A 72,089-nucleotide genomic window follows, 5' to 3' on the forward strand; every position below is an offset into this window, starting at 1 on the left:
AAACAAAGTCAGGACACTAAGCTTCCCATACCTAGTGTGTCTGGTCTGGCTTCAGTTGGCCTTGAGCCAGAGCAGCCCTGAACTCACTCCCATGGGCTGCAGCCATCCTGCGCTGCTCCTGTGGGCCAATCGTTTGCTCCGATGCTTCCCGGGACTGGCTGGTGCGTCCTAGGATGCAGCAGTCCTCTGGATAGGAGGACTATAGGAGGCTGCCTCCTGCTGATCCTCCCCAGGCAAGACCAATTTTTGGGGCTGCACCCCAGGCTGCATCTGTCCTGCTGGTGCTCCCTGGGCCACAGTTTTACCTTCACCCTTAGCTCATGGCTAAGGTGCTTCTGAAATTCACAAACAAGATATAAAGAATATTGCTTCAGGAAGTATACAATTTTTGAATTAGAAATTCTTAGAGTCAAATGGAATATGGGAGATTAACTAGATGAACCCCCTACATTTTATAGATTCTCAAAGAGGCAAGCTTACTTGCCCTAGGCAGTACAGTGACAGAAGAGAAGATGGATGGATGGATGGATAGATATAGATAGATAGATAGATAGATAGATAGATAGATAGATAGATAGATAGATAGATAGATGATAGATAGATAGATAGATATGAAAAATATGAAATGGAGGAGGGAGAGAGAAAGAGAGAGAGAAACAGATGAAGAAAAGTAAATATGTTTTTTCCTAGCTTCACCCCTATGGCATCATCGTGAGTTTTGGTCATAGTGGTGTTGTTGATGTTTTGATACTTGCATTCGCTTTTTTCTCCATCACATCTCCAAATGTGTTCTTTGGGGAAAAACAGCGTATCTGTAAAGGAAAGATGGAAAGGACATTCTAGTGGGCAGGACAAGATGGAAAGGAGAACAAATTCAGTCTTACTGAGCAGCCACCCTGAACTTATGTCCTGAACCCCACTGCTTGGTGGTCACGGCAGTAGCTCATCCCTGATCCACTTGTTTATTGGACCCTCTTGTCAAATGGCAGAAACTCAGCTCTCCTCTCTTGTGTCTCATGGGTGACCTCAAGGTGGGGAGGAGGGCTATTCACATGTAATTTACACTGCTGTCTATGCATCTCCTGCCCTCCACTCCAGCTGCTACCCTCCTTCTTGGCCACTGTTGGGGTCACCCTCCTCTTCACTTTGATCCTGTCTACATTTGTCCATCAATGCTTCCCTTGACCAATGCAACCTCAGGGCCATCTCTCCTCTCACGACTCCCTCCTGGAGACCCCTCTCCACCTGACACTGGATCCCTATCACTCCAAGGCTTCCACTCCTGGTGCATCATCACTGCTCTATTCAAGTGGCCCACACCATGGCTGGCACCAGGCCTTGACTGCTTTGAGCTCTCTATGCCCACCTTAGACTCAGTGAGGTTGCCAAAGAGGGTGACCAACTGTCCTGGTTTGCCTGGAACTAATGGGCTTCCTGTCATGAGACTTTCAGTGCTAAAACTTGGACAGTCCTGGGCAAATCAAGATGGTTGGTTACCCTATGAGGTCAGGCAGTAAGTGGCAGAGCTGGAATGCAAATGCAGGCCTACTCAGCATCTACACTTTGTTCTTTCAAAGCATCAGCCTGAAAAATCCTGTATATGTGTTCAACACACAGAACAGAAACATATAGGAAGTGACACTCAACTGACACCTGCTTTCCTAGGAAGAATGATATGTAGAGTGAGCCTATTCCATGGGCTTCTAAGAATTAATTGATAAAGTTAATATATTACCTTAGGGTAACCATATGTCCTGGTTTGCCTGGGACAATCCCAATTTACACCTGTTCTCCTGACATCATTATTAATAGCATTCTGTTTTCAGTCTCAAAAGTGTCCTAGATTGGACAATAAATTATATGGTCACCCTCACCATCATATCACAGAGCCAGTTGATTAGGCTCTTGATTAATGGGGTGCTTCCCCATGACTATAACTAAAGCCCAGCATGGCTTCCCCTGCTACTGACTGGGAAAGTTTGCTTTGCAGACCAGTCACCTTGAAAAAGCAATGTTTCTCCAGCCCCGTCTCTCTCAGCCGATTGGAACTTGCGTGGCCAAAGGAGCAGGCCCTCCCCTGGCTGCCAAACAGAACCCAGCCTGAGGAGTCAGTCCTCACATCACTTCAAAGAAGCAGCCCAGGCATTAATTGGCACTCTGCAAAGATTTATGCACCATACATCAATATCTCCTGCCGAGAAACAAGACAGATATAGGGCAGAAGGCAGGTCCTTTAGGAAAAGGTGTCTTGACAGAGCTTTGAACCTAAAATACCTTAAGTAATTGGGACATCCACTCAGGGATGTGCAAGATAAATGACCCAGTTTGTAAAGTACCCACACCCTTAGCTGCCTGCCCCACCCCCCCACTTCCTCCTCTTCCTCATCCAGTCCTCCTCAAGAGCCTCCTATGGCCTCTCCCTGCTCATTAGTAGCTCCACAAAAAGACAAATTGGGGCGGGGAGAGGAAGGGCATATCAGTCACTGGGAGTAGGTTGGATGGGAGAGGAAATGAATGGCTTGAATGAAGCTGGAGTTGGCTGGTAGATTTCACTGCAGGCTCTACCTGTTATCTCGTCCTCTAATTAGCAGAGGCGAGAGCTTTAGAGTTAACATACAGATGTGCAAGTCACCCAGTGTGTGGTTGGAACACAGTAGGTACTTAATACATGGTGGGTGGCAGCAGCCTTGAGCCCTGTTAAGGGAGTAGCAAGGTCGGAGGAGCCCATCACACCAGGCACGGAGGGTCACCTGACACCTAGTCCAGCTCACCTGTCTGATCAGAGCATCCAGAGCTAGCTTCCACTCGTCTCTGTACTCCGTCCCTCCCCAGCTCTTCTCTGTCTCTGTGCCTCTGTGTCTGTCTCTGCCTCTCTCTCTCTCTCTCTGTCACACACACACACACACACACACACACACACACACACACACACACACGCTTCTCCCCCGGGGGCTGTAAACTCAAAAGACAGCTTGGGGCAGGGATGGGAAGAGCACCATCCCAGGAAGTAGCAATTCTGCTCCCACTGCAGTTCCACAAATATTTTGGCCATAGGATGTGCTCAGGATACAAAGCTGAGGGCGAGGACATCATCACGGTCTGCTGGGGTCTCAAAGTGAGGTGGGGAACATATTCAAGTCAACAATCAGTCTCAGTCTGAGCTCATAAAGGAAATAATAGAGGGAGCGCAGGGCACTTCAGGATGCAGAGGCAGGGCCCCAGGCCTCCTGAGCCGAGGTCTGGGACAACCTCCTGGAGGAACTGGAGCCCTTCAGCTTGAAGACCTGTAAGAACGAGCCAGACGAGGGGGAGGAAAACAAACACCCCCAGGCCCAGAGGTGGGACATTGCACGGCCTTATGGATGAACCAACATTCTGCGTGTGTTTGAAAATTAACCCAGCAGATATTCTTATTGTTTTACTTGTAAGATGTTTCCAAAGAGAAAAGCCCTTAGGCTCATTCCCGATTCTTAAGAGAACCTTTTATAATGGTTGAGTTCATTATATTTAATCAATAAGCTCATGGTCAAAGGTTAATTATCACAAGGTTGGTGAAAAAATCAATTTCCTATAGCAATCATAAATTACAACTCTCAAGAAACAAATTCAATGTTTTACAGTAAATGCTCTAATATTCTAAATGAATATATATTTTTTCAAGGTTATCAGGTACTAGTCAGCAGCCCCTAGAACAATTGAACAAACCTATTAGTATGATAGGAAAGCTAGTTTTTGCCTCTTTTAGTAAACAAACTTATTTAGAAACTCAAGTTTATGATAAGATATAGAATAAGAACAGATTAACTTAAAAATCTTGGTAACTGGTATATAAATATTCACTAATCATCTGACCTTTCTGAATGAAGAGTCATAGTCTTTCCACTGATTCACCTTTTCAAAAACACGTATCAAGAACTTATCCTCTCAAAGTCCCTGTTAAAAAATTCTGTCCACTGGCAGTAACTTAATTTTAATCAAAGACCTGGGGACTTACACTAATTTTTTTTCCATAATAGCATAAACAGGGACACACCTGCTCACTCACCTGGCCCTCCGCTTCCTCTCCTGTGAGCTGGGGATAATTGCCTGCCCCTCCCTTTCAGAGGGCCTTGTGATGATCCAAAATGCCATGACATATGAACTTGAGCCATGGCTATCTCCTGGCCTGGTTATGCCCTTGCCCTATGTTAGGAGTGGGGAGAACACTCTGGCACAAGGCAGGCCCTCGGTGGGAAAGACAGGACAGTTCTGTGGGCAGTCAGAATTCCAGAAAGCCATTCTCTTGACTCCCAGAACAAAGCCACTAAGCAGCCCTTGGCAGATTCCTACTCCAGACCCACATTCCTCTCTCCCTACCATGGCCTGATCCCTTCTCTCCACTCCCTTATCCTTGGTCCACTGTGGCTGAAACCCTCCAAAAAGCCCTCTCCCCTACTGAGCGCTCCTCACTGTCAGAGCCCTCCCACCATTCCTCGCCAGTCCTGCTGTTCTCAGCTGTCTTCAATGAGAATTAACCAAACCACCAGCCCTGCCTCTTGAGTCCCAGGTGTGTGAGCTCAGTGCCCACATTTTGGAGCATTTTAGCCCTTAGAATTGGGGCACTGCTCTCTGGTGTGTCCCCAGTGTTACCCTCACCACTTACATCTGTGGGGAGCTGGGAGCCAGTGCCAACATGTGATTTGTTTCCATAGTTCAGAACCTGAGAGAGCCTGCAAGCCCGGAGAAACTCCAGGTAGAAGATTTATTTCTCTGCACCTCTTTCACAGCCTTTACAACTCTGACCAATGAAATCCATCCAGGGCCACTGAGGTTATTTTCAAACTGAAGACACAGGGACCCAGAAAATGTTTTAGAAATGAAAAATAAAAAGGCAAATGGATAAAGTGGAGGAGAAATAGGTGGACACCAGATGGATCACAGTAACAGTGGACGTGAGAACTGGAGATCCAGCTTACCAAAAGATGGAATAGAAACCACCATGAGAACAGCACAGTGGGTTGGGAGTTTCAATGAGGGAAGCCAAGCTAACACAGTCTTCCTGCCTGCAGGACAGCTTGGGGCCACACTGAAAGCTGGACACCAACAGCCATGCTGTCAGGTTTAAAGGCTGACTGTGGGGACTGAAAATGTTTTTATTGAGATCAGAAAGAAAACACTGCAAAGGACCCTAGCTTCGGGGAAACCTACAGCTGCTATGGTTAATTTCATTAAGTCATCCTAAGCGGTACACACAGTTCTTATGTATGGCTGGTGGACTCAAAGGTGACTAACTGCACGCTCCCATAAGAATCCCATCCTGATTGAAGGAAGTCATTGATAGGTTGGAGACAAGTTGTCACAGTGCAGAAAAGAGATACAGCATGATCTTTTTCTCCATCAAGTCTTCTTTTCTGGACAAGGAAGGATCAGAGAAACCATCTGAGGAATAGGAGCTACATGCAGGGAACAGGTAACCTAAAATGTAATGAAAGCAGCATCAGGAGGCAAAGGTCTTCCCTGTGCTGGGGCAAACAAGCAGGATGTTCATGCTTCCCAGAGACCAGGTCCTTTGTAGAGCAGGAACCAGCAGGGCAAGGCAGAAGCATGAGCCTGAACACAAAGCCAAGCTGGCATGTGGCAAGGACTTGGTGCTCTAACTGCTTGGGCAACAAATATACAGCCCTCCCCACCAGGCCCACAGGATATTATCACTCTTCCCATTCTCACTGGCCCATAGAACTTTCTCACTTTGCCTTATCTTTGGGGCAGTGGCTCTCGACCTGTGTCACCATATGCCAATAGATACTGTCAGTTGTCAGGTAAGTAGAAAGCCTTTTGCTACTAATATTAAAGTACCTAAGTGTGTGTATTTTCTAAATATAAATTGAAGGAGACCAAGGTGATTTCCACAGTAATATCACTTTCAGTCTTTTGCTCTATTAGTCAGGTCTTATTGATTGGAAAAGACAAAAATTAACACAAACTAGCTTAGGTTGAAAGGGAGATTTGTTGGAAGGTTACTGAATATTCCAGTTACTATTGCCGTGTAACACATTATCCCCAAAGTTAGTGACTTAAAACAACCATTTTATCATGTTTATGAATTGTATGGATCAAGACTTTGGACGGGGAACAGTGAGGATGGCTCTGCTCCGTGATGTCTGGGGCTTCAGCTGGGAAGACTCTATGGCTGGGAGTGACTCAATGGTTGGGGGCTGGAGTTATCTGGAGCTTTCTTCACTCACATGCTTGGGTGGCTGATGTTAGCTGTCATCTGGGACCTCAGCTGGGGCCAACAACCTGACCTTCTACACACAGCCTCTCCATATGGCCTGAGCTGCCTCATAGCATGGCAGTCTCAAGGAAATGGGGCTTCTTACATGGCAGCTCAAAGTTGCAGGTCTCCAGTGCAAATTTTCCAGCTAACAACATTGAAGTGTATCACCTTTTATGACCTGCTGTCAGAAGACACATTATGTCTCATCTGCTGTATTCTACTGGTTACAAGCAAGTCACAGGCACACTCAGATTCAAGGGAAGGGGAAATAGATCCTACTTCTCAGTAGGAAGAGTATCAAAATAATTTGTAGTCATGTTTTTAAACCACCACACTGATCTATCTTGTGTAACTGTGAGAAGTAGGGACTCAAACAATGCCAGGACTCTCCGCTTCTCTTTGCATGATGAATTCTTTGGTTTTCTTCTCTCTTACTGCAGACTGGCTTCATCCAGGGAGCAGAGAGGGGAACATCTAGAGCCACATACCACAGGCATGACCCCTGGAGGCCCCTCTTTATATTTTCAAGCCGTTCCCAGAGGGTAGATAACCACTGAGAGATAAGCAGCATCTGCAACATTTGTGATCCAGTACATGCTCCTAAGTACAAGAGCAATGGTGGACTGACTGCCAGCTACTATGGAATTACCCTTATACTATAGTCTACCTTATATATGTCCAGGTAATATGCCAATGGTGGGAAAATAAAAGGAGAGAAGTTGAAAGCCCTGATTCTTGGCACTAATTGAATTTTACCCTAAAATGTAATTGTGTATATGTTATTTCCTTCTCTAAACTTTGAGTGTCTTGAGGAGTGTATGGCACTAGAGTTTAATATACACTTGATTGAATGAATAAATAAATAAATATTCTAAGTGAATATAAATTAATTACAATTTAACATGATAGAAAACCTCAAGTTATACAGACAATAAATATGTTCGGAATTAGATAAAAAGATATCAGTGTATACCTAAATATTTAGTATATTTCTTTAATATTATTTAAAATGGTATTTTCTTTAATAATTAAAAATTTTTAATGACTAATTTGTGGTTAATATACTTATTTAAGTTCACTTTTAATATAAAATACATGCAACTTGGTTGCAAGTCATTACAGTGCCTGGCTTTATCTCCTATCAGAAGAGAAGGTAAATCCTCTGGAGAATTACAACATCAACATACATTCATCAGAATATTCTAATCTAGTAATGAAAATTAAATAGAAATTACTTGTAAAATCAGAATATATAATATCTCAAAATGAGTAACACATTAGATGGACTTACCAAAGCTTAAACACAGCAGAAGAGTGTATTACTGAACTAGAAGATAAAGTAGTAGAAAATAAGACTCAGACTTGAAGAGAAAGAAAGAAAACTGACTTAAAAAAATGAAATACAGATCAATAGAAAATCTGTAAGTACATAAATGAAAAAATCAGGAAAATACAGAAAAGATCATTAGAGAAATGGTGAGAATGTTCCACATACATGCAAACGGAGGGGAAAGAAGAGAGAGGATGGGACAGAGCAATATGAGAAGAAATAATGACCAAAATGTTTCCATAGTAATGAAAGACAATTCACAGATTCTAAACACTCTACTAATTCTTAACAGGAAAAAGTCAAAGAAAAGTACACATAGGCACATCATAGTAAGACTGCTGAAAGAGAGAGAGAGAGACTATCTTAAGAATGGCCTGATCCATGAGCATGATATATCTTTCCATTTATTTGTGTTATCTTCAATTTCTTTCATCAGTGTCTTATCATTTTCAGAGCACATGCTCTTTGTTAAAATGTCCATACTACCCAAAGCAATCTATAGATTCAGTGCAATCCTTATCAAAATATCAATGGCATTTTACATGGAACTAGAACAAATAATTCTAAAATTTGTACGGAACCACAGAAGACCCCAAATAGCCGAAGAAATTTTGAGAAAGAAGAAAAAAGCTGGAGGCGTCAAGCTTCCCTGATTTCAAACTATGCTACAAACCTATAGTAATCAAAGCAGTATGGTACTGGCACAAAAACAGACACCTAGATCAATGGAAGATAATAGAGAACCTAGAAATAAACCCATTCTTATATGACCAATTAATCTATGACAAAAAAAAAAGGAAAAGAAAATGAAATGTGGAAAAGACAGTATCTTCAATAAATAGTGTTGGAAAAACTGGACAGCTACATGCAAAAAAAAATGAAACTAGACCACTTTCTTATACCATATACAAAAATAAACTCAAATGGATTAAAGGCAAATGTAAGACCTGAAACTATAAAACTCCTAAGAGAAAACATAGGCAGTGAGCTCTTTGACATCAGTCTTAACAGTATTTTTTTGGATCACTCTCCTCAGGCAAGAAAAACAAAAGCAAATATAAACAAATGAGACTACATCAAACTAAAAAGCTTTTGCACAGCAAAGGAAACCATCAACAGAACAAAAAGGCAACCTACTGAAATAGGAGAAGATATTTGCAAATATGCAATATTTGGGATATTGGGCAATATGTCCAATAAGAGGTTAATATACAAAACATACAAAGAATTCACACAACTCAATATAAAAAAGCCAATCTTATTTTAAAATGGACAGAGGACCTGAATAGACATTTTTCCAAAGAAGACATATGGATGTCCAATGGGCACATGAAAAGATGCTCAACATCATTAATCATCAGATAAATGCAAATCAAAACCACAATGGAAAAAAAAAAACCCACAATGATGAATGGCTATTATCAAAAAGAAAATAAATAACATGCGTTAGTGAGGATGTGAAAAAAAGGGAAACCTCCCCTACACTGTTGGTGGGAATGTAAACTGGTACAGCCATTATGGGAAACAGAATGGAGGTTCCTCAGAAAATTAAAAATATAACTATCATATGATCCAGCAATTCCTCTTCTGGTTATTTATCCAAAGAACATTAAAACACTAATTTGAAAAGATATACACCCCAATGTTCATGGTAGCATTATTTACAATATCTACTTAGGAAGCAACCTAAATGTCCATTGATATATAAACAGATAAAAAAATAAAATGGATATTTATATTATGTATTATATATATAATATATATATTCAATGGAATATTACTCAACTACAAAAATAATGAAATCTTACCATTTACAACAATATGGATAGATCTAGAGGGTATTATGCTAAGTGAAATAAGTCAGAGAAAGACAAATATCATAGGATTTCACTTATATATGAAATCTAAACACAAAACAAATGAACAAACATAACAAAATAGAAACAGACTCATAGATACAGAGAACAAACTGGTGGTTGCTGAGGTCGGGAGTGGGAATCAGGGGAGATGGGAATGGGTGAAATAGGTGAAGAGAATTAAGAAGTACAAACTTCCAGTTACAAAATAAATAAATCACAGGAATGAACTGTACAGCATAGGGAATATAGTCAATAATATTGTAATAAATTTGCATGGTGACAAATGGTAACTAGACTTATCATGGTGATCATCTCATAAAGTATAAAAATATCAAGTCACTATGTGGTACACCTGAACCTAATATAATATTGTAAGTCAATTATACTACAACCAAAAATAAATAAATAAAGAATGGCCTGGAAAAAAGGCACATTACCTTCAAAAGGGTAACATTAAGATGGACATTTGATTTTGTAACAGAAATGATAAAAGCTAGAAGAACAATGGAATGATTTTCAGTTATACTAGGAAAAAAAAATTTTTAAGTGAATAAATAATGGCCAACCTGGCATTCTAAACCTTGAGAAAATTTCCCTGCAAAACTAATATTTTAAAAAATGCTTTAGCACAAACCAAAAGTAAGAAAAATCATGGTTATCAAATCTGCATAAAAGAAATTTAAAAAATATTTCTTCTACAAGAGTCAGCAGTGGGGGAAAAAAATGACCCTGGATTACAAAAGCAAAGTATAGACCTCTCTGGAAGAACACATTTTTAACACAGGTAGCAATGTTGGAGTCCCACATATAAAATGTTGCCAAATATGAGCTCATATGAGGAAATAAGCCACAATTTGAAATAATCAGAAATAAAAAGCAGTAGAATTAGACAAGCTATTAATATAGATAACTAAGAACTGTGGGCTATAGGCTTATAGAATAAGCATGTATAAAATAAAGAAATAAAAGCTGAAACTTTTAAGAAGAGATAAAAAAACAAGACAGTATAAAATACTAAATTTTTTAAAGAATTAAAAGGAAATTTTGGAAATGAAAAATATCACTTAATCTAAAATTTTAAGCATGTATTAAACAACATATTAGACATAGAGAGGATGAGAGAACTGAAAGTTAAATCTAAAGAAATTACCCAGAAACTACCACAGAGGAATTGACAAGTGAAAATATTAGAAGTGAAGTTAAGAGAAATGGGGGATAGAATGAGAAGATTTAGCATAGCTCCAAGGATATCATACATGAGAAGAAAGAGAATGAGGGAAGGCAATACTCAAAAAGATAATGGCTTAAAAACTTCTAGAACTGATGAAAGACATTAAACCTCAGATTAAGAAAGCATATGAAAGACATTAAAACTCAGATTCAGGAAGCATAATTTATTTCAAGCAAAATAAATAAAGATGAATCAACAAGCAGATTTATCAAAGGGAAACTGCAGGAAAAGGGGGAAAAAATATCCCAAAACAAAAAGAGAGAGAAGATAAGTTACCTCCAGAAGCAAGCAAAAATATACTAACAAGTATCAGCAACAGAAGTCAGAGACAATAGAATAGTATTTTCAAAGTTCTAGAGGAAAATAACTGTCAGTCTAAAATTTTGGATCATGTTAAAGTTTGTTAATGCTCTTCAGCCAAAGACTCAAAGAATATACCTTGAGTAGTAGAATAAGTTGGGTTTACTACTTGCTGTGGCAAGAGGGGGACCATGGTGTATCTCAGTAAGAGGGTGCTAGACATGATCTATTATAACATCTGGGCTATGATTGGGTAATCTTGGGGAGGGTCTAAGGAAACAGAGGACTCTTTTTGGATGAGGGTGTTATCAGCAAGTGAGAGCAATTCTATGATTGTGTATCTCAATAATTATCAGGAGGGAGGACTAGATTGAGGATAAGCTGTAATTGGTTAAAAGTTGCAGTCACTCTTTTAGCAAGAGAGGGAGACGTTTGGGGTTTTGTGAGCTGTACAGTGACCTTGTCTGAGTGGAGTATCTGTGAGACTGTTTATGTTCAACAAGAGAACAGCATGGCTTAGCTGTAAGCATCAGATTCATCTATAATAATATTGAGACTTAACTGTGAAGTTAGATCAGTCCCAGATGTTGAGAGCTGTCTTTTTTATCCTTAACGTCTATTCACAAATGAGGATGAAATAAATAAGAATGAATTAGAGAGTTTGACACTCACAGTCCCTTACTGAAGGTAATTCTAAAGGGTATAACTTCAGGTAGTAGGAAATTGAACCCAGAAGGAATGGGATATGAGAAAGAATAGTGAACAAAGGAATTGGTAAACATGGCTATCAATCGAACCTCACATTAACAGTATGAAACGATAATAACAATAGTGATAGGAGAGGTTAAAAAATAAGGTTGGACCACAATTCTGAACAATATGTAAGATCAGAGGGGAAAGATTAGGCCAAGCATTCTATGACTCCTGCATTAAGGAAGAGGTAGCAATTCTGATTAACCATAAGGCTTTGTTAAGGCAAGAATGCATGTTAAAATTTAAGAGTAACTCCTAAAAAAATAGAAATAGGCCATATAAATTTGGTGGGGAAAGGAATGAAAAAATTCATTAGGAAGGAAAGGGGAAAAATGATGCCAAGAAATATCATGATAAATGGAACATAAAAATGAATCCAAACATATCAGTAAGGACTACAGATGTAATCAGATTAAATTTATCAGTTAAAGGGCAAAATTTACCAAAGTGGATTTTTTTAGTGAGCTCTGTGCCTTTGCAACTGGCACACAAAACATAAGGACAAGAAGGTTGAAAGTTTTTAAAAGGATAGAAAATGAGCAAATATCATACTAGTAAAAGGAAGCTGATTTCTCTAATTAACCATCAGTCTCAGATCCTCTCTCTCTCTCATCACTGCCTACTGCTCCATTTTTTTGTTTTTTAATTCAAAGCAATTCTTTCTACCCATCATAACATGTCCCCAAATGGCCTTTCCAGCTGTTTTTACAATATGAACTTTCAATTCCAGATACAACCACTAACAGATTCCCAGTCTCTTAAAAAAGAAAATCTTATTGATTAGAGTGAGGAAAGTTTAAGACATTAGAAATAACCCTTAGAAGAGAGTAGAAGGGTGGTTGCCCGGGGCTGGGGAGGGAGGAAACGGGGAGGTGATGGTCAAAGGGTACAAAATGTCAGGTACCTGTGATGAGTAAATTCTAGCAAGCCTTGGTGGCTTACGTGGTAATATGACCCAAACCTTCGTTCTGGAGAGGCCTGAACAAACCACTGGTAGCCATACTCTTTTCAAGCTGGAGTTGCTTCACAGGTCCATTCAATGGGAAGTACCAGGATGCACCTAACTGGATCAACTGGGTCCCACAAGTAGTCCCCCCTGGGAATATCACATAAAAGCAGCCTTCCTGCGGATCAGAGCCAATTATCCCAGACTCTTCTTCCTGCCTGCTAGTCCCTGGGTACAGGAGTCCAGAGTGCTCTGACTACAGTATAGCCTATAGTTTAATGGGATTTTTACTCTGTCCACTGACAAAGCTTACTATCTCCACTGGGAATAAAGTCTCTTATCCCACAGTGCCCATAGTTCCAAGCACATGAAGCACAAAATCCCCTCAGCGTCATTGAGAGTGATGTTGAGTGGAGCCACCCATACTTTCAGGTGCTGGTTCCTAGACTCATGTACCCTTCCCATTGAGGACACAGCACCACATCGAGGTCTCTGATTTAATACATTGTGCATTTTGTCCTGAGGAGGGCATCCCGCCATCCAGACTGCTAATTCTGCACTCACAGGGCAGCAGCTGAGCCTGCCACTCATCCACACTCCCAGCAGCAGGTTCTCTTGAAGGGGGTCCAAGGGGCACACCTCCATGACCACCATAGACAAGGAAAGGTCAAAAGTGATGTAGAGTAGTTTCTAGGCGAACACCTAAAATCTAACTATTTCCACAGTTGTCCCAACTATCTTGCTGCATAACAAATTATCCCAAAACTTAGTGTCTTGAAACAAGTGTCATGTTATGATATCTAATGATTTTGAAGGGTAGGGATTTGGACAAGGTTTGCTGGGTGATCGTTCCATTGCGCAAGGTATTGATAGGTCAGCTGGGGTGTGGTCTGGAGGGTCCAAGATAGTTCACTCGCCTGCCCTGGCACCTTGTTATGGATGAATGGAAACCTGGGCTTAGCTGGGACAATTGGCCTGAGGGTCCACACATGGCCATTCCAGCATGGCGGCTCCAGAGTCGGAAGACTGCTTTTGTGGTGGCTCAGGACTCCAGTGAAAAAGGTAGAAGCTGCATGGCCTTCTCTGATCTAGCCTCAGAAGTCACATAGGATCTCTGTCACTGTACTCTATAGGTTGAAGCAGCCAGACTAAAGGGGAGGGAATATAGAATGCACCTTTCAAGAGAAAGAGGGTCAAAAAATTTGTGACCTTGTTTTAAACCTATCCCAGAACTAAACTTTCTGTTAGCTGGGATAATTTCTTACACAAGACACCTCAATTTCCAGCACTGCTGGGAATGCAGTATGTCACAATAATTTACACAAGGTAAGAACAAAATTATCTATTGAATGATTGCATGGTTAAATGTTTATTACAATCTGGAAGACAAGAAATGAACTAGCTGGAGACAACAATGCCTGCCTCTTTCATGGCAAGAAACCCCCTCCCCCACTTTCCCTGTTCCCTTGAGTGAAGGAAAGACTCATAACTAGCATCACCCCACCCCCACTCCCGCACCTTCTCATACATATGCCCTTGTGAAGCAGAGCTGCAGAGCTTGCTCTCAGATGGGACTCCCTCAGTCTGGCCGTGCACTCAGGGCCTGAGCCTCTTCCACTGCTGTGTGCACAGCCCGAACACAAACACACTGATTCCCAGTCGTCCCTCAGGAGAGGCTGCTGTCCTCAGGTACTCCAGCTATTGCTGTTGAATTATTATTCAAATTAGTATTCTTTTAATAATTTGAATATTTAGATAATTTTAATTATTTGAACTAAATAATTTGAGTAATTATTAAAATTATCATTGTTATTTTTATTCCTGGGAGATGAGACCTGGGAGGTAGTTTGCCCAAAAGGCTGATAGCTCTCCCTTGAAGAAGTGCTCTCTGATCTCCCACAAAATTCTCTTCACTGCAGGGCAGGGGGATTGTGGGGAGGAGAAACCAAACTCAGTATTTGCCAACTTAAAAGTTTTCCACTGTCCATGCTGCCTTGCACAGTCTCTTTTGGGAAGTACATGCTCCAGTTTAACATTTCTCCCCCTTCTCCTTCTCTTCTCCAAAATGGTGCCAGTTTGTAGAGGGAGGGCTTAGTCAACCTGTGGGTGTGGGGAGAGGAGATGATCTGCTCATCAGGTGTGAAAAAACTCAGAGTCTTTGCACTGAGCATGTCTTCACGTTGCCCTTACACTGGAATGTAGCTAAGCATCGGATGTGTATGTGTTGGGTTCCTCCAACAGCTGATCCTAAGATAAGGACCTGGGTGGAGGTAGTTTATTTATGAGGTGATCGCAGGCAGCAGGATGGAGGGGTGGAGCGATCTCAGACAGGGAAGGGAGTGAAGTCAGTGTAAGGGTGTGATGAGGAGGAAGTTCCTGCAGGTTGGTGGCTCCATGCTGCCAGGACCCCCTGAGAAGTGTGTAGAATACCCTTCCAGAATTATCCCCCTGAAGAACACTGGGCTGGGTGGTTGTCCCCCAGATCCCATTACCAATCAGTTGAGAGTTGGAGGGTTGCCCCTGGGGGCAGTAACTCACCCCACTCCAGGCTGAGCTTCAGGGTGGCCATCGGAGAAGACCATGGGGCAGGAAGAAGACTCACACCTTGAGCTTGAGGAGGGAGGCTGGTAGCAGGAGGTCAGTGAGCTCGTGAGAAATCTCCACTGCAGCTTCACGGGGAAACCAGAGGTGGGCAGAGCGATGACGTGGCCACAGACACCTGCACAATGTAAAGGAAAATGATTTCCCCTTAGAAACTAGAGATATGATACCACTGACTTTGAGCTCCCAGGATTAGCAAAGAAATGTAATGCCCACCTGTTCCCTCATAGGCAAATTGTTACTTTTCTCTGTGGAAGCTTTTAGTATTTTCTTTTGTTCTTGATGTTCTACAATTTCATGAGGATGTATCCGGTTGTGAGTTTTGGGTCCTTTATTTTGCATGTCTCTCTGTGACCTTTTCCAATCTGAAAATCTGCAGAGTTTTTTCAGTTCTAAGTTTTCTTATATTGTTTCTTTATTTTCTCTTTTCCATGCTCTCTGTTCTCTTTTTTTTTTTTTTTTTTAACTCTCTAATTCATGGATTCTGTCTTTATCTGTGCCCATGCTGCAATTCGGCACATCTATTAAATTTTCAAAACTAGTTGGTGATCATGGAATCCTAATTAATTCTTTTTCACACCACTTGGTCTTAACTGATGGTGTACCAGCCTCTCATATCTGAATATTAATTACACTTATTTTAGCTATTTCTCCCTTCTCATGGACGTTAGCTATTTTATTTGTTGACGTTGGTTCTTATTTTTAATGATGTTTGTTTTTCTTAAATGTTTGGACATTTTTAACTATTGTTTGCACTTGAATCTGAAACTCCTGTTTGCCTGAGTACATAAGTGCTGGTTCCAGCTTCCTTCGGTGACTTGGGTGGGTGGGGGGCACGGAAGTGGAGGGCAGAAATTGTGAACTAGTAGCTCGCTTGCCTTCTAAGAAGGGGGCAAACCTCTCCAGGAGTGTAAGTAAGTCATCTGGAGTCATTTCTCTCCTTCAGTGGCCCAACTGCCCTTCTGAGTTTCCTGGGTCAGGACTCCTCCTGCTTCAGATAGCTATGCTCAGAGTATTCTGGGGACAAATGCATGAATCAGCCACCCTCTTTCTTTCTTTCTTTCTTTCTTTCTTTCTTTCTTTCTTTCTTTCTTTCTTTCTTTCTTTCCTTTCTTTCTTTCTTTCTTGGATGTCTGGGGTTATTTCCAGCTCTGTTCTGCCTCTCTGGGTTGTTTCTCCCCTTCTGGAGCTTTTATCCTGGGTCTAAACCTCACCCATGCTCTCTGCTCAGTAGGTGTAAGGAGAGAAAGGGGCCTGGTGGGCTCAGCTGTTCCGAATACTGAGCTTTGTTAATTAACCTGATGGTTGCCCCAAAGCCCCTCCTGGTCTCTCTGTTTGTTGACTCTGAGCTTGAAATATTTCTGGAATTTCTATTACTTCCCTGGTAGTTTTCTGTTGTCTGTGTGCTATGGCTTTTTTTTCTGCCCTTATATTTCTGCAGACTGATCCCATCTGCTTTCTATCTTCCAAGAATTTTTCAAAATCTGTCTAAGGATAGATCCTTTTCTTGCCGTGGTGGATTCCTTTACCTCCTCCTCCTTTCATCCATTTATCTTATTTAATTCTCACAATAATTCAATGAAAGAGGTATTCATGATGACCTTTTTATTCAGAAGGAAAACTAGGGCTCAGAGAGGTAACTTCCCTGAGGTGTCACAGCTAGAACTTGGTGGTGCTGGAACCTGAACCCTGGTTCAACTAACTCCAGGTTGTAATTACAAGTATTCTCACCACTTGTCAGGGACTTTCTCTATGTCTGCTTCTTACTTCCTTCCCCTGTGGCCTAAGAGTCCCTTGAGAAGCCAGGGTTGTTCTGGAACCCCCTTTGGGTCCTCTGCAGCACCTTGCACTGTGCAGAGAACACCAAACACTGGGAGCATGGGTCGATGACAACCTGCCCAAGGTCACCTGACTAGGAAGTGGCAGATCAGGATTTAACCCAGGAAGTCTGGCCGCAGAGACTGTACCCTAATGCGATCTTCCATTCAGATCTGAGGTGTCATTCACAAACTTCCTCTCAAGCATCTCTTTCCTGTCACTAGGCCAACAGACAATTTATGCTGAGGGAAGACTGCCCTTGGGGATCTTCCCCTGCTATATTTCATGACAAGCATCATGGCACTATTTGACTCTCAAAACCAAGACCAAGTATTATTTTGATGAAACAGAAGAGAAGAGAAACAAAAAGAAAAGAAGAATACAGAATATAAGGCTGTATGTCAGAGCTATTAACAAACTACACAGACACAACAGAGACTGGGAAAGTGGTAGAGACCGTGTCTGGGCAAGGAAGGGAGTGGGGACTGTGGACGTGGCCAGACCAGGTTAGAGGAGGCGAGAAGCTGTTGTTCATGACCTGCCCCTAACGAGGGGTGTCACCTTCAGAAGTGGACCTCTGTGGGCTTCAGTGTTTCCATTTGTAGGATAAGGTCATCTCTACGGTCCCACTAACACTGATATGCAAGGTTCTAAATAAGTAGCAAACTCACTTTTATCGGAACTAAAAACTTAACTCATGAGTCTTCCCAGCTCTCTACTTACCCTTGTCTTTCAGAGCCCTGGGTACTTCTCCAATCCCATGCCTCATTATCTTTCACCTTACACTTTTCCCCTCTAGCCCACAGACCTAGGCATCGCTTTCTTGTGTAAGTGTCATTATATTTTCTGTACCGAAGTCCTTCCTCATGTCAGGTTGCACCATCCCCTTTCTGACGACCCACCCACACACCCACACATGCCCATTTTGGGCCAGGCTAATTATATTTGCTATTTTTAAGACTCTGTTTAGGTATAATTTCCTCCAGGAAGACCTTTCTGATACCCTTCCCCAGGCTCTGTGCTTCTCTCTGCTGCCTGAGGGGGGCCCATGATGGACCACAGCACTAATCTAATTTAAATCTAACATCCTGGGCAAGCAAACATTAGCTCTGTTTTTACAGATGTGGAAACTAAGACTCAGCAAGATTGAGGAACCCACCCAACACTGCACACCATCAAGTCTCAGAGCCAGAAGTCAAACCCAGAGTGTGTACTCTGGCCATCTTTGTAGCATCCACGTCATAAGGCTGGGGCACAATTGGGATGATGCCCCAACACCCCAAGCTGGGGAGGTGAGGATGGCAAACTTGCAAAGGCCAGTGCACATGTCATGGAGAATAGAAAAAGGCTGGGCTGAGAGACTGATGTATGGGAGACCTCAGGCCCCACCCTGAATGGGGAGGGGAGCACAGGGGCCGCCTATGCGTCCCACTTCCTGGGCACATAAACTAACAATCACAGTTGGGTTGGAGGAAAGGAAGTATGTCCTAAGCAAAGGGACAGTGGGTGACAAGGCACAGAGAGAAGCTACAGAACTATGCGTGTTGGGATGTGTGTGTGTGTGTGTGTGTGTGTCTGAGTGTGTCTATGTATAAGTAGGTCTACGTGTGTGTGTGTGAATGTGTGTGTGTGTGTGTTGGTGGAAGGGCAGGGGACTACACAGAAGCAAAAGTGTGCCAAAAGACAGCAGAAGCTGAGTCTACAGAGGTGGGCAAGGTCTTACCTGTCATGCTGAGGAGTTTACTTTACACTGAGGCCCAAATCAGGTTGATCATCAGAATCATCTAGAATCTCCTAGGCATCATTTTTGAAAACAGATTGTGTGGCCCCCTCCAAGACCCAATTAATCAGATTAAACCAGAAACTTATATTATTAAAAAACCCCATTTTGTCCCCCAATCTGATGACTAGGTTTGAGAATTCCTTCTTTAGACAATGAAAGCCACGGAAGTATTAAACGGCAAGGTCCAAATTTTGTTGACATTTAACTCTCTTCCTGGTTTAAGTGTTTGTGATTTTCACATGAGTAGGATAACTTTTCCATGGTGGCTCCAAGTATCAATGCAAGTAGAATGTGCCTGGGAAAAACTTGGCTGAGATCCTTCCCGGTATGCTTATCTTTGCAGACACAACCTAATTGGGATCAGAAGGGCCAGGGAGCTGGGAGGCAGAAAGATGGAGTTCTCTGTCACTGTCAGCCCCATTTCCATGGAGATCCATTCATTCATCAAGCATTTATGTGAGGCTCACAGAGTACCCAGTCCATGCCAGGCTCAGTGAGCGACAGGAAGACAGCAAAAGCCAGCTTACAATTTTGCAGACTCGTGTACCTGTAACACACAGTTTTGAAAAGAACAGAATACAGAGCTCTTTCAAGCCAATGTTTAAGATAAGTGTGAGGCAAGATGGTACAGATGCAAAACATACATGTCAAAGACCTCATCTTGTTTAACAAGGCAACTCACACAAAGTGGCTAATACACACCTGGCACATAGGCAGCATTAAATAAATGTTGGTGCCTTGCCTTCCTGAGTTATTATTAAATCTACCACCCCCTTTTCAGGAGTGATAGTCCTTGAGATCCTGAAATAAATTTTTAAAAGGAAATAGCATGTCTGGCTTCTAGAATTGTAGGAGATTTTATTACTATCATGGTGTTCATCTGGTTAACATAGTAGACAGGACACTGGATGGGTGTAGCTGAGCTCCAAAACAGATATTCCAGATAAGACTTCCATAGGAAATAGAAATACCCTTTCCTCAGGATATTGGTTAGTCCTCTTTCAGTTTAGACTCTTTGAAGCACACCCAGGGAAATGATCAGAGTCATCACCACCACCTCCAACCCCAGAGAAAAGTGTTTTTCTGAGGGAGGCCCTTCTTTGTGAGCTTTAAATGCCTTGTGACATTCAATACTAAAGTTCTTTAATCATCTCTCACATCCAGTCTCAATAGGTCAAATGCTCAGATTCACATGTATCTTGCATGTCAACTAGTGGGGAAGTGAACCTTTCTTAGAGAGTAGGCTGCAGGTTATCCAAGGATGGTTTTTAAGATGATAAGAAAGTACAGGAGCTAAGCATGGAAAATGTCTTCAACCTGCAGCAGCTCTGACCTCAGACACACCCAGGCCCAGGGTTGCTCTCTCAACTCTAGAGGAAACCATTCTCAAAACGGAGGTCCTACGTTATGAAGTGACTCTATGGTGTATTTCTGAATTTCCCCATCTTGTACAGGGTGTGTAGATATGCCCCCTCATCTCTCATGCTTAGTTCCTACCACCACATACTAAAAGGGACTTAACTTTTCCACTATTGGGTAAACCAAGCATCACCTTCTTAGCCAACTGGTTTGCAGCACCGTGACCTGTACTGGCCCTCCTCTGACCATGTTCACATTTACCCTCCCCTCCACATAGCTGTGATTCTTTGAGGGTCCAACATAGTGAGCCTGAATTAACAGAAAGTAAGAGTCCAAGGACTGACTTAAATGACTATAATTTAGGAAATAATATCAGCTAAAATCTGACACTCAAGAAAAGAAGAGAATAAAACCTTGATAAATTTTAAATCTTGATAAATAAATTCTTGACTGTTACTCTTAGAGAGATACACCTTGAAACACAAGAGAATTCCCCCAATATAATATGTAGGCTTTTTGCTAAGATGCACCTGAGCTTTGCCCTGAAAGCTGGACCAAAGGAGAATTCAGACCCTAAGACTCAGATATGAGCACATGTGAACCACATTCTCTTCTCAGAAGAGCAGTTACCTCAGTGCCTTGAGCAAAGTCCTGGTCAGTGAGGAAGGCCTAGAAACGCTTACTGTGAAAGGAACCCGACTAGCTGACAACACAGCTGTAGCTACCACGGCATAGAGCTGGGTCTTATATTACGAGGAGACTGTCCCTCCGCTGGTCCTCACCGAGAATTCCAGGCTTTGTCCTAAAACTGCATTAGATAGATACTGAGAGACATATGCTCTGTTGTAGCACAACAACTTCCCTGCCAAGAGCAGCTAAAAATAATAGGGGAAAAAATCCATTTTAAGACACCAGAGACCCATCAGGCCCTAGGACTTAAAGGCTCAAGATCCTGGAGAAAAGAGAAATTCACTGAGGTGAGTTCTAATATTCTATTCCAGTTTTTCCTTCAAGGCACTTGCCACTTCTTAAGTGATGTAGCAAGTCAAGCAGAAAGCAGCTGGTAAGCACCTGAGAACCTGAATAGAACTTTAGGCAGTGTCATGGGTATGGGGAGATCACATTGGGAGTTCAGGACTACCAAGATAGGCAGGACATATGGTTCCAGAAACACAGAGAACAAAGAAAAGGAATGCAGACTGTGAACACAACATCAGGTACAACTTTTCCACTCAAGGCCTTGCTCATTCCTAAAGAAGGCAAACTGGGCAGAAAGGAGCATCAAAGAGGCTCAGAAGGTAAGCAGAGCTTTGGGCAGGCTCATCGGGCAGGGAGGGGAGGGGAGATTAAACATCAGGATTTCTCCACAGAGGAAGCTCCTCTCACTTGAGATGCATGAAGGGCTAAATTCTAGGGGCCAATGCAGTCAGGGATTAGGCTTTTTAGAGGTTTGGTGTCAGCCTTCCACATTGACAAGAAAAGAATTAGTAATCTGAAAGACAGATCAGTTGAAAATATTCAGGGAATTCCCTGGCGTTCTAGTGGTTAGGACTCTGAGCTTCCACTGCAGGGGGCATGGGTTTAATCCCTGGTCAGGGAACTAAGATCCCACATGCTGCATGATGCAGATATATATATATATATGAATAAATGAAAAGAAACAGACCCCTCACCACCAACACCCTTCCCCCGCAAAAAAAAAATCCTTTCCCCTAAGATTGGGAACAAAGCAAGAGTGTCTGCTTTCACTTCTTTTAACATCGAACTGGGTGTCCTGGCCAGTGCAATAATGCAAGATAAAAAAATAAACGGCCTACAGATTGCAAAGGAAGGAAATTTTTATTCCTAAATAACATGATTATTTACATTGGAATTTCTCCACCCATGTCCTCACTACAGAACCTGCATGGCACCCTTTTCCTCCACACCTCCAATACTTCTCCTTTTTAAGGACCAGCTCAAATATATCTGCCTCATTAAAGCCTGCCCTGATGCTTCCAGCCTCAAACTCTCTCCCCTTTCTCTTAAGTTTTTACTTTAGTGCCATTCAGTAAACAATGTACTGGGCACTGGGGATTCCCATAGAATTTTATTTACCCATTTCTGTGGTATTTACCACTCAAGAAAATTTTAAAAATATAAATACATTTCCTTAAAAAAATATGTCAAAGTTAAGCTAAGATTTCCTTTCACAAATATCCTCAATCCCAGCTCCTCCAAACCTACCCAGCGGTAACCACTGTAATCACTTTTGTTTGTAGCCTTTGGAACTTCTGGTCTTTCATTGTTTTGTATTTTACATAAATATCTTTGTCCCCTAGAAGATGTATAAAATTATTTTGTGTTATGCTTTTTTCTCCCTTTGCTTTACATTTTTCATAAAAGAAAGGACAACATACATAATTACTTGCCACTTACTTAATTCAAAAGTGTACCCTAAAGATCTACTGATAGATTTAACTCCTTCTTCTTAACCTTTGTATAATTTTCATGGTATGGCTTTAACCTCTGTTTATTTAGATACTCACCTATTGTGTATTTGCAGTATTGGTTGTTTGCAGTATTATGATATTATGAACATCACTGCAAGTACCATAATTGTATATGCCCTTTCTGTGCACATGAATGAATGTCCATCTGCAGTACAAACCAAGAAATGAAAATTCTGGATCAGAGTATGTCCACTTTTTTTCTTACTAGATATTTCCAGATTGCCTTCCAAAACTTCCTTGAAAGCAGGATCTTGGTTAAGTACATCTCAGCATTCTGCCTCTAGCCCTAAACTGTTCACACAGTAGGCACTCAGTAAGTATTTTTAAGTTGATGGATGAAAGAGTGCATGGTTATACTGAAAATATTCTGAATCATTTCTCTGACCCACCATGTAAAGACTTGCAGTATTTTTTTTTTTCATTAGTTCTGTCACATTTGGGTGTTTCTCTGTGTGAAATTTATTTTTTTTTTTTTTGAATTTTTGAATTTTATTTTATTTATTTTTTTATACAGCAGGTTCCTATTAGTTATCCATTTTATGCATATTAGTGTATATATGCAGTATTTAACTTTTTATGAATGCCTTGTCTAGGCTTCAACTTCTAAACCATAAATGCTGTGTCTTCTATTTTTCTGCATCACACATAGCAACTAGCACCTAGATGGGTGTTTAATAAATATAGGTGTTTGCTAAATCAGTGAGTAGATTCAATTTATGTTTATAGTAAAATAAGTTGGGGAAATAATCATTGTGATTATAGCAGCACACAGTGAACATCAAATAAGAGTGACACTGCACAGGCCAATTACTGTGAGAAGAGCTCTAGGCAGTGGACATGTTTCTCTAGACCAAATGACACAGTAATGGTGGTCATTAACTGAGAACACAAAACGATTGGCTAAGGGCCATTCCTCTTCAGTAGCAATATGTCAGCACTGAGAGATGGTGGAATTGCACTAGGGAGGGGAAGGTGGTTCCATTCCACATTAACAGAGCTCTCAACGTTCTGATGATGTGCAAATGTGCCACATAAAACATTTCAAGGCAAGGACATTGGTGAGAAAGAGACCTGAGCTTGTCCTGCTTTAAGGATCTTAAGAAGCAGTGTCTCAGAGCTTGTTGATGAGTCTGACTTGTTTTATGCCCAGACAAATAGGGCTTGGGCCCATCACACACCTCCAAAGTGGCCTCCAAAAATCCACCATCTGAACCTACCTCATTCTAATAGTATCGCTTCTCAGAAGCCTCATCCTCAGAGGTGAAATAAATCCCAATCATTAAAGCAAAAGAAATGCTCCCTTCTCATTTCCACAAGTGTCCATTTCTTCCAAGTTTTTCTAATCATTTTCTCATTAGTCTCATTCTCCATCGCACTATCATTATTATTCTGTTTATGTAACATCATTCATTGAGCACCTCCCAGACTCCTTCCCGCCAGCATGCACAATACATTCCAATTATGTAATTATGCCATTGTAATCAAATCAAGATTCACATTAAACATGTATTAAAGTTCATAAGAAAAAAAAAAAAAAAACAAGTGCTAGACACAGGCACTAAGAGGGAGGGAAGCAGACAAACATGCTTGTAATGGTAACTTGCTTTTAAAAAGCCCATGACTGCAGATTTAGGGTCTTGGAAGGATTGTGTAACTGAGAAGAGGTTGTTGATTTCTAAAAATGAAAAGCAGCTCCCCCCTTTCTACCCCTATGATTCCATTGAGTTAATCCCTTGATTATAAAATACATTATAGAAAACAACTCAAGATAAGGTCACTGCATTTGGGGCACACATACACACAGAGTGAATAAAACAAAAAGGGCTGTACAAGAGATTTGCAAGTACTCACTGGCTTGGGAGAAATAATACTGTACCTGTGAAGAAGGTCAGTTTACTAACGGATTTGTGTTGTGTGTGATATCTACACAATAAATTTAGAAATACAAGACCAGACTTACTGATGTTGGTTATTTCCTATTAGAGATGGTTCCTACAGTGTTGCCATCTGACAACAGCCAGATGATAATGGTGCCCTGAGTTGGGTTGTGTAAGTCCAGTGGTAATGCCAGTAATTTGCACCTCATATTAGAGAGATTTGGTGGAGGAGGGCTTTAAAATAATACTCAAGACTACAGTCCAGGTCCTGCCCAGACCTACTGAATCAGAAACTTGGTGTGGGGCTACCAATCTGTTTCAACAAGCCCTACAGGAGATTCTCAAGGACACTATAGTTTGAGGGCTACTCGGCAGGAACATGCCCAAGACTGGGTGATGGAAAGAAGGAGAAAGACACACTTAAGGGGTACTCACTGTGCTGTGGCCACTGGGTTAGATACTTTAGGTATATGATTGCATTTAATTTTCTAATAATGTATTTATTCACTCAATAAACATATCCTGCCTAAGTCAAGACCTTGTTAGGGTCTGGAAATATAAAGATGCATAAAGCATAATGCCTACCTTCAAGGAGACATGCAGTAAGTCAATAATTATAAAGTAGTAACAATAATTGTCATCATATATTGAGTGCTAATTGTGTGTCAAGGACACTGCCAAGTGCTTTACCTGTACTATCTCTAATCCTCACAGCAACCTTAGGGATGCTAAGGTGGTGTTATTTCCAGTTCCCATTTGAGAAAGCTGAAGACTTAAAGAGGTTAAATAACTCACCCAGAGGCACATAGCTCACAAGTGGTTAAGCTGGGATTGAACCATATTCTTAATCACTCCAGCACTAGTTTCTAACCTACAGGTCCAATTCTCATAAGTACCATCTCATGAGGAATCCAAAAAAATTCACAAGTGCCCCAGCATTTTCTGCAGCCTGATTAAATTACAGGCCCAGCTCTTATGTATAATGTTATTTTTCAAGTGTTACTAATGCTATTGCATTTAATAAAATACTGGTTACATAGTCATTGTTGTCATTTGTAATTTTCTAAAGATACTACAAGTAGAGTTACTATTTTGTGGGAAATCACAAAATGTGGGGCTGTCAAAGAGAGCTCTTACTTGGAAACATTGGGAACCATATGTTTCCATATGGCACTATACGACACAGCATTGAAAGGGTCTGAAGTCTGCTCCAAATCTGAATAATGTATGATCTAATCTCCATTAAAATAAACAAAAGGCTATGTGTACTCCCAAAATCTATGGATACTCTCAAAATCTAGTTTGAGAGCCACTGCATTAAAAACTAAACACTTTCACATAATGGGACCAGTCGGTGACAGTTTGATTTTAAACATAATTACCAATGTATTTCCACTAAAAATTCACTTTAAAAATTACCCAGGGACTTCCCTGGTGGTCCAGTGGCTTGGACTCCATGCTCCCAATGCAGGGGGCCTGGGTTCAATCCCTGGTTAGGGAACTAGATCCCACATGCATGCCACAACTAAGAAGTCCGCATGCCACAACTAAAAGATCCCACATGCCACAACGAAGATCCCATGTGCCGCAACTAAGATCCAGAACAGCCTAAATAAATTTTTTTTTTTTTATTACCCAAAGTCTCTAACAAAGAGACCACGCAAATGATTCAGAACACTCCTGTTGCAAGACCCTTGTTTTTGCCTAGGAATTCTTTGAGGAACCATCCTTTACTTATTGCACTTGTGGTTCAAGTGGTGCTGACACCACCCTAAATTTCAGGTTTGGGCTCATGGTCCCAACCTGGTCAATCAGAGAACCTGAACCCCAGACCCTGGCCACAGTGTTTCATTCAGGAATGGGCATATGGCCAAGCTGAGCCAGGCCAGTCAGAGCCTTACCCAGGGCTTCTAATGGAATTGTTAGAAAGAAGTATTCTATATTTGCTGTAATACCAACTATTACATAAGCATAAGCCAAGAACTACAGATGACCATCTTTCTACCACATGGAGAGTCTGCTTGAGAATGAAGCCAACACTGAGGACAAATAAGCCAAGAGATAAGAGAAAAATATGCAGATTCCTAATGATGCTATTTGAACTTCTGGATCCAGGATCACCTAAAGCCACCTGATGCCGAAAACTCAGCCTCTGTGCACCGGTGCCAAATCGAATCTCAGAGGCAGTTTTGGGTGAAGCAGGAAAGAATAACTTTATTGCTTTGCCAGGCAAAGGGGGACACAGCAGGCTCGCACCCTTAAAAGTGTGTGTCCCAACCCAGGAGGATTTTGTGAGGCGTTTTACAGCAATGGTTCAAAGGTAGGTTGCTGATAAGATTAGAGTATGTGCAGGGCCTGCACTCCTTTAATCTGGTCTCAGGTAATATCTTGATGAGCTTCTCTGGTTCCTTTAATCTGACCTCCAGTGGTTTTCTCTGGAATGAAGAATGCTGCATCTTCCATTTGGGGAGTTTGTTCTGTAAAGAGCTCAAAGACATTGTTATGTGTATCCCATGAGGCAGAACCAGGACCCTGCCCCAAGACTGCACTATTGTTTCTTGGCTGCTCCTCCCTTGTCTCTGCATCCCCTCCCTTCCCTGATTAGCAACTGTTCAAATCTGCCCTTTAGAACTCAGGGAAGGTTATGGAGGCTGGATTCTGTTCCCTACAAACGAGAAATGGGGGACATGGAAAGGTTTCCATGCCCAGGAGTCCCAGAGTACTGCTTGGTTTCACACCTATACTTATTTTACTTACTAAACATGGGTCAGTATCTTCCCTGGGGCTTTTTTAAACTAGTTTGAATTGTTTTTCTTTCTCTTACAAGTGTCCTAACCAATACATCAGTACTAGGTGTGGGATGCTCTGAGTTACAGACCTACATGGAAGTGGCTGAATTTAGGTGGACTGAGATATAGTGAGGATTCCCCTTCCACATATTCGAGTTGGTAATCATTTTTATGGACTTACAAAAGAGCTGGTTAAACCATCACATGTTATGCTTTGAGATTCAGCTTAGAAGAAAATATTATCATGATGTTAGAGTGAGTTTCTATTTCAGTGCAGGCTGGCCAATCTACAAGCAGAAAGGGAAGGCTATAGAGTCTTGCTAAGAGATAGTGGTCAGCAATATAAGAGGGCTAAGAGTCAGATACTGTCTTCCTAAAGCTAAAGTTAGTGTAAGTCAAGGTAATTAGATGGGAAATGCAGAGGCAATTAAGATTGAGACCTAGAAGAAGCCAGGAATGTGGAGTGAGCCTAATGGCCCAGGCCCCTTCCAACACCTCCAATGGTTCGCTTGTTGCTTGAAAAATACAATTACTCCCATTGCAAAGAGCTCCAGAATGAGGGTCACATTAGCCTTGCCTCAATCCATTGTTTGAGAGGACAAGATGGAAGCAGTTAAGCCCAGGGCTAGGAGCATGCACAGAGCTCTTGAGCCTGTTGCTAAGAGACAGACACTGTAAAAACAGGGTCAGAATTCATAGACAATGACTCCATAAGATCTCTGGCTTTGGTTAATATCCCTTGAAGGTTCTGGAAATACAAGACTGGCTAATTGGTCCAACTACAAGTCCTGAAAATAAAGGCCCATGATTTCTCAGTTCCTAAGGTCAACCCCAATGCCCTAGACTCCCTACAACAAGAAGTGAACTATGACAATAAATACAGCTCCTAGAAAAGAAATATATCCCACTGCCCAGCTCACATGTGGTTGTGGAGAGCAATAGATAAGGGAAGTGCTTTCAAACCAGATCAAGGACAGCCATTTGACCAGCAAGGAACTCCCCTCCTCCATCAGGGTGTCCTTGGAATGTTCATCCAGGAAGGCATGGTACATGACATTCACTAGTGCCAACAGCATTATTTCCTCATTCCCTATTTTTTTCCAAAGAAGAAATATCTTATTATGGTTATATTCTTTTGCCTTAACACTTCCTTCCTGGTATGTTGGGAGTGATTAAATGTATGATTTGACCTTGGTTTGCATTTGAAGAGGCAACAGACAGCATACAAAAACAAGGGAGTGAAGGGTGGATAGGATTGATATATAAATGAAGCTTCAATGGACTCCATAATGCATTGTTTGTTTTTTAAAAAATTTACAGAAAAAAAAATATTGGGGGAGGGTTTTTGTTTTCATAGTAAAAAACAAAACATATTGCTTTTCAGGGAGTCCACATGGTATAGTTTTAGTATTGTACTGGTTTAAGAGTCAGACCTAGATTTGAATCAAGTCTTTCACCTTCCTTACCACACAAAAGGAAACTACTTTTCTTAGACTGATATGTTTTTTCCCTGTTTTTATACTTTTACTACCATTGCACATGTTCATAAATAATACATAGTATTTACATAGTATTTATTGATTATTTTAAATTTACATTAATAGTATGCTATACTTGTCCTTGAGAAACCTGGCTTTCACTCGACATCATGTTATTAAGATTTATACATTTGGATATGTTCATTCATTTTAATGACTTGATAGTATCCTAACATACAGATAAATCACCCTTTACTTATTTATCCCCACTCCGACCTTTTGGAGTTTTTCTATTATCATTATAATTTGTTTTTACAAACAATGGGACAGTGAAGATCTTTGGGCACATCTTATATATGTGTAAGAGAATTTTCTAGAGCAGGGATCCCCAATCCCCAGGGCCATGGACCAGTAGCAGATCACAGCCTGTTAGGAACCAGACTGCACAGCAGGAGGTGAGTGGCGGGAGTGAGTGAAGCTTCATCTGCCGCTTCCCATTGCTCCCCATGGAGTGAATTCCTAGGCTTGAATTACTGCCTGAAACATTGCTCTCATTACCCCCTGTGCCATTCCCCCCCACCATCTGTGGAAAAATTGTCTTCCATGAAACCAGTCCCTGGTGCCAAAAAGGTTGAGAACCGCTGTTCTAGAACATATACCTATACAGGAGCTTGCTGGGTGTAGCATGCACCCATCTTCAAATGTACTGGCTCTTGCTCTGGTGTAGTTTTACCATTCGACACTCCAGCCAGTAGTGGACAGGAATTCCTGTTTGTGGTGTCTCCTGAGCCTGATGTGTGGTAGTTTGATTCATGATGTTTGTCTGTTTTTTATTATGAGCCCCTCTTCATCAGGGGTGTTAGGTCTATGGAATTCTGTGTGCCCTGGATTGTGAAAGGATTGCTGCTGAGAAGTTTTTATATTGCTTTTACTGTAGCCTATAGGGTTTCAATGGTCCTTGACCAGGTTTATGATAAATTCTGAGCTTGGGCGTCCCACACCAGACAGGTAGTGTAAATTTGGATCACATACCTCTATGTAGTTCAGGCCTAGGAATTAGGTTTCTCAAATGATTTTTTTTTTTCTATCTGCCTAAGTCTTTGGATATATGACAGGCTTCCATGTTGCTTTCCTTGGCCAATGGGTACAATTTTCCAGTCCACATTTCATGAACAGGGAAGCTCTTTGATTTTTCATGCTTTATACAGAACTCCTCCTCCCTCCATTACCTGTGGTTTGAAAGCCACATAACTGATCTTCATGTAGACACTATAGGCCCAGTCCCAAGTCTCATGTGGAACCCAAACCCCCATGAGTCTCCTGGGTGTTGGCTTCCCCTTATCCACCCACTCACAGTAGCTTTCATTTCCCTTTCTTTTTCCCTACATCTGAGATTAGCTTTGCTTTTAAGTTCAGCAATGCAATTTCACCAAAATTTTGTTGTTGTTGTTTTTTAATCCAGCATTTTTATGTATTTGAATTAAAGGAGGATGGTCAATTCCATTAACATAGTCTGTCATGTTACTAAGAGTCCTCTGAAATGTTTAGGGTCACTTCCTATTTTAAAACTCCACAATTTTAATTAATCACTTTATAAGTGACAAGTGAAAGAATAGATACATTGTGTAGCAAGATCCAAAGAACCAAGCATACCTAGGTATACATAGTACCTAGTTCCCCTTAACATTCCACTCCTGTCATCTGTTACTTAATCCAATATTCAGCCCTTCATTGTAAACACACTCTTGGGTCAGAAGATTTCCCAGGGCAGGCATTTCTTGACTCTTCAGTCTTTGGAACCATAGGGATGCTGCAGAGTGAAAGCTAACATCTTATGCTCCACGCATCCACCCCACCATCAATACCTATGCACACTCTCTCGGGAATGGTCAGTGTGTAGGGAAATGCTTTACTCAGATTCTTCCACCCAGGACCTTACTTTCTCCTGAAACCAGAATTAATCTTATTTCAGTGAAGGTGCCACAGTTGACTTCCTACTCTGTCCTCCACCAACACCTTGATCATACCAAAATGAAGCTTGAAATCATGGCGCCTGATATGCAGAGATTCTTCTGCGAGGGTTTAGACTGCTGGCTTATCGTCATCCCTTTTTGCCCATCCTTCTGTCTTTGTAACATTTATTCAAATATCTGTCATTTCCCAACAAGCTGTAAGCCCTTTTATAGTAGCGTTTACCTCTGTATATCTCATCATACCCATCACGTTGGCTAATACACATAAGTACTCAATAAATTATTCTTGGGTCTATTATAGTCATTCAGACACATCAGTTGTGGGGATCTACTTTTCAAATCCCCCTCCTAGGACCCTGGTTGGCCCACAACCCTTTCTCTCATCATTGCCCTCCTCTCTTCAGCATCTGCTGAACTTCCACTGTGGTGAAGGACCAAAGACCATCTCTTTTAAAGACATCTGCTACAGCATGGAGACCATTTGCAAGATAAACGAGGCTTTTCTTGGCTTCAGGCTGGGAACAAATGGTAAGAAATCTGTGAGGGGAGGCTCTTCTCTACCTTTGTGGGAGGAGAAAAAATGAGGGGGAGAACCACAGTGAGGGTGTGCAGTAGATCCTCCAACCTGGGTGATGAGGACTCCATGGGCACAGGTGCATTTAGTTCAAATTGTGAATCAGGCATCTTAAAATGTCCAAGGGCTTTGTCTGGTCATCTGACTTCTGCAAATAGAACCTCATAAAATAATGCAAAAGTAAGGGTGGGTGGGAACATATGCTTTGAACAGTATCATTTCCACGATACAGTGAAATTTTTCAATTGCAAACAGTCTAAATATCAAAACAATCAAGGAATGGTTATTTAAATTAACATTTTTTTCACTGGAGGAAACATTATGCAGTCATTAAAAACTATGGTTTTAAAGGCCACATACCACCATGAAAAATACTTGTGGCTTAATGTTAAGTGAAAAAAAAAAGAAAGAGAGAGAAAATTTGTGTATAAGATAGGATTGCAACCAGATTTTTTTTTAAAGATTTTTTATTGATTGATTGATTAATTGATTACTATGTTGGGTCTTCGTTTCTGTGCGAGGGCTTTCTCTAGTTGTGGCAAGCGGGGGCCACTCTTCATCGCGGTGCGCGGGCCTCTCACTATCGCGGCCTCTCTTGTTGCGGAGCACAGGCTCCAGACGCGCAGGCTCAGTAATTGCAGTTCACGGGCCTAGTTGCTCCTCGGCATGTGGGATCTTCCCAGACCAGGGCTCGAACCCGTGTCCCCTGCATTAGCAGGCAGATTCTCAACCACTGCGCCACCAGGGAAGCCCGCAACCAGATTTTAAAAACGGTGCTTAGCAGAAAGACTAGCAGAAAATATTCCACCCTGCTAATAGGAATTCTGTTATGTTGTTAGTCTTATGGGGGTATTTTTCTTTTCCTTTTTCCAGCTTTTCTGTACTGTGGTTCTATTACCTTTATAAGGAGCTACGTTACACATAAATGTCCAATTTTTTTTTTAATTGGGAAAAGATTCAATCCTAGTGAAGAGCAGAAATGTGTTCCTCTGTCCTCACTCACTCCTTTCTTTCTCTCCTTCTTTCCTTTCTTCCTTTTTTCTTTCTTTCATGGGACAAAGAGGAACAATTGGAGTTTTAAGAAATCAGAAAGAAGAATATTCTATTGTACTAAAAGTTTAAATTCTTGGAATAATTCTTCTTCCCTTTTCTATTAACAAAGGTGGGAAAGGAACCAAGAGCGAAACAGGCACTGAGAGGACCAGAGGCAAGATTGTTCGGGGAGGTGACCAGAGGGCACAACAGGTACAATCAGGCGGTTGCAGGAAAATGCAGCAATCAGCCACTTTGTGGAAACCAAGTTTCATGGGTATGCAAGATGATGGCAAAAGTTAATTTGGGAAAATGAGGAACAAACACGGGCTAATCAGCACTGACCGACTGGGCAAAATACTATTTACAAAACACAAAGGATACCTTCCTGCTTCATTTAACCAGAGTACAAAAAAAGCCCCCACTGAATTTTGCTGGACTGCTGTTGGCAACCAATGTGGCTTAAAGGATGAAGCGGGGATTGATTGTTGTCTCTTGTGAGTCTCAGGCTTGTACACGTGAACTGTCCCCAGACACTTAGTTCAAACTTTGGTCATCAGTAGGGTCATTCGCACACCTGGAAACTGATGTCTGATTAACCGCTCCCCTGTGGTGCTCCCATAAGCTCAGCCTGGATGCATGGCAGGTCCACAGCTAAACTGTGGTTAGTTTGGAGATTAACTCTTTCCTGTCCCTCTGCGTATCAATCACCTGTGTGTCCTATACAGCTCCATATCCACGCAGGTTTCCTGAAAGCTCTGCTAGAGAAGAGGCCACGTGTCCAAGGTAGCTCTTCTATGGCATATAGGACTATGTTTGGGATAGTTGGCCAGAGGTCTTCACCTAGTCATAAGATGGTAGAACCCCAGGGACTGGCCAGAGCAGGAGAGGTCATCACCTTAAAGTCTGGCAGTTCTTGTTCAGGATAATCACCAGAAGTACAGAGCCAGAGACTGGCATGGAAGAGGTTACTATGGCAGAGCTCTGTGTGCCTGGGATTATAGGTACGTAGAAAAGCTCAGAGCAGAAGTTTCTCTGACAGCTGTCAGGGGCCTCTGCTACCTCTAAATTAATGCTTTTCAGCCCTAAACGCTCAGTCTTGTTCATCTGATTTTGGTTGTGGGGTTTTGTTTTTGCATTTAAAACAACATATATAAACACATATAAAGTGGATTTATAATGGAGCCACTTTTCTTCGGTGAATAAGATAGTCTTGACAGAAGGCTTATTTCTCCAACACTTGGAACTTGCCATCTTGTGCCATCCTTGCCTCCTCTTCATGATGCTGGTTGATTTGTGTTCCTGACCAGTAGGGACACTACTGGGTTGAACACAATCCTGTGTGTGGTGTCTATTGAGATACCCCCCCCATGAGAGTTGATTCTCTCTGAGGGGGTCCATGCTGTGAGCCAGCATAGAAGAAGCAAGAAGAACCCTCATCCCGTAGTCATGAGTGGCTAAAACCACAGGTTTCTGAACATATGCTATGGTTCAGGGTCTCACAGAGGTCCCGGTGCTCCTCTAGTCCTAGATCCCACCCAGAAAGGTGATAGTCAAGATGTCTCTGGCTCCATCTTACTCATCTAAGTCTGGCCAGGATGAGATGATGCCTTGGACAGGACTACTCCTCACCTCCCTCTAACGTCTCCTTTCTAAACGTTTTTATAGATTTTCCTCCCTACCCTTTCCAGGTATGGGATTGTCCATCAAAAGCAGCCACCAAGAAATGATGTGTGCTAGCACTGTATACTTCAGTGAGAACTACTCTAATGGTGTTTTTCAAACAGGATGTTTCCTAAATATCCATAGGTATCACTCAAAATTATTTTAGATGGTGCGCAGAAAACAACATTAATAGTTATATATTTTAATCTCAACTACAGTAAGTCCCCTACATATGAATGTTCAAGTTGTGAACTTTACAAGATGCAAATGTGTATCTGATTCCAGCAAGGAACCAGAACCTGTGCCATCAGCGTCAGGCATGAGTGAAATTGCAGCTTGCCCTCCGTCTCCTGTTGCTGATGATCCTTCAGTTCTACCATCTCCCACCTCCTCTCCCTCCTCCAGTCAGTAACTCTTCTTGCTTGTTCACTCGATGCCAGTCCCTGCATGCCAGCTGTTGTACTGTACTACTGCACTTTTCAAGGTACTGTACTGTAAGATTAAAAATATTTTCTTTATTTTTTGCTTTTGTTTTTTATGTATTATTTGTGTGAAAAGTATTATAAACCTATTAGAGCATAGTACTATATAGCCGATTGTGTTAGTTGGGTACCTAGGCTAACTTAGTTGGACTTAACGAACGAATTGGACTTACAAACGTGCTCTCAGAACAGAACTCGTTTATATGTAGGAGACTTACTGTAGATATAATAAAATAAAAGAAGCATAACAAACTTGTGATTTTATCACTCTTTTTAGTTAAGATAAGGCTAAGATAGGTAGTTAAAATAATTTAAAGAAAAGTATTAAGGACTTCCCTGGTGGTGCAGTGGTTAAGAATCCGCCTGCCAATGCACGGGACACGGGTTTGGTCCCTGGCCCGGGAAGATCTTACATGCCGCGGAGCAACTAAGCCCGCGAGCCACAACTACTGAGCCCGCATGCCACCACTACTGAAGCCCACGCACCTAGAGCCTGTGCTCCGCAGCAAGAGAAGCCACTGCAATGAGAAGCCCGTGCACCACAACAGAGAGTAGCCCCCACTCGCCGCAACTAGAGAAAGCCCGCGTGCAGCAACGAAGAGCCAATGCAGCCAAAAATAAATAAATAAAAACTAAATTTCTTTTAAAAAAATTAAACTACATTTTTTAAAGTATTAATTCATAATATTGGTATAACAAAAATCATAAAGAAGTGGAACTTGATAACTGAAATTTGGGAAATACTCTGTGGATTACTTCCTTTAAGTAACCTCACATAAAATCTAAATCTGGTTGGGAATGAAAGGATTTGCCCTTTATTAATTCACATCAAGCAGGCTGGGAAGGTAGTCTTAGGCGAGGGTGGCCTTCTGGCCCTGCTGAATTGTGCCCTCGGACCGAAGCCCACACCGCTGAGATGCAAGGCTAGCCCTATTTCAGCAGCACAATGATTGGGAGTTCTGCCAAGAATGAAACAGACTATCCTGCAGCTGTTATCTCATTTGTATGAGTAATATGAAAAACGCTGCACAATTTAATATGCCATCTAATGCTTTTATTCTTATCTCACCAGTAGGGCAGGCGGTAGCACACATGTTTGAAAGCCAGTGTAGATTGGTACGGGGGAGGGCCCCAAGAAATGATGTTAGCTGCTATCTGAGCTGAGTAAAATGATATGAGCACAGATATTATTTCATAAAGGCAATCTCACTTGTATCTTCGCCAGTGAGATCTTAATCACAGCCGCAGTGGGAGTGGATACCTCCTCTCCTAGTTATCTAGGTGTGGGATGACAGCATTGTTATCACTGGGAGAATGGTTATCTGTTATTTCACTTGTGAGATACCAACAAGAACAGTATCAGGGTGTTTGTAACCAAACGTGTGCAGCTCAGAGTGATAAAAGAGTGAGGAGGAGGCTCATCTCCAAGGGTGTGGAGATAATGCCACTGGCACGGGGATGAGATGGATGGTATTGCTGAAAGTGGTTTCAAATACTGGGAACCGACTAAGAATCTCTCTCAGATGCTCAAATTTTGGCTCAGGAGCAGAGGGAAATAAATAAGAGGACGTGGGTGAAGAAAGGGAGCCTGGATGAGAGAGTGATCATCTCAACTCCTTCGACCTTAAGAGAAATGTGGGTAAATAAATCTTTCATGACTCTCTGTATTTGAAGATGAACTACAGCAATCTTCAAACTACTGAGGGGCACAGATAATATTTTCTTTCTTTCCCACATTCTCAGTCTTATTTATCTTTTCTGATTTTCTGTTCTTTTTAAACAACCAAGATCTCAAATAAGCTTCAACAAACAAAACTAAGACATTAACAGCAACAAAAATCAGGGCACAAATTCTTCAATGTAAAAGAGAGACCAGGGACTTCCCTAGTGGCACAGCGGTTAAGAATCCGCCTGCCAATGCACGGGACATGGGCTCAAGCCCTGATCCTGGAAGATCCCACATGCCGCAGAGCAACTAGGCCCGTGAGCCACAACTACTGAAGCCCACGCACCTAGAGCCCGTGCTCCGCAACAAGAGAAGCCACCACAATGAGAGGCCCACGCACCGCAATGAAGAGCAGCCCCTGCTCTCCGCAACTAGAGAAAGCCCACGTGCAGTAACGAAGACCCAATGCAGCAAAAAATAAATAAATAAAAATAAATAATATTTTTAAAAAAGAGAGACTAGAAAGAGCCTCACTACTGTAACACTGAACATTTACCCCAAAATAGTCCATATCTGTAATTTATAAGAATAACAATGTCAGGTCAAAGAGACAATATTCTATAATGGTGTTTCTGTTAGCTCTAACTGCCTTTGACTTTTGACCACTTTTTCCTGTGGTTGGCAAAATCATTTTCTTCTTTCCCCCGTGAAGACTGAAGTCTATAATGTTAATGTTCTACCCCGTTCTCTCTCTCTCTCTCTCTCTCTTCCTCTCCCCCCTTCCCTCTCTCTCTCTTTCTCTCTACCTCTCTGTTGGAGGACAAAAGGAATGAAAAGTGCCCACCAAACTGAGAAGGCATATTGAAACTGAAAAATGAGCAGGCAGCTCCATAAAATCAGTGGATCAGTTTATTACTGGGTACTTACTCACAGGGTAGGATGGGGGGGGGTTGGGCAGACAACGGACCGGAAACATGCACAGCTGCACTCTGCACCACCAAGGGGCTACGGGGACAATTTTACAGTTAACCTAGGGCATGGGGGTAGATGCTTGGAAACAGGATGTACATTCCTAAGTCAAAATTTATGAATGGGTAACTAGTCTTGTGGGTACCAGGAATACGTCAGGGAAGGTTTTCATCATTGTTTGGGGACCAACAGAGCATAGAGGTTACCCAGTCCTAATGATTATTAAATAATATCTATTAACTACAAAGCCCTTGGTGACAGAGAAGTGATTCACTGAACAGCACGGTCCTGGGTAGGGTCAGGGGAAGGACAGGGGAAACTCTAAGGGCCCAAGATGGCGTCAGTAATGCTAACACCACTCATCCTCTCTCTCTCTCTCTCTCTCTCTCCCTCCCTCCCTACATTTTTGTTTTTTTAACTTTACTTCAACTCAGTGAAATCATTAATCATGAAGATATTGCTTGTAATGCTTTCAAACAAAATAGAAATGTATAACAATGACAGTTATTAGTCTCCTATCCTCAAATTCACCCCCTTTGAAATAACCAATCTAAATAGTTTGAGGTATTTGTTTCCATAGCTTTTCCTAGGCCTTAACAATATACACACATTTTGCCAAACAGCTATAATGTGGATACTTTCAAGGCAATAAATATAAATCCAAGTCATGCTTTTTAATGGCTTTATAATATTTCATATTATATATATATAGTAGGTTATTCCATTATCCCTAAATTGATGAACATTCACATTTCCTGCTCTCCAGTCCCTATTTTTCACAATCACTGCTACAATAGTTACCTTTATGCATTTCTCCTCATGTATTACCACTTTATTTGCTGAAATAGTGGGATTATTGCATCAAAGAGTATGTCCATTTTTTATTTTTAAAATATGTTTAAATTACTTTCCCAAAATGTTATAGCTACTCACATGCCCACAAACAACAGATGAAAGAGCCTGTTTCCCCACATCAACCCAAGCTCTGGCAATCCTCAACCTCTTCATGTTTTGCTGATGACTGAGTAAAGATGCTATTCCATTCTTTTAATTTTCATTTCCTAACTTCCTGTGAGGCTGCACATCTTTTCATATGTTTACTTACTTTTGTTTCCTTAGGTATGAGCTGCCTTTGTGCTTCCTTCTAATGGCTGTACGCCTTTTTCTTAACATTCTATAGAGCTCTTGAGATACGAACATTTTGTCTACCACATGGGTTGTGGGTATTTTCCCCCATGTTTTGTTTATGAAATCATTTGATATAGAAGTTTTACATATTTATCTCATCTAATATGTCAATGTTTTCTTCTTTGGATTATGGGTTTCCCAGCTTATTTTAGAAAGTCTTCCCCACCTCAAGGGCCAAGGGTATATACTCTTCTAACATTTTGGGTTTTTTTTTTTATTCTTAATTTTACTTTGGTAACAAGGAAAAATAGGATATACCTTAACATAATCAATTACTTTACTGTTTGAGACAGGACTTCTTGATAACACTTTGTCATAATCTGGTCTTTTTCAGCCCAAACAAATGATCCTTCCATCACCACCACCCCCCAAAAAACATCAATTAGGAATTACCAATAAAACAATTGAACTAAATAAAGTATACAATCTTTAATGAATATGCAAGAAGTAACATCCAGAATAGAAAAAGCAAACAGTCAAGAGTCCAGGAGGTTGATCCTCAGCCTCTGAAATAGTGCTATACCTGATTCATGGCTGCATTCCCCCAGGACCTCTCCCAGGCACTTGTACAAATTAAACACTTCAACAAGTATGCTTTTACTGGTTGGATGGGTGGATGCATGCATGGATTCATGGGTTTCAATCAAGCCTTTAACAAATACATCTCCAATCCAAAAACTAACCAAGGGCCAATGTGAAAGCATTAGTGATCAAAATTAAACGCCTACAGGTATAGCCCATATGCAATTAGTAGTTTACTTTTCACTCATCTGTATAATGAAATACATCTTTCAGTTTAACCACAGAGTCATTAAATTGCTTTCAAAGAAAGTTTTTCAGCTTCAAATGCCGATCAAAGAATGCTTAAGTAGTAATTATCTGAGGCAGAAACTATTGAGCTCAGAGGAAATCAACTTACCCGCATCTGGTCACTGGATGGCACAGATTAGCTGCTCCTAATGTGATTTTCATGACGATAATTAACAACCATGACTTTACAGATGACAAGGAGCTCTCTATACATTATCCCATCTGATTCTCACACCCATTCTACAGATTAAAAAAAAAAAAGAGTTTCAAAGAAGATAAGTAAATGTCCTGACAAACTAAACTAAGATTCAAATCAAAAGTCCTCTCCCTCTAAAGCCCATTCCGTTGTCACTAGAGCAAATATATCCACCACCACCACCTTCATTCCCCACAAAGATGGAAAGCAAGACTATATGATTAGGGACTTCCCTGGCCGCACAGTGGTTAAGACTATGTGCTTCCAATGCACAGGGCACGGGTTCGATCCCTGGTCAGGGAACTAAGATCCCACATGCCGTGGCCAAAAAGTAAAAAAAAATTATATGATTATTGTCCCCCAAAGGAGCAGTTACTCCTTACCTCCCAGGGATCTACACATTGAGATATCTTCTCAAGATTTTGTTTCATAAAACACACAGACTATCTTCAGACAGCCCCAGAATCTTCATCTTCCAAGAGATGGGCATAGCTGGATTATAAGCAGCAGGGATTTGTGCTTGGACAATGGGTCATCAGCCATAGACATCAGGGGAGGTGGGAGGGAGGCCAAACTCAGTCAAGTGAGGGAATCTTCTGAACATCATTGCAGCAAGTAAAAATGACTCCATTTCTATCAGTGAGCTTTGAGCAGGGTGGGGTTGGGGTGCAGCTCTATATCTATGCCGGCAGCTACTGAGACAGCCTCACTCCTTCCGGTTTGAGTGGTCAGGACATGCAGGTCACTGATGGACCATTCTTCACTCCCAGCACAAAGCTCTTTTGGATCTGGCTTCTCTTTTCTACCTTCCAGCCCCTCTGCCACATCTACTTCATGATCATGTCCCGGATATGCAGTGTGACCCTGCTACATCCCAACTCTGCATTTGGCAGTTCCGAGGACCCTCATGAATTGATTCTTTCTGCAGGTTTCCCTATGCCCTTCCTAACCCATCCCACAGCTACTCCCGGTCTGGGGTCTTGCCCTTTCTCGGTTCCTATCCAGGAAAGAAAACCCCTAAACCAGTGATTCTCAACCAGAATTGGTCCCATTCCCCATGGGGTACTTTGGAAATCTGTGGACATATTAAGTGGTTGCCACAACAGCAGGAGTTATATTACCCATGAATTTCATTTTATTTCAGGATAGTAAAGAAGACTTCACAAAATATTTACTACATAAAGCAGTCATTAGTTTTAATAGGACTGAGGATCACTGTCTTCAACTACCTCTCTTTCCTTCTTCTTCTCAGGATGAGTTGAAGAAGGGTGGCCACAGAGTACTGTGTTATTGGGACCCTCATCTCTTTCCTCTTCCTGTTTTGCTGGCTCTGCCTTCCCTCAGTCCAGGAAAACACTATCCAATCCTAGGGTTCCGAAAACCTGTCTGTGACTCCCTCTGACTTCACTATTCCCTGAGATCCCTCACAGTCTCAGCTTTTTACAGCCAAAACCTGAAGCTAATGCTTCTGCTGTCATTGCCCTTCCCTGAAGCAAGGATGCTCCAGGGTCCAGCTGCCCAGATATGATAAGGGTCACCAGGTAAGGGATGTACTAGGGAAAACATATCCACTAGTATTTCCAAATGTTATCCCAACACATTATCAAGAAAGACCCGCTTACTAAGTGGTCATTTGAACCAGCCTCTGGAATGGTTTTATTATACCGTCATAGGCCACAGCACAAGGCAGTAATTCCAGCATGTACAAAGGTGTTAGGTGGACCTCACTACTGCTCAAAGCTGCAGCACCATCAAAACACAGCAGACCCCTAAACAAGAGGATTCTACTCAAGCATCTGCCTTACACCTTCCCACCCTCTCCACCCAGAGAGCCCTACTCACCTTCAGGGCTTTGCCATAAATTCCCCTGATTCTGTTTGTACAGAACCAATTGCTCCTGCTTCTGCATCCCCATGGTGCATTTTACAGATTTCAGTTCTAATGTGCTACGTAGGTTAAGAGCTGTGGGTTACCTCCACAGGTCCCACCATACTCTGAGCTTCCTCTGGGAAGAGGCCTCGTCATATTCAGTCCTATATTACCAAAATCCGGCACTGTGCCCTCAGTTCATCCAAGGGTTAAAAAAGAAAAGCAGAATCAACCTAGTCCAGTACATAAGACAGCTCTGCACTGATCCAAAAACAACAGGTTTCTTAGTGTTCCTGACCATGTGACTCTGAGTTAGCCCCACCCACAGAGTGTGGTGGGAAATTTTGAAGGACCCCTCTCCCCAGTCCTTGGTATTGCACAGGAAGCCCTGTGAAAGGTTATTCAGCCCAGAACAATTGGGGCAGGTCTCTGGTTGTCAGTTCCCAGTGGACAGGACCGGCTACATCATTGGTACAGCCCAGTCAGTGCAAAATCAAAATGCATGTCTCTTTGTTCAAAAATTGTTAAGAATTTCAAAACAGTGCAAGCAGAGCATTAAACCAAGTACAATGTACCGGTCACATGACGTCAGTCCTGCCCGTGGGTGTTTCTCCCATGCTCCCATCCCCAGAGCACAAGTGGTCTGCTCAGTAGTATATGACTTCCCTATGTCCTTGCCTAACTTTCCTGAGGTCCCCAGGCTTCAGTGCCCAGGGTTCACCCCATGGGCATACAACTAGGACACTGTGTAACTAGGGGCTGGTTGTCTGCCACACAAGGGATTCATATCTCCCATCTCCCAGCATGAACTCTTCCCCTCTCTGGCTCACCGGAGTCTTTCACCCCCATAGATCCAGCCACCCTGTCTCCTAGCACAAAGCTGACTTTCCCTTTCTCCCCTTCAGAGACAATTTTGATGAGGCTTACCTTCCAAATGAAGGTCTGGGGTAGGGGGTTTTCTTCATAGAGGCCCCTGGGACACAAAGAAGTTATGTAAGAATATCCTAAACTCAGGATGTAAACCCCGGGAACAAGGCAGGCAACTCAGCCTCATTGTAGGGAGCAGATGGGGAGCTGCAGCTGTGAAAATGCACACCCAGCACACCCATCTGCAGGGGTGGCCACAGTGGGGTGCTGGTAAATATTTAACAATGGGCTCCCTGAAAGGAAAAAAAAATAACTTGTAGCATTTGCCAGTTTTCACGAGATATATACCCCCACTATGGCTGAACTCAATGATCTCAAGCTACCACCATGAAGTCACTGGACAGAGTTGAGAAGATAAGCACACAGGCCCTCTCCTGAGCTGGTGGGAGCCCGTTCCAGCACACCACAGGAAGGCCAGCGCTGGCTCCAGCCCAGTGTTGCCATGTGGGCCGGGCTTGGCAGATCTTCTGAACTTTCAAGAGACTGGAAGTCAAATTTTCATGTCTGATGTCTCCATTTTCAAGTTGTGCAGGCCCATGAGTCCCTGAGTTCGGAATCCTGGCCAGGGTCAGAGAACTCTTATGGTGGTGAGGTGTGGAGGGAAATTTTGCCTTTTAGGCCTTCATATCTTCATATCTCCTGCATCATGAAAATAAAACACTAAATTTCAGAAGGTCACCTACCCTACCGGCCTCTCTCTCGTGCATTCCACCATTAGCCTCACAGAACATTCTGAGGCTTATGATCACTCAGCCAGGACATTTCCAGTCATTACACTGAAAGAGCTCAGATAGAGACCAGTTCTTTGGTATCTTCTCAGTGATATCCCAATATCCAGAAAGTATGAAAATAACTAATGGCAACAGTTGATGGTGATGATCAATGTTGATGATATACTTTTAAAAGCATGGGCTCCAGGTTTGCTGGACCATTTAGGCCTCTGTTTTACCCTTTTCCTCCTCTCCTGTTCTTTTCGATGGTACTTTATGTATATTCCATGTCACTCAGCAGCTACAGGAGATGGATGACTATGGAAACAAAAGATAACAGGCAGAAGCAGTGAGAATTTTCTCTTGCCTGCGGCAGGCAGTTGAATACATTTTTCAAGGCTGAAACATCATAGAAACAGAATGATTTTAAGTGCCCTTTCTTTTATTTTCATTCGTTTGCTTTTCGTGTGTTTTTTTTTTAATTGCTCATTTTGCTTAAGGAGCCTCAAGGCATGAGCACAGCAAAGTATCATTAATTAAAATATTTAAAACTACAGCAGTGGTAACAAAGCTCCCGAAGAAGCCCAGGCAGCACAGACAGCAAACACAATTATTATCCATAATAACAGCCAAATCATCACTACTGCTCTCTACTCAGAGACAATGCATCCTTCCCGGAGCACTCAGCAACTGTGACAATGAGTAAATCATGACTACCTAAAATGGGACTAGGTGGGATTTCTGGGGCCGTTCTCAGTCTATACACAAACCTTGCCATTCCTCCTCCCCCAGCCTCACCGCTTGTGAGGGTTTTCTAGGCGACAGCTGCTCCATGGCAGCCACTCACGCCCCCTCCCCAGCTCATCTCCCAGAACCCAGGGGGAGGTTCAGCAGTGAATCAGCCAGGGCCTGAGGTGCCAGCTGCTACACCATAAACATGTTAGTGCTCTTCCTGCACCTGGAAGACCCCTCTGTAGGAAATTATTCCCATAAAATAAGTCCACAAGAGAGAAATGGTAATAACTTATGTTAAAGCTTTTAGACACAGGAACACATAGAGCATTACCCATGCTACTCCAAATGATGAAGAGAAATCCTTATTCATTCATTTAAGATTTATTGAGCACCCACCATGTGCCAGTTTCTGGGTCAGGACTATCTCTAGACACGACAGGGATACTGAGATGGAAGACTCAGTCTGTATCTTCAGTTTGCTCAAAGCTTAGTGGGAAAGATGCAGACAGTTACAATAAAGTGAAGGGCAGCTGGGATGGGAGCAAAACAGGGAGGCACCCAACCCACTGGGTGAGAGAAAATGAGGGGCCATGGAGACCTTCTCATGGGAGATGATGCCTGACTTGAATTCTAATTGTACTCACAGAAAATGCTATTGGTACCCCTCCCATATCTCCTTGGCACTTAACACGTCCCTGCAGGCCCAACTTCCAACTTCCGACTTCAACTGCTAGCACCTGCAACTCTGAGGCCGAGGACTTCATCCAGCTGCTGTATAAGCTCTGCCTGCTTGAGTGGCAGGCCAACATACCAGAGAATTAGCTCCTCCTGAGAGAGCCCTCGACCGACAACAGATGGAATTTGGTAGATAAGTACTCCAGGAATCTCATCTCTCAGGTAGGATAACTCGGAGACCGGTCCTTCACTGCTCTACTCTATCTCCCAGAGTTCTCCAGAGGGATTGAGCTAGTTGCCCATAGGACTAACCTGCACTTCCCTCATCTCCTGCCAGAATCTCATGGGATCACCTTCCAAATGAACTGCTTGCACTAACAAGCCTTGTCTCATGGGCTGCAGCTGGGCCATCTCAAACTAAGACAGTGCTCCAGTTAAAGAGAACAATATGGGAAAAGTCCAGAGGCAGGACAGTTACCCACTGTAAATAGTTATCTGGGTAAGGTTAAAGCACAGAGGTGGGTAAGGGAAGAGCTAATCCCTGCAGTGGTGACAACCAAGATTACAGACCCATCTTAAGGTCTTTTTGTGTTTGCACCTCTCCACAAGGAAAACTCATACACACACATTCAGGTTAAATATACAGTAACTTACTTTGCCCCTTGTACCACTCGGCGTCTCATCTTGGCTTCCCCCTCTGATTTTGTCTTCTTTCAATTAAGTGATCTGGCTCCAAACATTTTATCCTGGCACAACTGACCTGGAAGCCGCATAGCATACACCCTATAGCCATTGTCTCAGTTCTAAAACCAGGGACACAGAAATGGTACCTGTGGTCACCAGTCTCCAAGATGGCTCCAAATGACCCCTCCTTCATCCCCATAGTCATGGCTTTGTGTGTGACTATGTTTCAAGGCTTTGTGTCCACTTTGTTTCAAGGTTGATCTGCATGACCAAAAGAATACGGGAGAAGTGATAGCATATGACTTTCAAGGCTAGGTCATCAAAGACATTGCAGTTTCTGCCTTGCTCTTGGATTGCTCACTCCAGAGGAAGCTAGCTGCCATATTGTAGGTTGCTCAAGCAGCTCTCTGGTGAGGTCCATGTGGTGAAGAATGGAGGCCCTCTTCCAGCAGCCATCAAAAACCTGAGATCCAGCCAACAACTATTTAAGTGAGCCATCTTGGAAGCAGACCCTTCACCCCCAGGCAAGTCTTCAGAATACTGCAATCCCAGACAACATCTTGCCTGTAACCTCATAAGAGACTCTGATCCAGAACCACCCAGATAATCTATTCCCACATTCCTGAATCTCAGAAGCTGTGCAAGATAACAAATTCTTTGTTTTTTATGCCACTAGTTTCAGGGTAAGTCGTTTCCCAGCAATAGATAACAAATGCAGTGTCACATGCCCACTTCCCACCCAGCCTAGCACCACCTCTGAATCAAGGCAAATAGGAAAGAAGGAAAAGATTGTAACAGGAGATGATGAACTTCATTTTGGACACCCTAAGTAACATCAAAAAGGAGATAATAGGAGGTGAGCAGTTGGAAATATGAGCCAGATGCCTATGCAGGGAAGAAACTAGGGCTAGAGCTCCAATGAATATTAATGAGTTGTCAGGATATGGAGGTTAATGAAGACCTGTTGTGAAGGGAAAGGACCAAGAAGTGTCTATGTCATTCAAATTATCCCTCCATAAATACTGGTAGAGTTAGTCAGTGCTAAGAGTTGGGTTACAAGGAATCAAACTTGTGGTAGGTTTTCCTACTTTAAAGGTGAAACACCCAAAAGTCCCAAGGGGTCCTGTATTAGCTACTAATTGCTGCATAAGAAATTTTCCCATTACTTAGTCACTTAAAATAATAAACATTTGTTATTATCTTACACAGTTTCCATGAGTCGGGAATACAGAAGATGCTTAGCTGGGTGGTTCTGGTAATATACACAAGAACATTTGTCATAGTATTGTTTAATAGAAAAAATTAGAAACGATGTAAGTGTGCAATAATAGGAAATGGACAAAAAATATATATCTATTAAAAATGAGGTTTAAGAAAAACTTTCAGTAACATAGGAAACTGATCATAATGTCACCCAAAACGCATGATGTAAAATCAGAGTATGATTCCAATTTCATTAAAATATTTAAATTATATAAAAAGACAAAAAATGTATATACCAAAATAGTTATATAAGTTACCTCTTACAAAGTAACAGACCACACCCAAAAGTAGTGGCTTCAAACAATAACCATTTATTTGTTTATGATTCTACAGTTTGAATAGTTCTTCTCCTGGTTTCTCCTGGGGTAACTTACACAGCTGCAATCACCTGGTGGCATGACTGAGACTAGAAATCCAAGAGGACTTCACTCACCTGTCTGGCCCCAGAGCCAGGATGACTGGAACAGTTAGCGGCTGCCTGAACTTCTCTCTCCCTCTCTCTCTCTCTCTCTCACCATGGTCTTCCAGCAGCGCAGCCAGATCTCTTCGCATGGTGGTTCCAGGCTCCAAAAGGAAATGTTCCAAAATAATAACCTCGAATATGCAAGTATTTATTAAGTCTGTGCTGTGTTACATTTTCTAATTCCCCATTAGCCAAAGATGGCAAGTCTGAAATGAATAGGGCAGGCCGACAGACTGGAAATTAAGGTAAGAGTTGGCGTTGCAGTCTTGAGTCTGAATTCCACAGGGCAGCAGGCTGGAAACTCAGGCAGGGTTTCTATGTTGCAATCTTGAGGAGAATTCCTTCTTCCTCAGAAAACCTTAGTCATTGTTCTTAAGTCCTGCAACTGATTGGATGAGGCCCACCCAAATAAAGGGTAATCTGCTTTTCTCAAAATTGACTGATTTGAATATTAATCACATCTTTAAAAAATGCCTTCACAGCAACACCTAGACTTGTATTCGAAAAAAAAAAAAAAACTGGGCACCATAGCCTAGCCAAGAGGGCACATAAAATTAACTATCACACATGGCCAAGCCCAGAGTCAATGTGGGAGGGTACTGCACAGGGCATGAAGATCCAGAAGCACTGTCCATGGGGAGCCACCAATAGAACAGGCTACCATGGTAGATATATGTAGATGGCAGGCTTTTTCCTTTTTTATCTGTATGTTTGAAATTTTCTGCAAAGAGCATGTATAACATTTTGGAAAAATAACAAATGTTTTATAATGATTCATACTCTTTATTTTTAAATGCAAGACATCCAGAAAAGTACAAAAAAGAAATCAAGTCCCTGGAAATCTTACCAATCAGAAATAATCAATGTTATCATTTTGTGATCATCTTTGCAGCAACTCTCTGATATTTACACAGGTCAGGAAAAAGAAAGAAAGATGGAGAGATACAGACAGGCATTTCTAAAAATGAGAAGATTCTATGAATGTTATTTGTAAATTTAATATTTTTCTTGAATTTAGCAGAAGAGAAAGAAGCTGAAGGAAATTTGAAAGATTTATAGTACATCAAATGTTTCTTCATTAACTTAAAAATTAAGGCTAAAGAAAAATTTTAAATGTTACAAAAACCATGAAGAGCTTGTAATCATATTTAACAAGAATTTGAAACAGTATTGGCTAACTCACTGCTCCAAGCAGCATGGAGGTGATAATACTCTCACACTTCCTCCCACCTTCCCTCCCCCACTCCCCAATGTCTACTGATTAGGTTGGTTCCCTTTGCCAGAGTTTATAATAGTAGCATTCTATGCTGCAACCACACTTTGCTGAGAAAAAATAGTTTTTTATCCTAATGAATTAATTGCTCACCACTAGTCCTTTTTTACAGACTCACCAAACCTGATCTCATCTGCCAAAGAGCTCTGGGTTTATGCAAGCAGGTCATATTTAAGACTTCTTGTCTGTTGCTTTCATATGTGGGCAACTCCTTGGCTGCATATAATTTTCTTAGGTCTCAATTTCCAAAGCTCAGAACTTTATAAACAGTGTGCCATCATCTTTGAACACAGGAAGTTATCACAGAGTATAGGAGGGTAGCCTACTCTTTCCCACTGTCAGGAATTGCTTTGTGCGTAGTTGCCTGGGGAATTTCTTCTTTATTCTTTAAGTTCAATCATTTAACCTTGAAAAATCTTTGCTGTCAGTCATTCTCCATCTCTTTTCCTTGTCGTGTGGTACACCCTTCCACATGCGGATTTGCAGGTTGGAATAGTCTCTGAATTCTTCCTCTTTGTTGGATTCTCTACTACCGGGACACCTATTACCTTGTTTTGAATCATCTTTGTCTCACTTCCTCTTCCTTCTAATTATTTAATCTTTTTTTTTCTTCTTCCTCTGCATTCAGTATGATTATCTCTAGCTTTCCCTTCATGCCATTAATTTATTTTTTAGCTATGACCACTCTGTTCCATGTTATTTTGTGTTACTTTATTCAATTCATTTCCTTAGGTCTGCAATCTCCTTTTATAACTCATTCTGTTGTTTCATCATCTCATCTTTCAGCTCTTGTTCTATCACATTTATAATCCTACTGATTTATTCTCTAAAGGAAAACATTGGTGGGGAAGCCACTTCTTATCACCTGATTAGTGTTTCTTCCAGATGGGGTTCTTCACCTGACTTTTCCAAGGCCACACCTGACTTATTGACTAATTGATTTTCCTGTGGTATTTTTGCCTATCTCCACTTGCTTGTGCCTAATGTGAGCAGCTCAATCCATAACACTGTTCCCTCCTTACCTGGGGCCAGTTTGCCTTCCCCTGGGTATTGTTGGTTCAGCCACTTTTCTGTAGCCTAAGAGAGGACAGAGCTCAGCCAGAAATTAGTTCAGCCCTTGTTGAGGAAGCTTTGCTCCAAGATTTCCTTTGAGAAAACATTAATGCCTAAGGCTAGGACCCAACCCTCACAGCTGAGAGCATGGCCCACTTTGTGGGCTAAGGTTCATCCTCTAATCCAATCCAATGTCTTGGCAGATAACAAGCTCTTTACCCTACTGGTGGGACTGTAAACTGATATCACCTTTCCAGAGAACAATTTGGTAATAGGTATCAAGCCTTTATATATGACGATCTTATATATCATGATCTATATTTATAACTTTGATTCAATAATATCTCTTCTGAGATTCTAGTTGGGAAAAAAAAAGGGAAACAAAGACTCATTTGCAAAGAAGCTGTTTGGAGCATTACGTATAATAGTAATAAACTGGAAATAATTTAAATGTCCAACACAGAGGCATGTTGCGGTAAAGTTTGCAGCAAATAAATATAAGGTTCGTGAAGAGCTTTTAATGATATGATTGGATGCCTACAATATAATATTAAGTAAAAGACCAAAATACAGAATTAAACATACAGTAATATCTCAATTATGTTTTTAAAATGCATAAGAACCACACCTAGGAAGAATCATAGACCCAAAGCTCCAGGAGGGCAAGAACCAGGACTGTTTTGTTCTTTCCTATGTAACCAGAACCTAACACAGTGCTTGCCACATAACAGATGTACTATGAATAAATGATTAAAATTAATTCAACAAAATTAATTTATCTCAGGATTCAAGAACAGGAATAGTTGCATTTCTGAATGACTGATTTTATAGATCTTCTGTCACACTTTGACTAGTAGAAGCCAACACATTGGGTCTAGTGGAGATAGAGGTTCTCAAGAAGGCATTTTGTATATCACTATCTCATTCCCCACCCTTACTTATTCTTTGACAGGGATTTTTTTAAAACAGTTTTATTGAGGAATAATTTGCATACTGTATAATTCACCCATTGTAAGTGTACAATTCAATAATATATGATAAAGTTCTATGGAGTTATACAACCATCACCACAATCCAGTTTTAGAACATTTTCATCACCCAAAAGAAATACCTTCAAGCTCATTTGCAGTCAGTCCCCATCCCTACACCAACCTTTAGATAACCACTGATCAGCTTTCTGCCTATATAAATTTTCCTTCACTGGATATTTTGTATAAATGAAATCATACAATACAAAGTCCTTGGTAACCAGTTTATTTCACTTAATGTTTCGGAGGTTCATCTATGTTGTAGCATCATTTCTTTTTCTTGATGAATAGTATTCCATTGTGTGGATAATACCACATTTTACTTGTCCATTCCTTGCTAGCCAGTTGATGGATATTTGGATTGTTTCCAGTTTGGGGCCATGAATAAGATTGCTATAACCATTCTCACATATGTCTTTGTATGAACACATGTTTCATTTCTCTTGGGTAGACTGCTAGAAGTGGAAATGCTGGGTCATAGGGTAAGTTTTTGTTTAACTTTTTAAAAATGCAAAAGTGTTTTCCAAAGTGGTGGTACCACTTTGCATTCCCACCTGGAATGTATGAGGGTTCCAGTTTCTCCACATTCTGGCCAACACTTCATATAATCTGCTTTCTTGATTTTAGCCATTCTAGTGGTTGGTACAGGTATCACATTGTATTTCTAATTTGTACTTCCCTAATAACTAATAATGTTGACCACTTTTTCTTATACTTAATAGCCACTCATGTATGTACTTTTTAGTGAAATATCTATTTAAGTCAGTAAGTCATTTGTCCATTCTCTAATTGACTTGTTCTCATTATAAAGTTTTAAGAGTTCTTTACATATTCTGAAAAGAAGTCCTTTATCAAAAATATAATATGCAAATACTTTCTCCAAGTCTGTAACTTGTCCTTGCATTTTCTTAATGGTGTCTTTTGAAGTGAAGAAGGTTTTAATTTTAATGAAATCCAATGTATCATTTTTGTTCTTTTTTGCCTTAAGCTTTTGATGTTGTATCCCACAACTCTTTGCCTAACCCAACACCACAAAAATATTCTCTGATGTTTTCTTCCAGAAGTTTTCCAGTTTATCTCTTACATTCAAGTCATTGATCATTTCAGTTAACTTTCTGTGCATGGTATAAGGTAAGTGTCTAAGTTCATTTTTATTTTTCCAGATGGATATTCAGTTGTCCCAGTATCATTTGGTGAAAAGACTGTTCTTGCCCCCATTAAATTATCTTAGCATTTTTTTTGAAAATCAGTTGACTCTAAATGTAAGGAGTCTCAATTCTGATCCATTGATCCATACGTCTTTCTTTATTCCAATACCACACTAGCTTGATTGCTGTAAATTTATATTGAGTTTAGAAATCAAGTAGTATAAATTCTCCAATTTGGTTCTTCTTCTTCAAAATTCTGTTTGCTATTCTAGGTCTTTATATTTCCATACAAATTTTAGGATTAGCTTGTCAATTTCTGCAAAATTCTGCTGGGTAATTAATTGGGAGTGCATTAAATCTACAGGTCAGTTTGGGGAAAATGAGATGTTAATAATATTGAGTCTTTCAATCCCTGAACATGGAATTTCTCTCCATTTACTAAGATATGTTTTAATTTTTCTAAGCAATGCTTTGTACTTTTCATTGAACAAATATTGCATTCCTTTGCTAAATTTAGTCTTAAGTATTTTATCTTTGTTGGTGTTTTTGTGCCTGGTATTAAGGAAAATTTCATTTGGGGGATTGTTCATTGCTAGGATATATAGAAATACAATTAATTTGTATATCTTGATCTTGTTTCTGTAAACTTGCTAAGCTTGTTTATTAGTTCTAGTAGTTTCTTGGTGGATTCCTTAGAATTTTCTACATATGGGATCAGGCCATCTGTGAACAAAGACAGTTTTACTCCTACCTTTCCAATTTAGATGCCTTTATTCATTCATTCATTTGTTCTTTCATTAATTCTTGCCTTATTGCACTTGTTGGAACTTCCAGTACAAAGTTGAACAGACAAGGCAAAAGTGAATATTCCTGCCTTGCTGCCAGTCTTAGGGGGAAAGCATTCAGTTTTTCAGCATTAAATATAGAGTTAGTTATAAGTTATTTTACCCATTATAAGTTTGAGGAAGTTCCTGTATTTTGTTGAGTATTTTGATCATGAAGAATGTCGGATCTTGTCAAATGATTTTTCTGCATTTATTGAGATGATCATCTAGTTTTTTTCTTGTAATATATTAATATGATGTATTACATTAATTGATTTTGGATGTTATGTTATGTTGCATACCTTAGATAAATACCATTTGGTCATGGTTTATAATGCTTTTTATTTATTTTTTTTTTACATACTCTATTGTTCCATTTATATAATATTTTTTCTTTTTTTTCTTTTTTTCTTTTTTTTTACAGTAGGTACTTTTTGGTTATCTATTTTAAATATAGCAGTGTGTACATGTCAGTAATATACTGCCAAATTCAGTTTGCTAAAATTTTGTTAAAATTTTTTCATTTATGTTCATGAAGGATATAAGTCTTTTCCTTTTTTGTCTTTCTCTGACTTTGGTGTTAGGGTAATGGTAGCTTCATATAGTGAGTTGGGATTGATTCTCTATTTTTTTTAAGGGTTTGTGAATTCTTTAAATATTGAATAGAATTCACCAATGAATCCATGTGGACTTAGGCTTTTCTTGGTGGAAAAAAGTTTTATTACTAATTCTATTCCTTTACTTGTTTCTGGTCTACTCAGTTTTTCTATTTCTATTCTCAGTTTTCAAATTTTGTGTCTTTCTAGGAATTTGTTAATTTTATCTAAGTTGTCTAATTTGCTGGCATTAAGTCCTTCTTAATATTTCCTTATAATTCTGTTAAAACCTGTATGGTCAGTAGTGATTTCACTTCATTTACTCATAATTTTGGTAATTTGTGTTTTCTCTCTTATTTTCTTGATCAGTCAAATTAAGGGGTTGTGTGTGGTAGGCAGAATAATGGTTCCCCCAAGTATGTCTACATCCTAATCCTTGGAACATTTGAATATATTGTGTTACATGGCAAAGAGAAATTAAGATTGCAAATGGAATTAAGGATACTTATCAGCTGATTTTAAGATAGGAAGGTTATCCTAGTAAACAAAATGCAATCACAAAGGTCGTTAAAAGTAGAGGAGGGAGGCAGAAGAAGGAGAACCAGAGAAAGGATAGTGTGAGAAGGACTTGGCCTGATATTGCTTACTGACTTTGAAGATACAGGAAAGGAGCCATAAGCCAAGGAAAGAAGGTGGCCTCTTAAGTTGGAAAAGGCAAGGAAATGGATTCTCCTTAGAGCCTCCAGAAATGAATGCACTCTATCAACAACTTGATATTGTCTCAGTGAGATCCATGTCAGACTTCTGATATCCAGAACTGTAAGATAACAAAATTGTGTTTTTTAAGCCACTAAATTTGTGGTAACTTGTCACAGTAGCAATAGAAAACTAATACAGATTTTTTTCAACTTTTTTAATCTTTTCAAAGAACCAACGTTTAGTTTCAATTATTTTCTATTTTCCATTCCATTGATTTCCACTCAACTCTTTATTATCTACTCCCTTCTGTTTGCTTTGAATTTAGTTGCTCTACCTTTTCTAATTTCTTAATGGGGAAGCTTAGGTTATTGATTTTAGACCTTTCTTCTTTTCTAATATAGGCATTTAAAGCTATAAATTTTTCTGTAAGTGCTGTGTTATTTTCATCCCATAAACCTTGTTAAAATGTGTCTCTATTTTCATTTAGATCAAAATATTTTCTAATTTCCTCTTCTGATTACTTATTTGACCCGTGGGTTATTTAAAAGTGTTTAATTTTCAAACATTTACCATTTCCAGAGTTCTTCATTTCTTTTTGTGAATTCAAGTTACTGTCTGCGGTCACTTCTTTTCAGCCTGAAGGACTTCTTTTAGTATTTTTTGTAAGACAAGTGTGCTAGAAACAAAGTCTCTCAATATTTGTTTATCTGGGAATGTCTTTATTTCACCTTCATCTTTGAAAACTAACTTTTTGGGATTTAGAAATTTTTTCTTTCTTTCAACACTTTGAAAATGTCATTCCATTGCCTTCAGACTTTATTGTTTCTGATTAAAAGTCAACAATCATACTGTTTCTCTGTACATGAGAAGTTGCTGTTCTTTCTGCTTCCAAGATTTTCTCTTTGTCTTTGGCTTTCAACAGTATCACAGTGACATGTCCTGCTGTGAATTTCTCTGTGTATATCCTTCTTGGGATTTGATGAGCTCCTTGAATCTGTAAATTAATGCTTTTTTAAATCAAATTTGGGTAGTTTTAACCATTATTTCCTCTCTTTCTGAAACTACCATTACACGTATGTTGATATACTTGATATTGGTCCACAGATCTCTGAGGCTCTGCTGATTTTATTTCAAGCTTTCTTTTTTCCCTGTTATTCAGTTTGGATAATTTACATTGATTTATCTTCAAATTCACTTATTCTTTCTTCTGCCATCTAATATCTGCTATTTAGCCCTTCTGGTGAATTTTCATTTAAGTTATTACACTTTTTCAACTCCAGAATTTCCTTTAAAAAAATTGTTATCTTTTTCTTGAGATTTGCTATTCACTGAATCCTTGTTATTCAACTTTTGTTTAATTCTTTAAATGTGATTCCTTTTAGTTATTTTAACATATTTATAATAGCTAATTTGAAATATTCATCTGTTAATTCCAACATCTGGGGGAAGTCAGAGACAATTTCTACTGACTTCTTTTTTCCTTAGTATAAATCAGACTTTCTTGTTTATTTGCATGTCTTACAATTTTTATTGAATCCTGAACATTTTAGACCATATATTTTAGCAATTCCAGATTCTGATTCCACCCCCTCCCCAAGAATTATTGTTGCTATTTTTTAATTTGTTTGCTTGTTTGTTGAGTAACTTGCCTGAACCAAATCTATGAAGTCTGTCTCCTCCACAGTGTCTGGCTGCTGCTGTCTCTGCTCAGTTTTATTTTTAAGCCTAGTTTCCTAGAGTTCACCCTAATGTCTATATACCTTAATGTTCAATGAAACATTAGTTAGAGGTTGTGCTTCAGTACCTTGAGCCAGGGATTCTTGCACTCTCTTCTGATGGATCAGTGTGTGGGCTAAGGAGCTCATTCAAAATTAAGGTCATTTTCAAGTCTCTCCTGGAGTTTACTTTCTGCCAAGACCCCTTGGTATATTGGTATATTTCACATACTCTTCTGTGCACAAGCACAGTCTCTATTGACCAGAGATGTGTGGTGTGCTTCTGCTGTTCATACTCACAGTCAACTGGGGTATGTGGAGAACATATCAAGGCTATTATGGTTGCCTCACTCCCAGAAAAATTAATGTATATAGTCTCCCTTTCAGTCTTTTAAGCCATTCATCCAGTTCTTACCCCATCCTTCTATAGGTAATTTTTTTTTAATTTATTTATTGTGTGTATTGCCTGAATCTCTTTATGTAAATAGAAGCATATATGAAATATGTTCTTGTTTCTTCTTTTTCTAATAAAAGTCAAAATATAATATATACACTGCTCTGCTCTTGCTTTTTTTCCCTTAATAATGGATCTCGGAAAGCTTTCCATATCATTCCAGAGTTTTCTCATGATCTTATATAGCTGCATTGTATTTCATTATAGATGTAGCATGATTTATTTGAACAATCCTTTACTGATGAATCATACACAGGAAATCTCTGCCCACAATCTATGTGAACCTAAACAAAAGCCCTTCTGCTTCCAATATTCCCCTAAGCCATTGTTCAATTAGCTGGAAGAGGGAGTGTCACTCCCTCCAGTTTTTTTCCCAATAATTTTACCCCAGCCCCAATGTTATTATCCATTAGAATGTAATAACAATGGGTGGATTAAGAGAATCCTGAGAACCCACCTTCTCAAACCATGGAGAGCTTACTTCTTGGTAGCCTAGCAAATTTGAGATTGTCCAGTTCCTGCACACACCTGTGGATATGTTTCCTGATTCCCAATTATAAAAGAATAAAGATCATATTATAAAGGAAGAAGACATGTTAAGATTTTTAACTTTATAATAATAATTTTTAAAAATATGCATTTCGTCCCTGAGGTTTTAAGTTGAAGGTTAAGATAGGGGTCTTAAAACAAAGGCATTTGGGGTAGCCTGACACTGTAACTCTTTCTCTCAGAACTTACCCCAATCTGTAGTTGTTATTGAGGGGTTGGGAAAGGGTCATGTTAGAACCACATGTACTTGGCCACACACCCTTTATCTGATCCAAGAATAGATGATCAACCCATAGGAGCACCAAGCTTTGATTGGTCAGGGACAAGTAAATTTTTCTCAGTTGATAATTTACTCCAGGGACTTCCCTGGTGGTGCAGTGGTTAAGAGCCCACCTGCAGTGGAGGGGACATGGGTTCGATCCCTGGTCCGCAAAGATACCACATGCTGCACAGCAACTAACCCGTGCGCCACAACTACTGACCCTGTGCTCTAGAGCCTGCAAGCCACAACTACTGCATCCTGTGTGCCTAGAGCCTGTGCTCCACAACAAGAGAAGCCACCACAATGAGAAGCCCGCGTGCCACAATGAAGAATAGCCCCTGCTGGTTGTGACTAGAGAAAGCCTGTGCACAGCAAAGAAGACCCAATGCAGCCAAAAATAAAAATTAATTTATTAATTAAAAAATAATAATAATAATTTACTCCAGGCCATACTACCTAAAGCAATCTACAGATTTAATGCAATCCCTATCAAAATACCCCCATGACATTTTTTGCAGAAATAGAACAAGTAATCCTAAAATTCATATGGAAACCCAAAATACCCAGAGTTGTCAAAGCAATCCTGAGGAAAAATAACAAAGCTAGAGGTATAATCTTTCCAGACTTCAGATTACACTATAAAGCTACAGTAATCAAAACAGTGCAGTACTGGCACAAAACAGACATATTGATCAAGGGAACAGAATAGAGGGCCCAGAAAAAAACCCACACACTTACAGTCAATTAGTCTATGACAAAAGAAGCAAGATATACAATACAGAAAAAACAGTCTCTTCAACAAGTGGTGTTGGGAAATTTGGACAGCCTCATGTAAAACAATGAAATTAGAACATTCCTTCACATTATATACAAAAAGAAACTCAAAATGGTTTAAAGACCTAAATGTAAGACATGACAGCATAAAACTCCTAGAAGAGGACATAGGCAAAATATTCTTTCACATAAATTGTAGCAATATTTTCTTAGATCAGTCTCCCAAGGCAAAAGAAATAAAAGAAAAAATAAACAACTGGAACCTAAATCCAACTTAAAAGTTTTGCACAGCAAAGGAAACCATCAAGAAAATGAAAAGAGAGCTTACAAAATAGGAGAAAATATTTGCAAACAACACAACCAAAAAGGGGTTAATATCCAAAGTATACAAACAGCTCATACAACTCAACGACAAAAAAAACAAACAACCCAGTCAAAAAATGGACAGAAGACCTAAATAGACATTTTTCCAAAGAAGATATGAACATGGCTAATGGGCACATGAAAAGATGCTCAACATCACTAATTATTAGAGAAATGCAAATCAAAACCACAATGAGGTATCACCTCACATGGATCACAATGGCTATCATCAAAAAGTCTACAAATAGGTTGCTTTATGGAAGAAGGGCTGGGAAAACTTGCTGCTGCAGGCAACCTGGCTTTAGGAAGACTAGCCATGTGGCTGACAGGGTCTTCGTTTTCTGGCTGGGTATTAGGCCTGAGCCTCTGAGGTGGCAGAGCCAAGTTCAGGACATTGGACCACCAGAGACCTCACAGCCCCACATACTATCAATTGACAAGAGCTCTCCCATAGATCTCCTTCTCAACACTAAGACCCAGCTCCACTCAACGACAAGCAAGCTCCAGTGCTGGACACCTCATGCCAAACAACTAGCAAGACAGGAACACAATCCCACCCATTACCAGAGAGGCTGCCTAAAATCACACTAAGTTCACAGACACCCCAAAACGCATGACTGGACTCGGCCCTGCCCACCAGAAAGACAAGATACAGCCTCATCCACCAGAACACAGGCACCAGTCCCCTCAACCAGGAAGCCTACACAACCCACTGAACCAACCTTACCCACTGGGGGCAGACACCAAAAACAACGGGAACTACAAACATGCAGCCTACAAAAAGGAGACCCCAAACACAGTAAGTTAAGCAAAATGAGAAGACAGAGAAATATGTAGCAGATGAAGGAGCAAGGTAAAAACCCATCAGACCAAACAAATGAAGAGGAAATAGGCCGTCTACCTGAAAAAGAATTCAGAGTAATGATAGTAAAGGTGACACAAAATCTTGGAAATAGAATGGAGAAAATACAAGAAACTTTTAACAAGGACCTAGAAGAACTAAAGAGCAAACAAACAATGATGAACAACACAATAAATGAAATTTAAAATTCTCTAGAAGGAATCAATAGCAGAATAACTGAGGCAGAAGAACGGATAAGTGACCTGGAAGATAAAATAGTGGAAATAACTACCTCCGACCAGAAGAAAGAAAACAGAATGAAAAGAATTGAGGACAGTCTCAGAGAGCAACATTGAACATTAAACACACCAACATTGGAATTATAGTAGTCCCAGAAGAAGAAGGGAAAAAGAAAGGGTCTGAGAAAATATTGGAAGAGATTAAAGTTGAAAACTTCACTAACATGGGAAAGGCAATAGTCAATCAAGTCCAGGAAGCACGGAGTCCATACAGGATAAATCCAAGGAGAAACACACCAAGACACACATTAATCAAACTATCAAAAATTAAATACAAAGAAAAAATATTAAAAGCAGCAAGGGAACAGCAACAAATGATATATAAGGGAATAGCCATAAGGTTAACATCTGATCTTTCAGCAGAAATTCTACAAGCCAGAAGGGAGTGGCAGGACATGTTTAAAGTGATGAAAGGGAAAAACCTACAACCAAGATTACCCTACCCAGCAAGGATCTCATTCAGATTCAACGGAGAAATTAAAACCTTTACAGATGAGCAAAAGCTAAGAGAATCCAGCACCACCAAACCAGCTTTACAACAAATGCTAAAGGAAGTTCTCTACACAGGAAACACAAGAGAAGGAAAAGAACTACAATAACAAACCCAAACAATTAAGAAAATCATAATAGGAGCATACATATCGATAATTACCCTAAATGTAAATGGATTAAATGCTCCAACCAAAAGACATAGACTGGCTGAATGGATACAAAAACAACACCCGTATATATGCTGTCTACAAGAGACCCACTTCAGACCTAGGGACACATACAGACTGAAAGTGAGGGCATGGAAAAAGATATTCCATGCAAATGGAAATCAAAAGAAAGCTGGAGTAGCAATTCTCATATCAGACAAAATAGACTTTAAAATAAAGACTATTACAAGAGACAAAGAAGGACACTACATAATGACCAAGGGATCAATCCAAGAAGAATATATAACAATTGTAAATATTTATGCACCCAACAGAGGAGCACCTCAGTACATAAGGCAAATGCTAACAGCCATAAAGGGGAAATCGACAGTAACACAATCATAGTAGGGGACTTTAACACCCCACTTTCACCAATGGACAGATCATCCAAAATGAAAATAAATAAGGAAACACAAGCTTTAAATGACCCATTAAATAAGATGGACTTAATTGATATTTATAGGACATTCCATCCAAAAACAACAGAATACACTTTCTTCTCAAGTGCTCATGGAACATTCTCCAGGATAGATTATATCTTGGGTCACAAATCAAGCCATGGTAAATTTAAGAAAATTGAAATCATATCAAGTATCTTTTCCGACCACAACGCTATGAGCCTAGATATCAATTACAGGAAAAAAAACTGTAAAAAATACAAGCACATGGAGGCTAAGCAATACACTACTAAATAACCAAGAGATCACTGAAGAAATCAAAGAGGAAATCAAAAAATGTCTAGAAACAAATGACAATGAAAACACAACTACCCAAAACCTATGGGATGCAGCAAAAGCCGTTCTAAGAGGGAAGTTTATAGCAATACAATCCTACCTCAAGAAACAAGAAAAATCTCAAATAAAAAACCTAACCTTACACCTAAAGCAATTAGAGAAAGAAGAACAAAAAACACCCCAAAGTTAGCAGAAGGAAAGAAATCATAAAGATCAGATCAGAAATAAATGAAAAAGATATGAAGAAAACAATAGCAAACATCAATAAAACTAAAAGATGGTTCTTTGAGAAGATAAACAAAATTTATAAACCATTGGCCAGACTCATCAAGAAAAAAAGGGACAAGACTCAAATCAACAGGTTTAGAAATGAAAAAGGAGAAGTAAAACCTGACACTGCAGAAATACAAAGGATCATGAGAGATTACTACTAGCAACTATATGCCAATAAAATGGACAACCTGGAGGAAATGGACACATTCTTAGAAAAGCACAACCTTCCAAGACTGAACCAGGAAGAAATAGAAAATATACACAGACCAATGATAAACACTGAAATTGAAACTGTGATTAAAAATCTTCCAACAAACAAAAGCCCAGGACCAGATGGCTTCACAGTCGATTTCTATCAAACATTTAGAGAAGAGCTAACACCTATCCTTCTCAAACTCTTCCAAAATATAGCAGAGGGAGGAACACTCTCAAACTCATTCTACGAGACCACCATCATCCTGATACAACAACCAGAGAACGATGTCACAAAAAAAGAAAACTACAGGCTAATACCTCTGATGAACATAGATGCAAAAATCCTCAACAAAATACTAGCAAACAGAATCCAGCAGCACATTAAAAGGATCATACACCATGATCAAGTGGGGTTTATCCCAGGAATGCAAGTATTCTTCAATATATGTGAATCAATCAATTTGATACACCATATTAACAAACTGAAGGATAAAAATCATATGATCATCTCAATAGATGCAGAAAAACTTTTGACAAAATTCAACATCCATGTATGATAAAAAAAAAAAAACCCTCCAGAAAGTAGGCATAGAGGAAACTTACCTCAACATAATAAAGGCCATATATGACAAACCCACAGCCAACATCGTTCTCAATGGTGAAACACTGAACCCATTTCCTCTAAGATCAGGAACAAGACAAGGTTGCCCACTCTCACCACTGTTATTCAACAGAATTTTGGAAGTTTTAGCCACAGCAATCAGAGAAGAAAAAGAAACAAAAGGAATCCAAATAGGAAAAGAAGAAGTAAAGCTGTCACTGTTTGCAGATGACATGATACTATACATAGAGAATCCTAAAGATGCTATCAGAAAACTACTAGAGCAGATCAATGAATTTGGTAGAGTAGCAAGATACAAAATTAATGCACAGAAATCTCTTGCATTCCTATACACTAATGATGAAAAATCTGAAAGAGAAATTACGGAAACACTCCCCTCTACCATTGCAACAAAAATAAAATAAAATACCTAGGAATAAACCTACCTAAGGAGACAAAAGACCTGTATGCAGAAAACTATAAGACACTGATGAAAGAAATTAAAGATGATACAAATGATGGAGAGATATACCATGTTCTTGGTTTGGAAGAATCAACATTGTGAAAATGACTCTACTACCCAAAGCAATCTACAGATTCAATGCAATCCCTATCAAACTACCACTGGCATTTTTCACAGAACTAGAACAAAAAATTTCACAATTTGTATGGAAACACAAATGTCAGCGAATAGCCAAAGCAATCTTGAGAACGAAAAATGGAGCTGGGGGAATCAGGCTCCCTGACTTCAGACTATACTACAAAGCTACAGTAATCAAGACAGTATGGTACTGGCACAAAAATAGAAATATAGATCAATGGAACAGGATAGAAAGCCCCGAGATAAACTCACGCACATATGGTCACCTTATTTTTGATAAAGGAGGCAAGAATATACAATGGAGAAAAGACAGCCTCTTCAATAAGTGGTGCTGGGAAAACTGGACAGCTACATGTAAAAGGATGAAATTAGAACACTCCCTAACACCATACACAAAAATAAACTCAAAATGGATTAGAGGGCTTCCCTGGTGGCGCAGTGGTTAGGAATCCGCCTGCCAATGCAGGGGACACGAGTTCATGCCCCGGTCCGGGAAGATCCCACATGCCGCGGAGCGGCTAGGCCCGTGAGCCACAACTACTAAGCCTGCATGTCTGGAGCCTGTGCTCCGCAACGGGAGAGGCCGTGACAGTGAGAAGCCCGCGCACCGTGATGGAGAGTGGCCCCCACTCGCCATAGCTGGAGAAAGCCCTTGCATGGAAACGAAGACCCAACACAGCCAAAAATAAATAAATAAATAAATAAATAAATAAATAAATAAATAAATTTATAAAAAAAGAAAGAACACCTTTAGAAGGTCAGCAAAATGCAGCAATTTAAAAAAGAAAAAAAAATGGATTAGAGACCTAAATTAAAGGCCAGACACTATAACACTCTTAGAGGAAAACATAGGAAAAACACTCTATGACATAAATCACAGCAAGATCCTTTTTGACCCAGCTCCTAGAGAAATGGAAATAAAAACAAAAATAAACAAATGAAACTTCAAACATTTTGCACAGCAAAGGAAACCATAAACAAAACGAAAAGACAACCCTCCTAATGGGAGAAAATATTTGCAAACAAAGCAACTGACAAAGGATTAATCTCCAAAATATACAAGCAGCTCATGCAGCTCAGTATCAAAAAAACAAACAACCCAATCCAAAAATGGGCAGAAGACCTAAGTAGACATTTCTCCAAAGAAGATATACAGACTTCCAACAAACACATGAAAGGATGCTCAACATCATTAATCATTAGAGAAAAGCAAATCAAAACAACAATGAGGTATCACCTCACACCGACCAGAATGGCCATCATCAAAAAAATCTACAAACAATAAATCCTGGAGAGAGTGTGGAGAAAAGGAAACCCTCTTGCACTGTTGGTGGGAATGTTAATTGATACAGCCACTATGGAGAACAGTATGGATGTTCCTTAAAAAACGAAAAATAGAACTACCATATGACCCAGCAATCCCACTACTGAGCATATACCCTGAGAAAACCATAATTCAAAAAGAGTCATGTACCAAAATGTTCACTGAAGCACTATTTACAATAGCCAGGACATGGAAGCAACCTAAGTGTCCATTGACAGATCAATGGATAAAGAAGATGTGGCACATATATACAATGGAATATTTCACAGCCATGTGGCACATTTATACAATGGAATATTACTCAGACATAAAACGAAACAAAATTGAGTTATTTTTATTGAAGTGGATGGACATAAAGTCTGTCATACAGAGTGGGGTAAGTCAGAAAGAGAAAAACAAATACTGTATGTTAACACATATATATGGAATCTAAAAAAGAAAAAAATGATTCTGAAGAACTCATGGGCAGGACAAGAATAAAGATGCAGACGTAGAGAATGGATTTGAGGACACTGGAGGGGGAAGGGTAAGCTGGGACAAAGTGAGAGAGTGGCATGGATACATATACTCTACCAAATGTAAAATCGATAGCTAGTGGGAAGCAGCTGCATAGCACAGGGAGACCAGCTCGGTGCTTTGTGACCACCTAGAGGGGTGGGATAGGGAGGGTGGGAGGGAGACGCAAGAGCGAGGGGATATGGGGATATATGTATACATATGCTGATTCACTTCGTTATACAGCAGAAACTAACACAACAATGTAAAGCAATTATACCTCAATAAAGATGTTAAAAAAAAAGTCTACAAACAATAAATGCTGGAGAGGGTGTGGAAAAAAGGGAACACTCCTGCCCTGTTGGTGGGAATGAAAATTGGTGCAGCTATATATGGTCACCTTATCTTTGACAAAGGAGGCAAGCATATACAGTGGAGAAAAGACAGCCTCTTCAATAAGTGGTGCTGGGAAAACTGGACAGCTACATGTAAAAGTATGAAATTAGAACACTCCCTGACACCATACAAAAAAATAAACCCAAAATGGATTAAAGACCTAAATGTAAGGCCAGACACTATCAAACTCTTAGAGGAAAGCATAGGCAGAACACTCTATGACATAAATCACAGCAAGATCCTTTTTGACCCAGCTCCTAGAGAAATGGAAATAAAAACAAAAATAAACAAATGGGACCTAATGAAATTTAAAAGCTTTTGCACAGCAAAGGAAACCATAAACAAGACCAAAAGACAACCCTCAGAATGGGAGAAAATATTTGCAAATGAAGCAACTGACAAAGGATTAATCTCCAAGATTTACAAGCAGCTCATGTAGCTCAATAACAAAAAAACAAACAACCCAATCCAAAAATGGGCAGAAGACCTAAATAGACATTTCTCCAAAGAAGATATACAGATTGCCAACAAATACATGAAAGAATGCTCAACATCACTAATCATTAGAGAAATGCAAATCAAAAGTACATTGAGGTATCACCTCACACCGGTTAGAATGCCCATCATCAGAAAATCTGCAAACAATAAATGCTGGAGAGTGTGTGGAGAAAAGGGAACACTCTTGCAGTGTTGGTGGGAATGTAAATTGATACAGCCACTATGGAGAACAGTATGGAAGTTCCTTAAAAAACTAAAAATAGAACTACCATATGACCCAGCAATCCCACTACTGGGCATATACCCTGAGAAAAACATAATTCAAAAAGAGTCATGTACCAAAATGTTCATTGCAGCTCTATTTACAATAGCCAGGACATGGAAGCAACCTAAGTGTCCATCATCGGATGAATGGATAAAGAAGATGTGGCACATATATACAATAGAATATTACTCAGCCATAAAAAGAAACGAAATTGAGTTATTTGTTGTGAGGTGGATGGACCTAGAGTCTGTCATACAGAGTGAAGTAAGTCAGAAAGAGAAAAACAAATACAGTATGCTAACACATATATATGGAATCTAAGGAAAAAAAGAAAAAAAGATCATGAAGAACCTAGTGGTAAGACAGTAATAAAGACACAGACCTACTAGAGAATGGACTTGAGGATATGGGGAGGGGGAAGGGTAAGCTGTGACAAAGTGAGAGAGTGGCATGGACATATATACACTACCAAACGTAAAATAGATAGCTAGTGGGAAGCAACCGCATAGCACAGGGAGATCAGCTCGGTGCTTTGTGACCACCTAGAGGGATGGGATAGGGAGGGTGGGAGGGAGGGAGATGCAAGAAGAAAGAGATATGGGAACATATGTATATGTATAACTGATTCACTTTGTTATAAAGCAGAAACTAACACACCATTGTAAAGCAATTATACTCCAATAAAGATGTTAAATTGGTGCAGCTACTATGGAAAACATTATGGAAGTTCCATTAAAAACTAAAAATAGAACTACCATATGATCTACCAATTCCACTCCTGGGTATATATCCGGAAAAAATAAAAACTCTGATTCAGATAATTTACTCCAGAAGACACAGAGAACATAAGAGTATAGTGGGCATTTGAACTGAAAAGTGATATACAGCATGTCTGGGGAAGGCATCTGCCCAGAAGCAACATTTCTGAGCCCTAAGCCCAAACTGAAGAAAAATCTTTCTCTTTGATAGCAACCTAAAGGCAGCTCTCCCATCTGGATCAATTTCAAAGTTGTTCTCCATTAGCTGAAGCCACAAATGACCCCACTGCTCAAGGCAAAGGATGTTTGTATGGACAGTAATATCACAAGGTATCACTGAACACAGTGTTTGTTCTGTGTATCAAGATCCTAGCATAGTGAGGACTTCTTAGATGTAGCCTCTATCCCTCACCCCAACCCCCCAAAAACACCCTCTGACCAAAGTGGTCCTCCTCTGCCCTTCAACTGTCTCTCCTTTTTGCACTCCTTTAATTGCACTTGTTTTTGAAGCCCATAGAATTTATTATTCTGAAAACAACCTTCTCTGCAATATCAACCTTAATTAACTGTGTTCTTTTTCTTTCGCCTCCCACCCTCCACTTCATGCATTTGAATTAAGGCACGCCAGAGCCCCCGGCCAGTACCCCTCCCCCATCGCAGACCCATCCGCGTCTACCACCCAGCCATGACCAGATAAGGGAAAATGGAATTCCTTATCTCGGCCTGCCAATGTGAAAGGGTCAAGGTTACCAAGGAGAGACCTTCCAAAACGAAGGAGAGGAAGAAAGAAGCCAAGCCTCTCTGGTTTCCATGGAAACGGAAGGGTGAATCATGGCGCATCCCCGAGAGCCTGGCCCACTTAGCTCTGCTGACATCTTTCCACCTCATTAGCCTCTTTATCAAGTGACTCTGCATAGGACTAAGTGTATTTTGGTGTCAGGGTGCACTGGAAATGATTCAGAAACAGAGTGACCTTTTCCGCAGATCCCCAGTGCCTCCTGGGACCCCCGATGTCTGCACCCCTCCCCTCTCTGTCCTTTTTATGGCTCCGCTCGCTCCTCACTCTTTCTAATCAAAGCTCCGGCACCGCGAGGCCGGGAGGTGCCCCTACCCAGCAGCCCAGGAAGCCGGGACCCTGGCTGTCAGTGATGCACAGCACCCAAGCCAGGAGGAAGATTAATGACTTTGTCCACAGAAAGTGGATAAAACGGGCCCCAAAAAGACAATAAACGAGGGGTGGATGGTGAGGAAGGCTCTGACAGTAACAAATACTGACTGACATCACATTGTGTTCCTATTCTAGATGACTCTGAGCTGCCAGTGGAAACACAGATTCATTTAATAAGCACTTCAGTGGGACAAAGGGGCCTTTGGGGGTTAGAATTGATCTCCATCTCAGGCATGTATGCACCGACGTCTGTGTGTGTGTGAAAAGGAATGTCCGCCTTCAGTATCTGTCCCTTTGGAAATCCAAGAGCGTGCTGTAATTTCCCAATCTTGTTTCCACGCTTCAGCAGATTTGTCACTAGCAGGTTCTCTCAGCCATGAAAATTCTCCTGCAGCCAAGAGCCTGAGGCTGAAAGGAGATCAGTTAGGGGACTTAAAACACCTTTGATAAGGTTGACCTCTCTTTCAGGAGCCCTTACAGGTCGGTGTCCAGGGAGGGGTTGCTGTGGCTCTTGTACACAGGCTGCAGTGACCTTTCCAGGAAGTGTGCTTGCCCAAGGAGCAGACAGGGGAAGCTGGGAGCTGCAGGAATGAAACTGCCCAGTTTCTGGGAGGGCTCGGGGCTGCCTCCTTTTTATTTTGTTTTCTTCTTTCCAAATTAACTTACAAATGCTGTGTCGTGGAGACAAGGGGATCTGAGTTCCATGTTCTGGTGCCAGCACCAAGTCTGTGTGATTTTGAAGGGGTCATTTGCTCTCTCTGGCCTCACACTGCCCATCAGAGGAATGAGAGGTCTGGACTACATAATGGCTAAGGTCCCTCGCAACTCTGTCATGACAGATCACCCTAATGCTGTCCTGCCTCATACACCCACACCCCAGCAGTGCCTCCTAAGTCTTTACCAAATCTCATCCACTCCATGCTCACAACCCTGATTCTGAGCCTCGCCAGAGCCTCAATAACTCCTGTTACACTGGAACCATGGCCCCCTTCGGGTCCACAGTCTTGCTCTCCTCCATTCATTCCCCAGAGCAGCAGTTCTCAAAGTGTGGTCTCAGGCCAGCGGTATCAGCATCACCTGGGAACTTTTTAGAAATGCAAATTCTTGGGCCCCAGCCCAAATCAGAAATTCCAGTTTCGGCCCAAAGATCTAATTCCTCCAGTTGGGGATGGTAAAGTCCTCTTTGAATTGACCCCTCTGGGCCTTGCCATGTCCTTGTCTGACCACCCCCTCCCCTGGAATTTACTCTCTAGCAACCCCAAACTTTCTATTTCCAAATACACCGTGCTGTGTCATAACCCCGGCCCCACAGGAGCCATTCCTTCTAGCTGGAATGGTCCTATGGCTGATCCTCACTTTGCAGGACTAAGTCCTTCTCAACCTTTTATATAGTGCAGATGACACCACTGCACAAAGATTTCCCTGACTTCTCCCACCTCCAAAACTAGGATCAGTATCCCTCCCTTGTACTCCCATCATTCCTGTGTATACCTCCATACGTTGCACATGTCACCTAGTGCAGTAGACAGGATTCTAAGATATCCCTTAAGGTTTCCCACCCGACCCCAGCCCTCAGTGTACACACCCTGCATAGTCTCCAGGACAGTGAGTACGATGGGTTTTACTCCCATAATGCTGTATTGTATATACTATATGGTTGACCTTAAAATAGGGAGATTAGCCAGGTAGTCCTAACCTGATTACAAGAGCCCTTTAAAAGCAGAGTTTTCTTCAGCTGGTCAGAAAACAGGAAGTCAGAGAGATTAAAGCATGAGAGGATTCAACCCAAGGAGGTTCTCCATTGCTGAGATGGAGGACGGGGGGGCACCCAGGGCAAGGACCGAGGAGCAGCTCTAGTTGCTAAGAGCAGTCTCCAGCTGACAGCCAACATGGAAATAGGGACTCTAGTCCTACAACCTCAAGGAATTGAATTCTGCCTGCGAGGATCAGCTTGGAAGTGGATTTTTCCACAGAGCCTCCAGACAAGAACTCAGTCAAGCCAACAACTTTCAGCCTTGTGATACGCTGAGCAGATGGACTTCTGACCTACAAAATTGTGAGCTAACTTTATGCCATGAAATTTGGAGTAATTTGTTACACAGCAGCAAAAAAGCGAACGTACCTTACACTATAATTGCCTGCTTATATAGCAGCTCCCTCACTGACTGAGCTCCTTAAAGTAGAAACTGCCTTATTGGTTCATTTCTGCATCACCAGCACCTGTCTGGGGCATGCCCAGAAGAGGTGCTTAGTAAATGTTTGCTAGAGGATGGATGGGTGGATGGATAGATAGATAGATCTTAAAGCTTTAGATTTAGGAAAAAGAAATACACTGTAATAAAAGGGATAGAATATGCAAATAAACAATGAAATTGTGGTGGGAAAGAATGAGTTTTTGTCTCTTCATTGATTTTTGCAGCATGAACACCTCTTCATCTGCTAGGTGTTTGTCCTCCATTTATCTCTTGCAGCTCAACACCTCATAGCACCAGGAGCTAAGGATATGTGCCTGGATACAGACGTCCATTATTGTTCTATCAAATGCCCCTTCTCTTTGAGGTAATGCTGCTTTGTGTGTAATAGTGGTGGGGTATAGTGCCCAACCTCTCACTTCAGAAGCCCACAGGGGGTAGATTCTTCCTGGCTCTACTCCCTGAAAGTTCAGACAGTTGGATTCTCCCATCCAGACGCTGGGAAGTGGTATGATGACCCTGGGACAAGTCAGGTTTATTCCTGGCAGCCACAGGGGTGTCTAATTCCTGGTGTCTAATGGCAGGTCAAGTGGTATCCTGGAGCAGCAAAGACTGTGCCCTGTTTTAGCAGGGTTCTTGACTCAAGCACTTGATTCCTGCACATATTGCAAGCTGGTTCTCTAGCCTCCCATTGAATCTCTGAGCCTCCAATAAATTCTTTTTCTGCTTAAAATACCCAGAGTTGGTTTCTGTTGTTCACAACCAAGAACCCTGACTGATACAAATTCTGATCATGCTGAACTGACAGCTGAGTGCTTTTCCTGTTTCTAAAAGTCTCGAAGACTTATAAGCTCACTCTGTAACCTGTTGTACCCGTCAAGGTTCTTAGTTGTGAACCAAAGAACCCTCCCTAGCTGATTTAAGTGGAAAAGAAATTTATGAAAGGGTACTGCTAGCTCTCAGCATCTCTGGGAAGTCCTGAAGCCAGGAACAATAGTCAAATCACGCCACCCTCCAGATTGCTCCCACAGGGTCCCCGCCAGCACACCCACCCCACCCCGGTGCAGAAACCACATGTCCCAGCGACAACACTTCATACCATGTATTTCCACCAGACTCTGCCATAGCCACCTCTGGATGCTAAATGGCTCTGCTTTTTCCCTGGCCACAGTGGACTCCTTTGGACACCTGCTTTCTAACATCACTGGCTTCTTCACTGAATTCTGACACAGGTTCATCTAGTTGGAAGGACCTTAAGCCTACACTCTGCTCAAGAGAAACTGGGAAAGCCCATTTCTGGCTTCTTTCTTGGGGAGGCACAGACTCAGAGGTGAGAAATTCTCCAAATATAGGAAAGGTGTCCAAGAGTGGTGGGTACCCAGATATCAAGATATCAAGTGGCTTGACAGATATCTTATTGACTACAAGTAGCTTGACTACATCTGTTACTGTGTTAGAAACACCTTACATCCAAGAACTCCTTCCTAGAGGCTAACAAAACTCCCACTTGCTGCGAAGCCCTAAGTTAGCCAGAGTCCTCTGTATGCTGTCTTCAGTGGAATTCTACAAGCGCTTGCCACCACCTTCCAAATGTTTGAACACTGACCTTGAGTCCCCCTGCAATTCCCTCTTATGCTGGTTAAGAAGCAACAATTGTTTTCTCCTTTCCTCTTCCTTATGACTCCTTGGAGCTTTAGTTGCTTCTAAAGCCATCCTCTCAAATATTCAGACCTCTCTCCAATGCTCTAAAAGTTTCATTCCTTGTATTGTTCTCCACTAGATTACATAACTGTTCTCATTTTCCCTCTTCTTGCTGTCTCCCCAGGTCAGACCCTTAGCTACCTGCTCCAGTGAACAGCATCCCATGTTCCCCAGGCTCATCCAACACTGTGAGGCATGCTGTCCTGTGGTCAAACCACAAAGGAATTTTGCAGTGACCTGGTATTATGGGGGGTCCAGAGCTAAAAGCTCAGCAGCCCACCCACCCCTTTGTCACCACATAGCAGTAGTCCATGCCCAGCTCAGAGGTCACTGGCATAATTAGGGCTCAAAGAAGATGCAAGTGAACACACTACTGCTGTGGAACTGAATCCTCCCCCAAAGACTTATGCTAGCTGTGTGACCTCAGGCAAGACACTTTACCTCTCTGACCTTCAAATTCCTCATCTGAAATGTTTAGACAATAATAGTATTTGCCTCATAGAATTATTGAGAGGGTTAAATGGGGTGACGCATCTAGAGTACATACAGTAAGTTTCGATATATGCCACCTCATAGACATGACGTAGAGAACCAGAGTGATCAATGTGTAAAAACACTGTGAACTGGAAAAATCCCATATAATTTCAGAGTGCTATTGACATCATAGTCACTAATATTATTTTCACACACTAAGTTAAAAAGTGTGGGTATAGCCTTGATAAAATGCACTTCCTGGGAGGATGCTAGTGAGTTTCCATACATCACCAAAGAAGGAAGAGTGAGTATGATAGTTAATTTTATGTGTCAACTTGAGTGGCCTAAGGGATGCCCAGATAACTGGTAAAACATTACTTCTGGGTGTGTCTGTGAAAGTGTTTCTGGAAGAGATTAGCATTTGATTCAGTAGACTGAGTAAAGAAGATTTGCCCTCACCAATGTGGGCACCTGGAAGGTACCTGCCTTCATGGATTTCATAGCATTCTGAGCCCCCTCATCCATTTCACTAGCTGTGAGCTCTTTGAGGGCAAAATTAGGTCCTGTTGCATCCCCAACATGCAACAGAGGGCCTGGCAAAGACTACTGACTGCTTTATGGAGAACACCTCAAGTCCAATCTACCTGCCTTAATACATTCGCAAGCCAGACTTGGAATAAGGCCCTTTAAGCTTAGGCTATTCCTCCTGAGATCTAGGACCCCCACTGTCCTCCTAATTCCTGTAAATCCAAAGACAAAATCATGGAGTACATCAGTAGGAAGATGAGAAGACCAGAAGCCCTCTTCTCTGGTTAGTCCAGGAGCCTAAAGCTCAGTTGCAGAATTCTGAAGCTCTAAATAGAGAATGGATAGGGAAGTGTGGCAACCTGTGTGAAGAGGGGCTGGGCCACTTATCATGGAGCTAGCTTTGCATAGCTGGCATCCAGTTTCTAATGGAATCACATGTGTCAGATCAATTTATGTAAACAAAATCTTATTTTAAAATTGCTTTTGTTAATACTTAATATAAGGTCAGTAGTGCCTCTCAAAGAATACATATGTATACATAAATGATGCCTACTGAG

The sequence above is a fragment of the Balaenoptera musculus genome, chromosome 4 (genome assembly GCF_009873245.2).
Source record: "Balaenoptera musculus isolate JJ_BM4_2016_0621 chromosome 4, mBalMus1.pri.v3, whole genome shotgun sequence".
In the NCBI taxonomy this organism is placed as follows: domain Eukaryota; kingdom Metazoa; phylum Chordata; class Mammalia; order Artiodactyla; family Balaenopteridae; genus Balaenoptera; species Balaenoptera musculus.